This window comes from Gossypium arboreum, chromosome 6, assembly GCF_025698485.1.
Source record: "Gossypium arboreum isolate Shixiya-1 chromosome 6, ASM2569848v2, whole genome shotgun sequence".
NCBI classification, from domain to species: domain Eukaryota; kingdom Viridiplantae; phylum Streptophyta; class Magnoliopsida; order Malvales; family Malvaceae; genus Gossypium; species Gossypium arboreum.
Genome location: NC_069075.1, coordinates 22,149,383 through 22,221,471, shown reverse-complemented (window position 1 = coordinate 22,221,471; position 72,089 = coordinate 22,149,383). Strand labels below are relative to the sequence as shown.

The 72,089-nt window shown below is 37.6% G+C and overlaps 1 non-coding gene across 1 annotated transcript; it reads right to left on the bottom strand.

Moving 5' to 3' along the window:
* Positions 1-34,289: 34,289 nt before the first annotated feature.
* On the bottom strand, positions 34,290-34,395 carry LOC128294822 (small nucleolar RNA R71). Its single transcript, XR_008285129.1, has one exon. It is a non-coding gene; the product is annotated as a small nucleolar RNA R71 (small nucleolar RNA).
* Between the last annotated feature and the right edge of the window lie 37,694 nt (positions 34,396-72,089).

The window sequence follows — 72,089 nt, the reverse complement described above, 5'->3', positions numbered from 1 at the left end:
GACCATCGCCGGTGTCGGACCCGAGGGTTAACAAACCAAGTTCACATGTTTTTGCCCACCAATTTGACATTTCCAGTCAGGCTGGAAAACTGCGTCACTGTCGCCTTAAAAATCATATCTCGAGTTTCAAAACTAGGAAATTGGTTTTGTAAATTTTCCCTGAATTTAGACTCATATATCCATCCATGGATTTATTTCTAGGATTTTTGGTCGGGCCAATTGGTACAGTTTATTAGTTAAAGTTACCCCTGTTACAGGGATCGACTGCTCTGACCTTCGCGCGGTATAACTTGAATATATCTCTGTACAGGGCTTTAATGCTGGTTTCGTTTGTTTCTAATGAAACTAGACTCAAAATCAAATCTGTACATATAAGGTATATCTCCTAATTCTTTTTAGATAATTTATAGTGAATTTTTAAAGTTGCGACAGGGAACCCAGAAACCATTCTGGCCCTGTCTCACAATAGCTTTAATATCTCTTAACCTGTAACTCCTATGACCGTTTCGTTTCTTCCATATGAAAATAGACTCATCAAGGTTCATTTACATAGCTTATTCACTATCTAATTCCATTCCTATGAATTTTGGTGATTTTTCACATTCATGCCACTGCAGCTGGCAGCATCTGTTTTAAGATAGGACTTACCTATTTGGTGGTCTCCATGATTCAACTAGCCTTACCATACATAGGTTCATATATGATCATTTTAACCATGCCAATGGCTGATCATATGACCAACATTCCCATTTCCAAGCCATAGCCACATCATGACACAAAATATATACATACAACCCACAATTAGTCTAAGTTCATGCTTCCCTTTTCGAGCCATTTTCGCATGCGGCCGTACATACTTACATTACAACATATTTAACAAACAAGGGTAGTCCTATACATGCCATCTCAAGTTCAACCAAAATTTATACCAAAATGGAGGCTTGATAGTGTGGATGACTTCACTTCAACGATCCCAAATCCGATTGCCTCGAGCGAAATCTAGAAAACTAAGAGCCAAAGCAACGGGTAAGCATTTTTATGCTTAGTAAGTCTCAAGGAATATAATGAACTATAATTTACAGCAATACATTCACATAGCCAAATGCATCATTTCATTAATACACATTCTTACTTCATACTTCATCATTATATAAGTTCGCAAAGCATCAATCAATTCAATAACTGAAATTCATTAGTCGATTGAGCGAATGTTGCTCAAACACGTCGACTTTCCAATGCACATATAACGTACCTTATCCTTTGGGCTTTCCGAGTGTACTAATTAAATTCATTTCGCAACCAACACTCACCTCCAGCCCAAGATTCTTGAATATAACCGGATTTAATCACATGCACAAATGCCTTGGTCTTAGCCCTGGATAGAATAACTTCATACGAATGCCTTGGGCCTTAGCCCTGATATAGCCACTAGCACAATTGCCTTGGGTCTTAACCCGATATAATTTCCAGCATAGTTGTCTTGGGCTTAGCCCGATATCATTCAATTTCTCATGCACACATACATCAATAATCATTGGACATACATATTTCATTTTCGTTACTAAGGCTCAAACACAATTATAATCATTAGCATATTAGCCTTGGGACTTAGCCCGGTGGAATTCAAATACTCATACACACATAATCAATAATCATACACATCCATATTTCATCTCACATAATTCAAGTAAGGTCACTTCTTGAGGACTTACCTCGGATGTTGTCGAGCGGCTTTTTCGGCTATTCGATCACCTTTTCCTTCCCTTGTCCAATTGTGGCCCTCTTAGCTCTTGAGCTAATTCAAACAAATTCAATTTATTAAAACCTCATTGTGCTTGCTTGTGGCGAATATGACAAGGATTTTAAATGGTCATATGGCCACTCTTTAGCTTGAATACACAATGGTCATGCACATTTTATACTACATCAAGCAATTCAATACAATTTATTTGAGCATCAAGGAAATGCTAAGGCCTTCAATAGGCTACCCAAGGCGAATATTCATGTACATGTTGAGGTCAATTTTGCATAATACCTCACAAAAACAGCATGCAATCTACTAATTAATGCTTTGCACATTGTGGCCCAAAACTTATAATATAGCATCAAGCACTTATATGTGTGCTAGGCAATTGTGCTTGCAATTTCACAAGCATTCTTCCACATTTTCTTCTTTAAATCAATATATTCATCACTTAGTTCATAACCAAACATAATGTGCAATCATATATATGCATATATGAGCATGGCGAATTTTCAAGGTGTCCATAGCCATCCAAAACACAAATTTTAACTAACATGCAAGAAGCATGAATCATGCTCAAGAATGCATCATGGCGAATATGACAATCATGCTCCTTTTCAACTTTAATCATGATAAAACAAAGAGAAAACTCAAAATCTTACTCATGAATAGAAAATCCATCATTGCATGCATCATCATCAAGCTTCACACTTAGCATGCAATGGCTTTATCACCATAACAACTTTGCCCAAATACCATTTCCATGGCATAACAAAGATTTGAGCCATGGCTAACATGCACATCAAGTTAGTAACCAAGTCATGCATGGAACTCCAAACACAACCTCATACATACCTTAATCTTGGTACAAGTATGGCCAAATCTCCTTCTAGTTCTCTTCTAAACCAAAAATGGAGCAAAAATCCTTTCTTCCTCCTTATGATTTTCGCCAAAAGATGAGAAAGGATGAACAAATTTTTTGTTTTCTCTTCTTGGTTGCACGGCAATGGGGGAATGCTACTCTCTCACACATTTTTTTTTCATTCTTTTCTTACCCATGCTTATTTGTTTATGATTTCTCCCTAATGCCCAACAAAACATGTTTCATGACATGTTTAGCCCATATCACTTTGTCATGGCCGGCCATCACTTGTAAAAAAGGGAAATTTGACATGCAAGTCCATTATTTTGCATGCATGCTTTAATTAGTCATCACATATTTCCCTATCGTACTTTCAAAGTTCACTACTAAGTCCTTTCTTATAAATTAGCACCTAATTAATAAAAATCGAGACACGAAATATTTACGCATACCAATTCCACATACAATAAGCACGGAATATAACACTTAATTATTCTTGTGACTCGGTTTCGTGGTCCCGAAACCACTCTCCGACTAGGGTCACATTCGGGGTGTCACAACTCTCCCCCACTCAAGAGATTTTCGTCCCCGAAAAGCTTACCGTAAATAGGTTCGGATATCGCTCTCTCATAGAGTTATCGGTCTCCCAAGTAGCTTCTTCTATCCCGTGCTTGAGCCATAACACTTTCACTAGCGGAACCCGCTTGTTTCGCATAACTCTTTCACTTCTCGTGATAGGATACTGAATTGGTTCTTCCTCATAACTCATATTAGCTTGAATTTCAATTTCGATGGACTAATCACGTCGTTGGATCGGATCTATAACGTCGAAGCATCGACACGTGGAAGACATCGTGAACCTTTTGAGTTCGGGGGCAAAATCAAGCGATATGCCACCGGACCGACTCGCTCGATATCTCATATGGCCCAATGAACCTCGGGCTCAACTTGCCCTTACTACCAACTCGAGTATCTTTTTCCAAGCGATACCTTGAGAAACACTTTATCACCCACGATACTCGATATCCTTACGCTTCATATCCGCGTCGACTTACGGCGATCGAAGGCTATCTTCAAACTTTCACGGATTACTTTCACTTTCATTCAGCATCCCTAATCAAATCCACCCGAAAATCTTGCTTTCACCAAGCTCGGTCCAAAACAATGGTGTACGGCATTTACGCCTGTACAAAGCCTCGTAAGGTGCCATCTTAATGCTCGATTGAAAATTTGTTGTTGTAGCGAATTCAATCAACGGCAAATACCGTTCCCATGAACCACTAAACTCGAGGGCGCAACATCTTAACATATCCTCAAGTATCTGAATTACCGCTTCGGATTGACCATCGGTTTGGGGGTGAAAGGCGGTCTTGAAATGCAACTTGGTACCCAAAGCTTCTTGCAACTTTTTCCAAAACCGCGAGGTAAATCTCGGATCTCTATCCGACCACGATAGAAATAGGCACCCGTGTAATTTCACAACTGAGAAGCGTACAATTCCGCTAATTTGTCCATTGAAAATCCGTGCGTGCACGGGGACAAAGTGGGCGACTTAGTCAATCGATCTACCACGACCCAAACCGCATCCTTCTTACTTGCGACAATGGCGGTCCGGATACAAAGTCCATTGTGACTCGATCCCATTTCCACTCGGGTATCGTGATTGGCTGAAGTAATCCTGAAGGCACCTGATGTTCCGCTTTCACTTGTTGACATATTAAACATCTTGAAACAAAGTCGGAGATGTCTCGCTTCATACCATGCCACCAAAATCGACGTTTCAAATCATTGTACATCTTCGTACTCCCCGGGTGGATTGCCATTTGGCTACAATGGGCTTCATTCAGAATTATCGAAATGAGTTCCGAATTCCTTGGGACACCTGACGACTTTTGAACCTCAAACAATCGTCATCGTCGATTTGAAACTCCGAGTCCTTGTTGAACACACGCAGCCGTTTTGCAACCAACTCGTCGTCGACTTTCTGAGCTTCTCGAATTTGGTGTGTCAATAGTGGTTTGGCTTTCAATTCAGCCACTAACACACTGTCGGATCGGACAGACAAGTGCACATTCATCGCTCGTAAAGTGAATAACGATTTACGACTCAAGGCATCCGCAACCACATTCGCCTTTCCCGGGTGATAATCAATGATCAGTTCATAATCCTTTAACAGCTCAAGCCAACGTCTTTGTCGCAGATTTAAGTCTCTTTGGGTCATCAAATATTTGAGACTTTTGTGATCCGAGTATACATGGCACCTTTCACTAAATAAGTAATGTCGCCAAATCTTTAAAGGCGAATACGATGGCGGCCAATTCGAGATCATGAGTCGGATAATTTTTCTCATGTGGCTTTAATTGCCTCGGCGCAGGCCACAACTCGACCTTCTTGCATTAATCGCAACCTAACCCAAGTAGAGGCGTCGCTATAGATAACAAACTCCTTGCTTGGACTCGGGTTGCACTAGAATTGGGGCTTCACCAAATAAGTTTTCAGTTGATCGAAGCTTTTTGGCATTTCTCCGTCCATTCGAACTTAACATCCTTTTGGAGTAACCGTCATCGGCGTGGCTATCGTTGAGAACCCTTTACAAAACGCGTCGGTAATAACCGCAAGCCCAAAAAGCTTGAACCTCGGTAATATTTCTGGAGGCTTCCAATTTAGTATAGCTGAAATTTTATTGAATTAACTCGAATACCGATCAGATACCACATGACCCAAGAAGCTAACCTCTCTTAACCAAAACTCACACTTGCTGAACTTAGCATATAATTGCTTGTCCCGTAAAATTTGCAAGACTAACCGCGGTGTTCAACATGTTCGGTCTCATTTCTTGAATAGACCAAGATGTCATTAATGAACACGACTACTGAATCGATCCAAATATGGTCTAAAGATTCGATTCATTAAATCCATAAATACCGCGGGGGCATTAGTGAGCCCAAACGGCATCACCGGGAACTCATAGTGACCATATCTCGCTTAAGGCGGTCTTGGGCGCGTCTGAATCTCGGATTCGCAATTGATAGTAGCCCGATCTCAAATCTATTTTCGAGAACACCGAGGCTCCCTTGATTGATCGAACAAGTCATCAATACGTGGCAGCGGATATTTGTTCTTTATCGTCGCTTTGTTAAGTGATGATAGTCGATGCACAATCGCATGGTTCCATCCTTCTTCTTCACGAAACAACCGCGCATCCCAAGGCGAAAAACTTCGGGCGAGCAAAACCTCTATCCACCAATTCTTGCAATTGAACTTTCAACTCCTTTAATTCCGTTGGTGCCATACGATCACGGAGCTATCGAAATTGGAGTGGTACCGGTACCAATTCGATACCAAATTCTATTTCCGAACAGGTGGTAAACCCAATTCTTGGAAAACATCCGTATTCGCAAACCACGGCACAGATTCGGGTTTCTTCTCGATTCCTTGTCATCGAGTGCGTCGCAAGGTGCGCTTCGCACCCTTTCTTATATATTTACGGGCCAACATCGGCGATATTACGGTGGCAACCCTTTAAGTCCGTGGACTCAACCCGAATTATTTCATTATTCGCGCACTTCAAATCGATAGTCTTGCTCTTGCAATTTACAACCGCATCGTGCATGGTCAACCAATCCAAACCAAGAATAACATCGAACTCATCGAATGGCAAAAGCATTAAGTCCGCGGGAAAACAAGAACCTCGGAACACTAGGGGACTTTTCTTGCACACTTTGTTAACAAGCACGTAATGACCCAAGGGTTTGACACCGAATTACAAACTCGATGAGACTCAATGGGCAAAGTCTTCTTGGATGCTAAGGTTTCACATATATATGAATGAGTAGAACCGGGGTCAATCAAAGCAATTACATTTGTATTGAAAAGAGTGAAAGTACTGGTAATAACATCGGAGAGGCAGATCATCCTCGGCGTGCGCGTATGGCATAAGTCCTAGCGAGAGCACGAGCCTCGAGATCGATGGTAGCATCTCTAGATCCTCTCGACCGCCAACGACATTGCCCATATTTCTAGGTGGTCTACCTCGGCGATGGTAGCACCGGGTTTGCACTCGACTTGCATTCTGCTCATGCATCCTCGGGCAATCCTTCATAAAGTGGTCGGCCGATCCACACTTATAGCGAGGCGATCACGAAACCAACAGCTCCCGAATGCCATTTGCCGCAATGTGGACACTCCGCCCTCTCTCGGCGATCATTTCCGCCACCGTGATCGAGGTGACTCGTGTGGTCACGAGGGTCGATCGCGTCCTCGTCTAGAAAAGCCCGAAACGCCTCTAGACCGGCTCGCATCATCTCGAAATCTCTTGATGCTTGTTGAAGAGACTTTCCGAGGACCTCTTCGAATTCTCCAATCCCCACATCAGCTTTTGTTTCTCCTTTCTAAGCTCTTGACTTTACAAGCTCGCTCAACAAGTACTACGAACTCTCGTATCTCGAGAATGCCAACAAACATCCTTATATCGTCATTCAGCCCATCCTCGAAGCGTTTACATAATAGCTTGGACGAAATGCATTCTCGCGTCATCGGCTAAGCCTCACAAACTTTCGTTCGTGATCGATACGGACATAGAACCTTGCTTAAGATCAAGGAATTCCCTCCGCTTTTGGTCGATGAATCTCGACTAATATACTTTTTGAACTTCGGTTAGAAAGAATTCCCAAGTCACTTGTTCTCTAGGCACCACAAGTCGAGTACTCCACCAATAGTAGGCGGACTCGCGTAGCAAGGAGATGGTACACTTTAAGCACTCATCGGGTGTCAGGATAGCTCATCAAGCACCGGATAGTGTTATCTAACCATAATTCAGCTCGCTCGGCATCATCATCATCCGTAGCCTTAAATTCAGTGGCCCCATGTTTTGAATCCTATCGATTGGGGGCTTACGACCTTATTTGGTCGATTCTGGGAGGTATTGTAGGTCTTGGGGTTGCATTAAATCGGGAATGGAGGTGGTGGAACAATAGTGTTGGTTGAATGTATTGATTAAACCATTCGTTCATCACACTATAAAAGGCTTGCCTAGCCTTGTCATTAGGATTATTGGCCATAGGTTGAGAGCCCGCCGGCGCTGTCCCTTCTTGCAGAGCAGCGCCACACTCTCCACATCATCACTATCGCTCGGTTGGGATCGGGATCCATTGCTATAAACAAACATGAAGTCAAATTGTCGAATTCATCACACTATCGATTCATCATTTAATGGCATGTATAGCTAGACCCCCAACACATCACGGTAGTCCTAGAATCGACTAAACCGTGGCTCGATACCAATAAAATTGTAACACCCCAAACCCGAGACCATCGCCGTTATCGGACCCGAGGGTTAACAAACCAAGTTCACATGTTTTGCCCACCAATTTGACATTTCCAGTCAGGCTGGAAAACTGCGTCACTGTCGCCTTAAAATCATATCTCGAGTTTCAAAACTCGGAAATTGGTTTCATAAATTTTCCTGAATTTAGACTCATATATCCATCCATGGATTTATTTCTAGGATTTTTGGTCGGGCCAATTGGTACAGTTTATTAGTTAAAGTTACCCTGTTACAGGGATCGACTGCTCTGACCTTCGCGCGGTATAACTTGAATATCTCTCTGTACAGGGCTTTAATGCTGGTGTCGTTTGTTTCTAATGAAACTAGACTCAAAATGGAATCTGTACATATAAGGTATATCTCCTAATTCTTTTAGATAATTTATAGTTAATTTTTAAAGTTGCGACAGGGAACCCAGAAACCATTCTGGCCCTGTCTCACAATAGCTTTAATATCTCTTAACCTGTAACTCCTATGACCGTTTCGTTTCTTCCATATGAAAATAGACTCATCAAGGTTCATTTACATAGCTTATTCACTATCTAATTCCATTCCTATGAATTTTGGTGATTTTTCACATTCATGCCACTGCAGCTGGCAGCATCTGTTTTAAGATAGGACTTACCTATTTGGTGGTCTCCATGATTCAACTAGCCTTACCATACATAGGTTCATATATGATCATTTTAACCATGCCAATGGCTGATCATATGACCAACATTCCCATTTCAAGCCATAGCCACATCATGACACAAAATATATACATACAACCCACAATTAGTCTAAGTTCATGCTTCCTTTTGAGCCATTTTATGCACTACCGTACATACTTACATTACAACATATTTAACAAACAAGGGTAGTCCTATACATGCCATCTCAAGTTCAACCAAAATTTATACCAAAATGGAGGCTTGATAGTGTGGATGACTTGACTTCAACGATCCCAAATCCGATTGCCTCGGCGAAATCTAGAAAACTAAGAGCCAAAACAGCGGGTAAGCATTTTTATGCTTAGTAAGTCTCAAGGAATATAATGAACTATAATTTACAGCAATACATTCACATAGCCAAATGCATCATTTCATTAATACACATTCTTACTTCATACTTCATCATTATATAAGTTCGTAAAGCATCAATCAATTCAATAACTGAAATTCATTAGTCGATTGAGCGAATGTTGCTCAAACACATCGACTTTCCAATGCACATATAACGTACCTTATCCTTTGGGCTTTCCGAGTGTACTAATTAAATTCATTTCGGCAACCAACACTCACCTCCCGCCCAAGATTCTTGAATATAACGGATTTAATCACGTGCACAAATGCCTTGGTCTTAGCCCGGATAGAATAACTTCATACGAATGCCTTGGGCCTTAGCCGGATATAGCCACTAGCACAATTGCCTTGGTCTTAACCGGATATAATTTCCAACATAGTTGTCTTGGGCTTAGCCCGATATCATTCAATTTCTCATGCACACATACATCAATAATCATTGGACATACATATTTCATTTTCAGTTACTAAGGCTCAAACACAATTATAATCATTAGCATATTAGCCTTGGGACTTAGCCCGGTGGAATTCAAATACTCATACACACATAATCAATAATCATACACATCCATATTTCATCTCACATAATTCAAGTAAGGTCACTTCTTGAGGACTTACCTCGGATGTTGTCGAGCGGCTTTTTCGCTATTCGATCACCTTTTCCTTCCCTTGTCCAATTGTGGCCCTCTTAGCTCTTGAGCTAATTCAAACAAATTCAATTTATTAAAACCTCATTGTGCTTGCTTGTGGCGAATATGACAAGGATTTTAAATGGTCATATGGCCACTCTTTAGCTTGAATACACAATGGTCATGCACATTTTATACTACATCAAGCAATTCAATACAATTTATTTGAGCATCAAGGAAATGCTAAGGCCTTCAATAGGCTACCCAAGGCGAATATTCATGTACATGTTGAGGTCAATTTTGCATAATACCTCACAAAAACAGCATGCAATCTACTAATTAATGCTTTGCACATTGTGGCCCAAAACTTATAATATAGCATCAAGCACTTATATGTGTGCTAGGCCAAATTGTGCTTGCAATTTCACAAGCATTCTTCCACATTTTCTTCTTTAAATCAATATATTCATCACTTAGTTCATAACCAAACATAATGTGCAATCATATATATGCATATATGAGCATGGCGAATTTTCAAGGTGTCCATAGCCATCCAAAACACAAATTTTTAACTAACATGCAAGAAGCATGAATCATGCTCAAGAATGCATCATGGCGAATATGACAATCATGCTCCTTTTCAACTTTAATCATGATAAAACAAAGAAAACTCAAAATCTTACTCATGAATAGAAAATCCATCATTGCATGCATCATCATCAAGCTTCACACTTAGCATGCAATGGCTTTATCACCATAACAACTTTGCCCAAATACCATTTCCATGGCATAACAAAGATTTGAGCCATGGCTAACATGCACATCAAGTTAGTAACCAAGTCATGCATGGAACTCCAAACACAACCTCATACATACCTTAATCTTGGTACAAGTATGGCCAAATCTCCTTCTAGTTCTCTTCTAAACCAAAAATGGAGCAAAATCCCTTTCTTCCTCCTTATGATTTTCGGCCAAAAGATGAGAAAGGATGAACAAATTTTTTGTTTTCTTCTTGGTTGCTGCGGCAATGGGGGAATGCTACTCTCTCACACACATTTTTTTTCATTCTTTTCTTACCCATGCTTATTTGTTTATGATTTCTCCCTAATGCCCAACAAAACATGTTTCATGACATGTTTAGCCCATATCACTTTGTCATGGCCGGCCATCACTTGTAAAAAAGGGAAATTTGACATGCAAGTCCATTATTTTGCATGCATGCTTTAATTAGTCATCACATATTTCCCTATCGTACTTTCAAAGTTCACTACTAAGTCCTTTCTTATAAATTAGCACCTAATTAATAAAAATCGAGACACGAAATATTTACGCATACCAATTCCACATACAATAAGCACGGAATATAACACTTAATTATTCTTGTGACTCGGTTTCGTGGTCCCGAAACCACTCTCCGACTAGGGTCACATTCGGGGTGTCACAGAAACTGGGTTCGATTCTCTGTGATGGCAAATATGATGTTATTTTTATGCCTTGAGCAGGTAGAACTTTGAAGCCGAATGGAACTCTGTTGGAGAGAGTTTGAATCAATCAAATGCATGGATTAAGGAGTGATAAGGGGAGAGATTTTAGGGATTTGAGAGAGGGATACAGTTGGCCGAATAGAGGGGATTAGAGAGGGGATTTTGGCAGAGGGGTATTAGGTTAGTATTTTGGCATTAGGGACTTAGGTTGTGCCGTTTTCCTTGAGTAAACTTCAGAGAGTGATTCCTTTTTCCTTCCTTTTCCTTCTCTAAACTGAAATCACCATTCTCAATTATCCTTCTTTCTTTTCTTCTCCAAAACCAGTTCACTATTCTTTTCTTTCCATCTACTACTCCCTTTTCCATCATTACTTTTGCCGAAAAACCACAAAAGCCGAAACCTGTGAAGTTTGGTGGTGCCAATTCCATTGTAGACCAGCAACCTTCTTTCCCCTTCACTTTTTGGTGGCCAATTCCTTCATCTGCTAAGCTTTAATCGGTTCAAAAAGGGTGACGGTGGTAAGTATTCGTACTCTAAATCGATTCAGTAGTATAACTATTGATAGAAGCTGAAACCCCTATAGTTTAGGGAGGTTGTCGATTTGAGATGTAGGCCTTATTAGGCTTTTCCATTTTATTTTCTTATGGTTTGTATAGTGGGGTAGATACTTTGGAGGAGCAGCAAGGCGTGGGGTATCGATTTGGATAAGCTTGGATCATATTGTCAGACCCTGTGAAGGTAAGTGAACTATGGCCATTAGGGGTCTTTTGGCCGATTTTGGTAAGGTAAGATTTGGGTTTGATTAACATGAACTGTAGACTAAGAATGATGGTGGATAATTGTAGGTTGCCGTGGGAGACTTCGTTGGTGAATGTCACAAAACAAGTGTGTAATAACCCCCGTAAGATCTTAGACTAATATTCGCTGAAAAGTCGAAATGCCTAAATTTCAGCATTTCAGGAACTTGAGATTTTACATGTGGTTTTAGATACGATTAAAGTGATACAATCGGTGTTTAGATCGGTGGAACAGGTAAGAGTGTAATTCTATGCACGTTGGTAAGTTGGGCCTCAATAGGCTAAAATTGGGTCCAAAAGGCTTCCGGGTCCATTCGGGTAAATTTGATAGAAAATGGAACTTGGATATATTGCTTGTTAAATGAGTAGATCTGATGAAAATTTGGATTATGACGGCTTAAGGGGCTAAATCGGCATTCGTAGGACCCATTAGGGGTTTTGGGCCCAAAAGCCCGAATTTGATAAAGTGCGTTAAAATCATTGTTTAAACACTTGGAGTTATTGATAATTGTTAGTGAACACAGAAAACCCTGATATTTGGTAAAATTATGAAATTACCCTTATAATATGGAAAATGACCATTATACCCCTAGGGTTTAATTATGAATTTGATGCATGAGATTTTGATATATATGATTTGACATGATATGCACATGATAAGTATGATATGCACATGTTATATTCATATATGCATGGGTTGGGTTTTATATGAATGGAGGAAGTGAAAAAAAGCCTTGCCCCAGTTTATCGAAAAGGGCTTTGCCCCAGTTATTTAAAGAGGCTAGGCCTCCAGTTATATGATAAAGCAGCTATGCTGCCAGTGGTGTGTTGGTTGGGTGGGTTGAATCATTCCCCACACGGTGTGTTGGTTGGTACAGGTGGAAAGTAGCGGATGGTGAGTTGAGTAGTCTCCCCAAATGGGCTTGCATGCATTCTTTGATGTTACATATGATATTGCAATGGGCCTATGGGCCATGCCATATACGGTAAAGGCTTCAGCCAGTGATGTGAATTATGGAAAGGCTTGACCCGATGTTAGTAACGAAAGGCTTGACCCAATATTTATTGAGATCGAATTTGGGCTTAGGCCCAGTATGCTGATCTTGGTTTGGGCTCTGAAAGGGGCTTATGCACACTGAGTTTTCAAACTCACCCCCTTCCTTAACCTTACAGGTGAGCCTTGATGTGGAAACTTGGAGCCGAAAGGGATTCAAAGTGGCCTCGGTGATCGTTTTTGGACTTTAAAATAAGTAACCGGTTTTCTTTAGTTTATCTTAAATACTGTTTATTTTTGGGTTGTAATAAGGCCATTTTAACTGTTTTTTCTGGGATTATTTTATTTTTAATAACTCTAATTTTTTTGATAACAATTCAAATGGGCTAGACTTGGGGCACATTTTCAAAATGATACTTGTTTTCAAATAACGCAGGTCACAACTAATCGGTTTATCAAAGATATTCACTCAAATAGATTTCAAACTCATTATATGAAAGTGTGGAAATGGTTGTGGGCATGTCTAGGATTGGATCCAATCGAAGAGCTTGGTACTTAAGCAGCCTTCATGGCTCACCTCCTCTGTTTCGGATACCTACCTGGTGCACAGCTTCCATTCACTTTGTTAACTTAACAAAAGACGGTTTTTAAAACACTAAAACGAAACGTGGATTTTTAACTTCAATGTGACACGTTGGATTTGGCCATAACGTCTGGGCCAGGTTTGGGGTGTTACACTAAAATAATCATTCAGTCAAACAATTAAACTCTTTAATCACAAAATTTCTCGTATACGCGCATAACACAGATGTCGAAAGTTTCTACATGAAACCTTTAACAGAGCCAAAACTTACCAAAAATTCAACGGCGATCACTAAAATTGTCGTTTTACTATTCCCTACTTCCGATATTCCCACCTAATAGTAAAACAACTGATCATTTATCAGAGATCTTCACAATTATAAAATACGCAATTCAAAGCAGGTTATGAAAACAAAGAAAAATCGTGGAAACGTAAGAATTGAAAGTAACTTACTCGATATCCTTAGACCAATGACTAATGACAAAACTTCAAATAATCTCATACTCTTTACGACCACACTCAACAAAAATTAAAAGAAAAGAAAAACAAACGAAGAAGAAGAAAAAGAAAGAAAAGGAATGAAGGAGAAAAAAGATACTAAAGAAAAAAATTAAAGTTTAGAACTAGTGTTAATTAAAATGTAACTTGCAAGAAGACTTCTAGCATTTGACAAAAATATTCCTTATCATCCCCTCCGGAAACAGAATATAGAGACTTAACCAGTGAACCAGCAGGCTCACTCTTGACACAAGTTTACATTGAATTGAACTTAGCTATGTAATGCATGGGTAATGATTGTTTTTAAAATAATGAAGCTTTTAACGGTGCGACTCAAACTCTAGAGCTTAAACACAAAAGTAGAGAATAGAATTACAGATACAAAAATTAACTACTACAGAATCGCACAATTAAATTCTCAAAATTTTGGGGCATTACAAGAAAACTAAGAATAAAACTAAGCTAATGTGTATCTCTTTCCTCCTCAGCCAATGTTGGCTATTTTAAGCTGATAGCGGATGAATTTTCGTTGCCAAAATTGTCCTTACATGGGCCTTAGGTTATTAATGGACTGGATGGACAAAGACTACCTTTTTTTTGTCCAATTTTTTCCTTTTGACGGTATTGGTTTCGCGATATCCAAAAAAGGATATCGCGATACCTCGAGTAGTGTCAAGCCTTGGTGTCTTCTTGGAAGGGTGGATATCACAATATCAAAAGTAGATATCACGATACCATTGAAGGGTGTCTCCAATCATCTGGAAGTATTGTGATTCCAAGGTGTGGATATCGCAATACCCTTTCTTTTGGTGCCATTCTTGCTTGTTTTCAACCTCCAACATGTCCCTACACCACTCAATCACACATTTGGCCCACCAATGACACTATTGGCCAAATTGGGTCACAAAATGAGCAAAAATGTGATATTTTCAATTATTAACTTAAAAACTAAAAATTACGAAAAATTATGCTAAAGACGTTATTTTGCTCGACAATAAGCTTCTTAAGTATAGTGGGAAAGCCTAATTTGCCACATCAATTTATGGCAGATCAAACTCTCCCACACTTAATTCTTTGCTTATCCTCAAGCAAACACACCAAACTTGCAAAAGAAATGACTCTTGGACTAAATCAGACAATTACATTATATAGTAGTAAAACATCAAACTCGTATGAGAATTGGAAACACAAAAATATAAACTTTTTAGCCCCTTTTTAGCTCTAATTCATGCAGTTTCTTAGTAGTTATTCATATTTTTATTATAAAATAATTAATTTTTACTCAAAGCATGAACATATTGAATTTTAATTATTTTATAATAAATTTACACAAATTTGATTTTTTTATAGCTTTACACAAAAGGTGAAAAATCAGCTTGGTAGTCACATTGGGAAGATTGAACCGTTGAGGTAATTTTTGTATCAAGTGACCCAAGAGTTTGGCTAATTAGTTTCCCATCCATGGACAATCCAATGATAATTATTGAACACATTTCATACTTAATTTTTATACAACACAAATTGGGTTAAAATTAATTACAAGCCTGATAAAGAAAAAAGGGTTCAGTTCTGCTAAATGACGATGACTTATCCATGTAACACCCCGAACCCGAGACCATCGCCGGTGTCGGACACGAGGGGTTAACAAGCCAAGTTCACATATTTTGCCCCCCAATTTGACATTTTCAGTCAGGCTGGAAAACTGCGTCACCGTCGCCTTAAAAATCATATCTCGAGTTTCAAAACTCGGAAACTGGTTTTGTAAATTTTCCCTGAATTTAGACTCATATATCCATCCATTAATTTATTTCTAGAATTTTTGGTAAAGCCAATTGGTACAGTTTATTAGTTAAAGTCACCCATGTTACAGGGATCGACTGCTCTGACCTTCGCGCGTTATAACTTGAATATCTCTCTGTACAGGGCTTTAATACTGGTGCCGTTTGTTTCTAATGAAACTAGACTCAAAATGGAATCTGTACATATAAGGCATGACTCCTAATTCTTTCTGGATAATTTATAGTAAATTTTTAAAGTTGCGACAGGGGACCCAGAAACCGTTCTGGCCCTGTCTCACAATAGCTTTAATATCTCTTAACATCCTATGACCATTTCGTTTCTTCCATATGAAAATAGACTCATCAAGGTTCATTTAAATAGCTTATCCACTATTTAATACCATTCCTACAAATTTTGGTGATTTTTCACATTCACGTCCTTTGCAATTTGGCAACATCTGCTTTTAAGGTAGGTCTTACCTATTTTGTAGTCTCCATGAACCAAGTAGTCTTGCCATACATAGGTTCATATATGATCATTTTAACCATACCAATGGCTGATCATGTGACCAACATTCCCATCTCCAATCCATAATCACATCATGACACCATATATATATATACAAACCGCAAATAGTCTAAGTTCGTACTTCACTTTTACGAGCCATTTTCGCATGGCCGTACACATATACATCACAACATATTTAAACCAACAAGGGGTAGTCCTATACATGCCATTTCAAAGTTCAACCAAAATTTATACCAAAATAGAGGCGTTGATAGTGTGGATGACTTGACTTTAATGATCCCGAATCCGATTGCTATCGGCGTAATCTATAAAACAGAGAGCCAAAGCAGCGGGGTAAGCATTTTTATGCTTAGTAAGTCTCAAGGAATAAAATCAGCTTTAATTTAAGCAATACATTCACATAACCAAATGCATCATTTCATTAATACACATTCTCATAATCATTCTTACTTCACACTTCATCATTATATACTTTCACAAAGTATCAACCATTCCAATAGCTGAAATTGTTAGTCGATTGAGCGAATGTTGCTCAAATATGTCGACTTTCCAATGCACATATAAACGTACCTTATTCTTTGGGCTTTTCGAGTACTAATTGAATTTATTACAGCAACCAACACTCACCTCCAGCCCAAGCTTCTTGAATACAACCGGATATAACCACGTGCACGAATGCCTTGGTCTTAGCCCGGATAGAATGACTCGTCTGAATGCCTTTGGGTCTTAGCCGGATGTAGCCACTAGCACAATTGCCTTGGTCTTAACCGGATATAATTTCCAGCATAATTGTCTTGGGGCTTAGCCCGGTATCATTCAATTTCTCATGCACACATACATCAATAATCATTGGACATACATATTTCATTTTCAGTTACTAAGGCTCAAACACAATTATAATCACTAGCATAATCGCCTTGGTCTTAGCCCGGTATCATTCGAATACTCATACACACATAAATCAATAATCAATACATCCATATTTCATTCCACATAATTCAATTAAGGTCACTTCTTGAGGACTTACCTCGGATGTTGTCGAACGGCTTTTACGGCTATTCGATCACTTTTTCCTTCCCTTGTCCAATTGTGGCCCTCTAAGCTCTTGAGCTAATTCAAACAAATTCAATTTATTAAAACCTCATTGTGCTAGCTTATGGCGAATATGACAAGGAGTTTAAATGGTCAAATGGCCACCCTTTAGCTTGAATACACAATGGTCATGCACATTTTATACTACATCAAGCAATTCAATACAATTCATTCGGGCATCAAGGAAAAGCTAAGGCCTTCAATAGGCTACCTAAGGCCGAATATACATGTCCATGTTGAGGCCAATTATGCACTTAATACCACACAAAAACAGCATGCATTTTACTAGTTAATGCTTTGCATGTTGTAGCTCAAAACTTATAATATAGCATCAAGCACTCATATGTGTGCTAGGCGAATGTGCTTGCAATTTCACAAGCATTCTTCAACATCTTCTCCTTTAAACAAACATATTCATCACTTACTTCATAGCCAAAACATCATGTGCAAACATATATATACATATATGAGCATGGCCAAATTTCAAGGTGTCCATAGCCATCTAAAACACAAATTTTAACTAACATGCAAGAAGCATGAACCATGCTCATGAATGCATCATGGCGAATACATCATAATCATGCCCTTTTATCTTCAATCATGGTTAAACAAAAGAAAACTCAAAGTCTTACTCAAGATGGCTACAAAGAAATTTCAAGAGTAGACAATCCATCATTGCATGCATCATCATCAAGCTTCACACTTAACATGCAATGGCTTTATCACAATACCAACCTTGACCAAATACCACTTCCATGGCATAACAAGGATTTGAACCATGGCTAACATGAACATCAAGTTGGCAACTAAAACATGCATGAATCTCATGACACAACCTCATACATACCTCAATATTGATGCAAGTTTAGCCAAATATCCTTCTAGATCACTTCTAAACAAAGGAAATGAAGCAAAATCTCTTCTTCCTCTTAGTATTTTTGGCCAAAAGGAGAGAACAAGGATGAACAAATTTTTTGTTTTCTCTTCTTGGTTGCACTGCAATGGGGAATGCTACTCTCTCACACACATTTTTTTTCATTCTTTTCTTACCCATGCTTATTTGTTTATTATTTCTCCCTAATGCCCAACAAAACACGTTTCATGACATGTTTAGCCCATATCTCTTTGTCATGGCCGGCCATCACTTGTAAAAGGGAATTTGACATGCAAGTCCATTATTTTGCATGCATGCTTTAATTAGTCATCACACATTTCCTATCGTACTTTCAAAGTTCACTACTAAGTCCTTTCTTGTGGAATTCACCTTTATAACACTAAATCAATCATCATAAAATGTCATACATGAGCACACACATATTATAGGCATCAAAATAAATTTTAATTATTTTTATGCCTCGATTTTGTGGTCCCGAAACCACATTCCGACTAGGGTCAATTTTGGGTGTCACAACTCTCCCCACTTAAGAAATTTTCGTCCCAGAAAATCTTACCGTAAATAGGTTTGGATATCGCTCTTTCATAGAGTTCTCGGTCTCCCAAGTAGCTTCTTCTATCCCGTGCTTGAGCCATAACACTTTCACTAGCGGAACCCGCTTGTTTCGCAACTCTTTCACTTCTCGTGATAGGATACGAATCGGTTCTTCCTCATAACTCATATTAGCTTGAATTTTAATTTCTGATGGACTAATCACGTGCGATGGATCGGATCTATAGCGTCAAAGCATCGAAACATGAAAGACATCGTGGACCTTTTTGAGTTCAGGGGGCAAAATCAAACGATATGCCATCGGACCGACTCGCTTTGGATATCTCATATGGCCCAATGAACCTCGGGCTCGGCTTGCCCTTACGACCGAATCGAGTATCTTTTTCCAAGGCGATACCTTGAGAAACACTTTATCACCCACGATACTCGATATCCTTACGCTTCAGATCCGCGTCGACTTACGACGATCGGAGGCTATCTTGGACTTTCACGGATTACTTTCACTTTACTGTTCAGCATCTCTAATCAAATCCACCGAAAATCTTGCTTTCACCAAGCTCGGTCCAAAACAATGGTGTACGGCATTTACGACCGTACAAAGCCTCGTAGGGTGCCATCTTAATACTCGTCGAAAGTCGTTGTTGTTGTAGCGAATTCAATCAACGGCAAATACCGTTCCCATGAACCACTAAACTCGAGGCGCAACATCTCAACATATCCTCAAGTATCTGAATTATCCGCCGGATTGACCATCGGTTTGGGGTGAAAAGCGGTGCTAAATGCAACTTGGTACCCAAAGCTTCTTGCAACTTTTTCCAAAATCGCGAGGTAAATCTCGGATCTCTATCCGACACGATGGAAATAGGCACCCGTGTAATCTCACAATTTGAGAAGCGTACAATTCGGCTAATTTGTCCATTGAAAAATCCGTGCGTCGGGACAAAGTGGGCCGACTTAGTCAATCTATCTACCACGACCCAAACCGCATCCTTCTTACTTGCGACAATGGCGGTCGGATACAAAGTCCATTGTGACTCGATCCCATTTCCACTCGGGTATCGTGATTGGTCAAGTAATCTCAAGGCACCGATGTTCCGCTTTCACTTGTTGACATATTAAACATCTCAAACAAAGTCGGAGATGTCTCACTTCATACCATGCCACCAAAACCGGCGTTTCAAATCATTTTACGTCTTCGTACTCCCCGGGTGGATTGCCATTCGGCTACAATGGGCTTCATTCAGAATTATCGAAATGAGTTCAATTCTTTGGAACACACAGACGACTTCGAACCTCAAACAATCGTCATCATCGATTTGAAATTCCGAGTCCTTGTTCGAACACACTCACTTCGTTTTGCGACCAACTCGTCGTCGACTTTACGAGCTTTTCAATTTGATGTATCAATAGTGGTTTGGCTTTCAATTCAGCTACTAATACACTATCGGATCGAGCAGACAAGTGCACGTTCATCGCTCGTAAGCGAATAATGATTTACGACTCAAGGCATCCGCAACCACATTCGCCTTTCCGGGTGATAGTCAATGACCAGCTTTCGTAATCCTTTAACACTCGAGCCAACGTCTTTGTCGCAGATTTAAGTCTCTTTGGGTCATCAAATATTTGAGACTTTTGTGATCCGAGTACACATGGCACCTTTCACCAAATAAGTAATGTCGCCAAATCTTTAAGGCGAACACGATGGCGGCTAATTCGAGATCATGAGTCGGATAATTTTTCTCATGTGGCTTTAATTGCCTCGGCGCATAGGCCACAACTCGACCTTCTTGCATCAATACACAATCTAACCCAAGTAGGGAGGCGTCGCTATAGATGACAAACTCTTTCTTTGGACTCGGGTTGCACTAGAATTGGGGCTTCATCAAATAAGTTTTCATTGATCGAAACTTTTTGGCATTTCTCCGTCCATTCGAACTTAACATCCTTTTGGAGTAACCGTCATCGGTGTGGCTATCGTTGAGAAACCTTTACAAATCGTCGGTAATAACCGCAAGTCCCAAAAAGCTCCAAACCTCAAGAATATTTCTGAGGCTTCCAATTAAGTATGGCTGAAATTTTATTCGGTCGACTCGAATACCCAATGCAGATACCACATGACCCAAGAAGCTAACCTCTCTTAACCGAACTCACACTTCTTTGAACTTAGCATATAATTGCTTATCCCGTAAAATTTGCAAAGACTAACCGCGGTGTTCAAGATGTTCGGTCTCATTTCTTGAATAGACCAAGATGTCATCAATGAACACGACTACGAATCGATCCAAATATGGTCGAAGATCCGATTCATTAAATCCATAAATACCGCAGGGCATTAGTGAGCCCAAATGGCATCACTAGGAACTCATAGTGACCATATCTCGCTCAAGGCGGTCTTGGGTACGTCCGAATCTCGGATTCGCAATTGATAATAGCCCGATCTCAAATCTATTTTCAAGAACACCGAGGCTCCCTTTAGTTGATCGAACAAGTCATCGATCGTGGTAGCGGATATTTGTTCTTTATCGTCGCTTTATTAAGTCGACGATAGTCGATGCACACCGCATGGTTCCATCCTTCTTTTCACAAACAACACCGGCGCACCCAAGGCGAACAACTCAAGCGAGCAAAACCTCTATCCACCAATTCTTGCAATCGAGCTTTCAACTCCTTTAATTCCGTTGGTGCCATACGATACGGAGCTATCGAAATTGAGTGGTACGGTACCAATTCGATGCCAAATTCTATTTCCGAACAGTGGTAAACCCGGCAATTCTTGGAAAACATCCGGTATTCACAAACCACGGCACAGATTCGGGTTTCTTTTACGATTCCTTGTCATCGAAAGCACGTCGCAAGGTACGCTTCACACCCTTTTCTTACATATTTTCGGGCCAACATTGCGATATTACGGTGGCAACCCTTTAAGTCCGTAGACTCAACCCGAATTATCTCATTATTCGCGCACCTCAAATCGATAGTCTTGCTTTTGCAATTTACAACCGCATCGTGCATGGTCAACCAATCCAAACCAAGAATAACGTCGAATTCATCGAACGGCAAAAGCATCAAGTCCACGGAAAACAAGAACCTCGGAACACTAGGGGACTTTTCTTGCACACTTTGTTGACAAGCACGTAATGACCCAAGGGTTTGACACCGAATTACAAACTCGATGAGACTCAATAGGCAAAGTCTTCTTTGGATGCTAAGGTTTCACATATATAAGAATGAGTAGAACCGGGGTCAATCAAAGCAATCACATTAGTATTGAAAAGAGTGAAAGTACCGGTAATGACATCCGGAGAGGCGGCATCCTCGGCGTGCGGCGTGTGGCATAAGTCCTAGCAGAGGCACGAGCCTCAAATCGATGGTAGCATCTCTAGATCCTCTCGACCGCCAACGACATTGCCCATATTTCTAGGTGGCCTACCTCGGCGATGGTAGCACCGGGTTTCCACTTTGACTTACATTCTGTTCAAGCATCCTCGGGCAATCCTTCATAAAGTGGTCGGCCGATCCACACTTATAGCGAGGCGATCACGAAACCAACAGCTCCCGAATGCCATTTGCCACAATGTAGACACTCGCCCTCTCTCGGCGATCATTTCCACCATCGGCGATCGAAGTGACTCGTGTGGTCACAGGGGTCGATCGCTTCCTCGTCTAGAAAAGCCCAAACGCCTCTAGACCGGCTCACATCATCTCGAAATCTCTTGATGCTGTTGAAGAGACTTTCCGAGGACCTCTTTCGAATTCTCCGGTTCCCACATCAACTTTTGTTTCTCCTTTCTAAGCTCTTGACTTTACAAGCTCGCTCAACAAGTACTACGAACTCTCGTATTTCGAGAATGCCAACGAACATCCTTATATCATCATTCAGCCCATCCTCGAGCGTTTACATATAATGGCTTGGACGAAATGCATTCTCGTGCGTCTGGCTAAGCCTCACAAATTTTCGTTCGTGATCGATGGCGACATAGAACCTTGCTTAAGATCAAGGAATTCCTTCGCTTTTGGTCGATGAATCTCGACTAATATACTTTTTTCGAACTCGGTTTGAAAGAATTCCCAAGTCACTTGCTCTCTAGGCACCACAAGTCGAGTACTCCACCAATAGTAGGCGGACTCGCGTAGCAAGGAGATGGTACACTTTAAGCACTCATCGGTGTACAGGATAGCTCATCGAGCACCGGATAGTGTTATCCAACCAAAATTCAGCTCGCTCGGCATCATCATCATCCGTAGCCTTAAATTCAGTGGCCCCATGTTTTCGAATCCTATCGATTGGGGCTTACTTGACCTTATTTGGTCGATCACCGGAGGTATTGTAGGTCTGGGGTTGCATTTGTCGGGAATGGAGGTTGTGGAACAGTAGTGTTAGTTCGAATGTATAAACCATTCGTTCATCACACTATAAAAGGCTTGCCTAGCCTCATCATTCGGATTGTTGGCCATAGGTTGAGAGTCCGCCGGCGCTGTCCCTTGCGCGGAGCAGCGCCACACTCTCCACATCATCAGCTATTGCTCGGTGGGATCGGGATCCATTGCTATAAACAAACACAAAGTCAAATTGTCGAAATCACCACACTATCGATTCATCATTTAATGGCATGTATAGCTAGACCCCAAACACATCACGGTAGTCCTAGAATCGACTAAACCGTGGCTCGATACCAATAAAATTGTAACACCCGAACCGAGACCATCGCCGTGTCGGACACGAGGTTAACAAGCCAAGTTCACATATTTTGCCCCCAATTTGACATTTCCAGTCAGGCTGGAAAACTGCGTCACCGTCGCCTTAAAATCATATCTCGAGTTTCAAAACTCGGAAACTGGTTTCGTAAATTTTCCTGAATTTAGACTCATATATCCATCCATGGATTTATTTCTAGAATTTTTGGTCGGGCCAATTGGTACAGTTTATTAGTTAAAGTCACCCATGTTACAGGGATCGACTGCTCTGACCTTCGCGCGTTATAACTTGAATATCTCTCTGTACAGGGCTTTAATACTGGTGCCGTTTGTTTCTAATGAAACTAGACTCAAAATGGAATCTGTACATATAAGGCATGACTCCTAATTCTTTCTGGATAATTTATAGTAAATTTTAAAGTTGCGACAGGGGACCCAGAAACCGTTCTGGCCCTGTCTCACAATAGCTTTAATATCTCTTAACATGTAACTCCTATGACCATTTCGTTTCTTCCATATGAAAATAGACTCATCAAGGTTCATTTAAATAGCTTATTCACTATTTAATACCATTCCTAAAAATTTTGGTGATTTTTCACATTCACGTCACTGCAGCTGGCAGCATCTGTTTTTAAGGTAGGTCTTACCTATTTTGTAGTCTCCATGAACCAACTAGTCTTGCCATACATAGGTTCATATATGATCATTTTAACCATACCAATGGCTGATCATGTGACCAACATTCCCATCTCCAATCCATAATCACATCATGACACCATATATATATATACAAACCGCAAATAGTCTAAGTTCAGTACTTCACTTTTACGAGCCATTTTCGCATGGCCGTACACATATACATCACAGCATATTTAAACCAACAAGGGTAGTCCTATACATGCCATTTCAAAGTTCAACCAAAATTTATACCAAAATAGAGGCGTTGATAGTGTGGATGACTTCGACTTTAATGATCCCGAATCCGATTGCTATCGGCGTAATCTATAAAACAGAGAGCCAAAGCAACGGGGTAAGCATTTTTATGCTTAGTAAGTCTCAAGGAATAAAATCAGCTTTAATTTAAGCAATACATTCACATAACCAAATGCATCATTTCATTAATACACATTCTCATAATCATTCTTACTTCACACTTCATCATTATATACTTTCACAAAGTATCAACCATTCCAATAGCTGAAATTCGTTAGTCGATTGAGCGAATGTTGCTCAAATATGTCGACTTTCAATGCACATATAAACGTACCTTATTCTTTGGGCTTTTCGAGCGTACTAATTGAATTTATTACAGCAACCAACACTCACCTCCAGCCCAAGCTTCTTGAATACAACCGGATATAACCACGTGCACGAATGCCTTGGTCTTAGCCCGGATAGAATGACTCGCACGAATGCCTTGGTCTTAGCCGGATGTAGCCACTAGCACAATTGCCTTCGGTCTTAACGCGGATATAATTTCCAGCATAATTGTCTTGGGGCTTAGCCGGTATCATTCAATTTCTCATGCACACATACATCAATAATCATTGGACATACATATTTCATTTTCGTTACTAAGGCTCAAACACAATTATAATCACTAGCATAATCGCCTTGGGACTTAGCCCGGTATCATTCAATACTCATACACACATAAATCAATAATCAATACATCCATATTTCATTCCACATAATTCAATTAAGGTCACTTCTTGAGGACTTACCTCGGATGTTGTCGAGCGGCTTTTACGGCTATTCAATCACTTTTTCCTTCCCTTGTCCAATTGTGGCCCTCTAAGCTCTTGAGCTAATTCAAACAAATTCAATTTATTAAAACATCATTGTGCTAGCTTATGGCGAATATGACAAGGAGTTTAAATGGTCAAATGGCCACCCTTTAGCTTGAATACACAATGGTCATGCACATTTTATACTACATCAAGCAATTCAATACAATTCATTCGGGCATCAAGGAAAAGCTAAGGCCTTCAATAGGCTACCTAAGGCCGAATATACATGTCCATGTTGAGGCCAATTATGCACTTAATACCACACAAAAACAGCATGCATTTTACTAGTTAATGCTTTGCATGTTGTAGCTCAAAACTTATAATATAGCATCAAGCACTCATATGTGTGCTAGGCGAATGTGCTTGCAATTTCACAAGCATTCTTCAACATCTTCTCCTTTAAACAAACATATTCATCACTTACTTCATAGCCAAAACATCATGTGCAAACATATATATACATATATGAGCATGGCGAATTTCAAGGTGTCCATAGCCATCTAAAACACAAATTTTAACTAACATGCAAGAAGCATGAACCATGCTCATGAATGCATCATGGCGAATACATCATAATCATGCCCTTTTATCTTCAATCATGGTTAAACAAAAGAAAACTCAAAGTCTTACTCAAGATGGCTACAAAGAAATTTCAAGAGTAGACAATCCATCATTGCATGCATCATCATCAAGCTTCACACTTAACATGCAATGGCTTTATCACAATACCAACCTTGACCAAATACCACTTCCATGGCATAACAAGGATTTGAACCATGGCTAACATGAACATCAAGTTGGCAACTAAAACATGCATGAATCTCATGACACAACCTCATACATACCTCAATCTTGATGCAAGTTTAGCCAAATATCCTTCTAGATCTCTTCTAAACAAAGGAAATGAAGCAAAATCTCTTCTTCCTCTTAGTATTTTTGGCCAAAAGGAGAGAACAAGGATGAACAAATTTTTTGTTTTCTCTTCTTGGTTGCACTGCAAGCAATGGGGAATGCTACTCTCTCACACACATTTTTTTTCATTCTTTTCTTACCCATGCTTATTTGTTTATTATTTCTCCCTAATGCCCAACAAAACATGTTTCATGACATGTTTAGCCCATATCTCTTTGTCATGGCCGGCCATCACTTGTAAAGGGAATTTGACATGCAAGTCCATTATTTTGCATGCATGCTTTAATTAGTCATCACACATTTCCCTATCGTACTTTCAAAGTTCACTACTAAGTCCTTTCTTGTGGAATTCACCTTTATAACACTAAATCAATCATCATAAAATGTCATACATGAGCACACACATATTATAGGCATCAAAATAAATTTTTAATTATTTTTATGCCTCGGTTTTGTGGTCCCGAAACCACATTCCGACTAGGGTCAATTTTGGGCTGTCACAATCCACTAAGAAAATTGGAAGCCTAAGCTGTCCCATGTAGCTTACCCAATTATCTTATTTATCTATTTTTTTATAATTTCAAATCAGCCCTCGTATTTGTCCTTAACGTCGTCCTAACCCCTCCCCTTTTAGAGCTGGCTATTTTTTAGCTTGTAGCTAAATATAGCAAATTCAAGTCAAACCATCCCTCCTATGATGCATGGCCGGCCAAGGGAGAGGGAATGAATGCTATTTTTAGCATCAATCCCCACCTATAAAAATTCCCCTTCACTTCATCATTTTTCATCCCTCACATCACACATCTCTCTTACACACATTTTCTCTAATTTTCCCTTCTAGTTGCTTTCCAAAATTCTTCCTTCCTTTGCCGATATCCCCTCTTGAAAAAGAGCTTGCATGCCTCCTGGAGTAGCAGCAATCAAGTGTTCATGAAGGCCTTGGATCAACAGAATGAGCAGAGAAGAGAGGAGCGCACTAGTCTAGTTTCTGAAAACCATTGAGATTTGTTTTTCTAGTTCCTTTCTCTTAATCTTTGTCTTAGTTTTGTTTTGATCATGAACATGAATATTTGTGTTGTTGGTCTTCAATTAATTAAAATGACTTAAATTCCTTTCTTGTTAGAGTAATTGCATTCTATCCGCTTAAGATTATTAAAAATGTGTTTGTGCTGTTATTAGGTATCAGTAAATTGTTCAATTAAATAAAGCCATGCTTATGTTATGCTTGCATTTTAACTGTAAGGTAACAATTGGATTAATTATTTAAACGGATTGAAACTGTAATTAATGGACACAATATTTAATTGATGCATGTTTAATCTTATAAAGTAGATGAGGGTTAAATTAGAAATGGTATTAAACAATACATTAGCCTTGCATAACGTAATCTTTTACTTGCTTATTAAAATTGGATTAAATTGTTTCAATATAGAGAAATATTGTTACCTCACTTAATATTTTTCTTGCTTATTAAAATTTGATTAATCGTTTGAATTGACATAGAGATATGGTCAAGAGATTATTGTATTTTAGTAGGTAAGTATGTGCATTAGTTAGCAAGGTACCAAGTTGCTGTGAAATTATTTGTAACAACGTGAACACAATTTTAATAATTCTAAGTTAAAGAATAAAATTAATCTAACACATTTATGTCATATTGATTAAACTCTTTTTTTGAAATCATGCATTGGAATTTTACTTTTTATTTTCTTAGTTAACACTTAGTTAATTTTTTAGTTTTTTATATCACCACTTCAAACCAACATATTTTCCATCACCAAATTGTTTAAATTTGCATTTCATAAATATCTCTGTCATAGTCCCTGTGGGTACGATAACTCGACATCACTTTTCACTTTATTACTTGTTGTGATTCTGTACACTTGCACATTTTTGACGTTCCAAGTTTTTGGGACCATTGCCGAAGACTGTTTTAAAAGACATTATTTGCGAAATTGTTAATTTTGTATTTTGATTTATTTTTCTGTTTAACTTTAATTTAATTCTTTTTTGTGATTTTTTAGGTGTTTATAAGTATTGATCGAATTATCAATTTACTCATTGTAGATCTTGAAATTGAAAGGACTGTTTGACAAAGAAGAAGACAAATAGCTCAGAGAAGGACCGAAAAGATGAACTTCGAAAACCAGAATCAAGGAAATGGAATCCTATACTTATTGTTGATGATAGGGATAGAGCTTTAAGACAGTATGTCGTGTCATTGCTTCATGAGCCTAATCTATGTATTAGGAGACCTGAAACCGAGGCATGGTAATCTGAGTTAAAGCCTATCATGCTCCAAATGCTTCAGATAGTAGGCCAATTCAGTGGAATGCCTATTGAAGATCCTCACCTTCACCTCAAATTTTTTATGGAGGTGAGTGATTCCTTCAAGTTAGTTGGAGTACTTGAATATGCATTATGATTAAAGTTGTTCCCATACTCACTAAGGGACAAAGCTCAAGACTGGTTGAACTCATTACCACCAGATTCCATCACTACATGGAAAGAGTTAGCATAATGATTCCTTATGAAATGTTTCCCTCGTAGCAAGAATGTTAAGTTGCAGAATGAAATCAATACTTTCCAACAAATGGATGTGAGTCCTTGTATGAGGCATTGGAATGATTTAAAAAACTGCTACAAAAGTGCCCTTATCACAGAATCCCATATTACATCCAATTGGAGACATTCTACAATGGTCTCAATGCTCACACGAGGATGGTAGTAGACACTTCTGCAAATGGTGCTCTCCTTTCTAAGTCTCATAATAAGGCTTATAAAATCATTGAGAGAATTGCCACAAATAATTACCAGTGGCCAATCAATCAAGTAATTTCAAGACGAGTTACAGGAGTGCATGAAGTGGCCACTCTCACTTCACCCGCATCTCAGGTATCTTCGATATCCTCAATGCTTAAAAATTTTACTATGGGTTTATTGATTTTGCATCTCAACCATTGAATCAATTCGAAAATATAGCCTATGTTCATTGTGAGGAAGGAAAATTGTTCGAAGAATGCCCATCAAACTAGAATCGAGGGAATCTAATTTTTATAACCCATCTTAGCGAAACCACCCAAATTTCTCTTGGATTAACCAAGGAGATGGACCCAATAACACTTATGCTAACCAAGATCAATCCAGCCACCTATATTTACCCAAAAAATTTAAAAATCAACTCAAGTTGGACCTGTCAATCGCTTAGAAAACATGTTAAAGGCATACATAGGGACAAATGATGCCTTAATCCATAGCCAAACAACCACATTGAAAAACCTAAAGAACAAAATGGGCCAACTTGCAACTGAACTTAGGAACCGACCACAAGGTGGTTTGCCTAGTGATACAAAGAATCCAAGAAAATCAAGGAATGAACACTATAAAGCATTGACTTTAAGGTGCGCAAAGACGTTAGAGCCCAACACTGTCGAAGTTGAGGAAGAGCCAGTTGATGCTCAACCAAGTGTTGAAAATCTAGCTTAACCAGAATCAAAATTTGCAAAATTTGACAATGTAACTTCTGACCCTATTAATTATGATAAACTAACACCATTGTTAGATGCAGAAGTACCACAACAGATGAAGTGCCCAGTTCAAGTTAAGAATCATCCATCACCTTACCTTTAAAACTTCAAAAGTAGAAATATGAAGTTCAATTTAAAAAGTTCTGATAAGTCATAAAAGTAACATGTTTTAATCCTATTCTTGATGCATTTTTGGATGATTTATTATATAATTTAATGAATTTGATGCCCCTAATCCTTTAATTTCATGTTTCTATACTTAGAAGAGCATAGGGGAGCAAAAGGAGTGCAAAAACTGGCTAAAATGGGACAAAACGAGCTATTTTCTAGAACCACATGGCCTGGGCATTCCCACACAGGCTAAGCACACGCCCGTGTGAGCCACACGGGCTGGCCACACGCCCATGTGCCAGCCCGTGTCGATATCGCTTCCTGTTTCCCAAACACGCAGAAAAAGCCAATTTTTAGGGTTTCTGAGCATTCTAAAGTCTATAAGTACACACTAGAAGAGGATCTAAGGGGGGAGGTAGAGTGGACCGAATAATTTACTCGAAGAACGCCAACTAATTCAACTCAGAAGCAAGATCTTCTCAAGATTGAAGATCTCCATTCAATTTCTCTAGAAGTTTTTAGGTTTCTTTATGTTTTGTTTTTTTTCCTAATTTTGAGATGTTTTCCTCCCAAACTATGAACTAAATTCCTTAGATACCTAGGGAAGATGAAACCTATAATGGATCTTATTATTTAAATTTCTGGATTATATGATAAATACCTGTTCTTGTTCTCAATTATGTATGCTTATTTCTTGCTTTAATATTTTCAGGATATTAATTCAAGCGTGATATGCTTATTCAGTAGAGCAAAAGTCCATGTTTTTAAGAGTAGATCTGGGATAAATGAGTGCAGTTGCATGCAATCCTAGAAATAGGATGACATAAATTTACTGAATTAGAGTCAAATCTAATAGGGGAATCCATAGATCGAGTTAATGCTACAATAGGAGTTTTAATTAGAAAGAGATTTCAATTAATCAATTGAGAGTCAGTTGTTCTTACTCTCGAAAGAGATATTAACATAATTTAGGGATTTCTATGGATCAAGGCATAAGTGAATAAATCATCTAATTCAGATTCAGAATAATAAGTGAAGTCTAGGTGGATTCTTTCCTGGGTATTGTCTTTTTCTTTGGTTATAATCAAGTATTTTCTTATTCAATTCTCTGTCATGTTCTTACTAATTAGTTTAGTTAGATTTAGATTAAAAATATCCCCTTTAATTTATAGGCTAGATAATAAAAAGATAGTAAGTAATAGTGCTTTTAGTCTTCGTAGATACGATATTCCCGACTCACCATAGCTATACTACTATATGATAGGTGCACATGCCTTTGTCGTGAGTTTAGTTAGTTTAGTGACCTTATCGAGTTTTTGGCACTGTTTTCAGGGACTAAGATATTAGGAACACTAGATTTTTATTAATTTACCCATTTTTACTTTTATTGCATCTTATTTTTATTTTTAGTTTAATTTTGTTTTCTAATTTTTATTTTTGTTTGCTTCTGGTAGGTTTCTTTAGTTTATGACTAGAAGAAACCCATTAGGACCTTTAGTATTCGACATTGAGATTGAAAATACAGCTCGCAGAAACCGTAAAGAAGTGAGGCAGAGTTGACAAAGTGCAGTGGAAAAGCAAGAGGACATCAATAATATTGCTGAGGAGATGGCTGAAAATCAGAATAATCAGCTACCTCCTGTGGTTGCCGCAAATCTTGCTCCTCGTACTACGTACGATTATGCCAAGCCCAATTTAACTAGGGCTAAATCGAGTATTATGAGACCTGCTATTGCTGTGAATAACTTCAAACTAAAGTCAAACACCATTCAGATGATCTAACAATTTGTTTAGTTCGATGGTTTAAAAGATGAAGATCCAAATACTCATTTGACTAATTTTTGGAATTCCGTGACACTTAAATGGCATTTCTGAGGATGCCATTGAGAGATAAGGCTAAACAGTGGTTGAACTCCTTACTGCGAGGTTTTATCACTACATGGGAGTACATGATCGAAAAGTTCTTATTGAAGCACTTCTCGCTAGCTAAGACAGCTAAGTTGAGGAATGATATCTCCCTTCCTGCAAATGGATTTAGAGACTCTATATGGTGTATGGGAGAGGTATGAGGACTTATTGAGAAGGTGCTCTCACCGTGGGTTACCTTTATGGCTACATGTAACCCCCCACACTCGAGCCCTATGTTGGGATGGGATACGAGGCATTACCACACTTAATCACATGCATACAATCATTTCGATTTCATTAAGACTCGGTCAAATTAAAAAAATTTTGGAACTTTGTCTAAACCCCTTAATATGGGCCTATGATAAACGCCAAATTATACATAGTTTTACCCCAAATACTTAGCATATTTATGGATGTTTACTACTAGATTTGTGGATTTGGTGCTCTTAATCCGGTTATTTTATGTTTTGTACTCAGGAGAGCACCAAGAGTCAAAAGGATCCTAAAACGAGCAAAAAAGGGACAAAACGGACCAAATCGAGAAGATGACACGGCCTAAGCCCTGCCACACGGGCATCTCACACGCCCGTGGCCTTCGAGGGTGTTGACCAAGGTTTTCACAATTCACACGGCCTGGCCATTGAGCCCACACAGCCGTGTGCAATTTAACAGATCGAACATGTCCTGGCAATCACGTCACATGACCGTGGCACACGGGCGTGTCCTTTTTTTCAAAGAGTTGTATTTTACACAGAAAAGGATACTTAGGGAGGAAGAAAGCTAATCCAGAGCCTATATAAACACCCTAAGTGTGACCTAATAAAAGGGGCCTCTTCCAGAACTTTTCTGGAATACAGAACCACACGCTAGGAATTACTTGAAGGAAGGCAGACGATCCATCCCAAAAGCCAGAGCTATTTCAAGACTGAAGATCTCTCTCAGAATTCTTTCAGGGGTTTTAGAGTTTTCTTCATGTTTTGTTATTTTTATACTTTTGAGATGGACTCTTATTTTATTATGAACTAAACCCCTTAGATACCTAAGGGGGATAAAACCTATGATGGATCTTGTTATTATTATCTGAACTCTGTGATAAATACTTGATTTGTTCTTAATTATGTGTTCTTAATGCTTGAGTTAATATTCTGGGTATTAATTCATGATTTGATGTGCTTATGCAGAGGAGGAATAGACCCTGCCTAAGAGTAGATTTGGCATAATTAAGCGGAGTTGATCGAACGCCTAGAAATAGGGTTATAAGATTTTGCCGGATTAGGGTGAAACCTAATATGGGAGTCCATAGAGTGATTTACTGCTTCCCTAGGAGTTTTAATTAAGAAAGAAATTTTGATTAATTCAACTGAGGGTTAGACGTTATTAGTCTCGAAAGGGATAATAACATAGGTTAGGGAATCTCAAGGATCAAGTCAAGTGAATGAATCATCTGGTTCAAAGTCAAATAACAAGTGAAATCTAGGTGGATTCCTCCTTGGGTGTCATCTTTATCAATTGCTTTTCTTCAAATCTTTTTCCAAATTTTCTCTTTGCTTTAATTAGATTAGTTAATTAGTTTAGATAATTAGTTTAATAAACAAACCCTATTATTCTTAGGCTAGATAATAAAAAGATAGTTATTACTAGTACTTTTGGTTCCCTTGGGTACGATATCCTGGTCTTGCCATTACTATACTATTGTTTGATAGGTGTGCTTGCCTTTTCGTCGTGATAATAGTTAGTCTAGGTTTGATCTTCTTTTTAAATATTTATTACTTGTTATGAATCACGCGATCAAGTTTTTTGCGCCGTTGTCGGGGAATTGAAATATTAGGAACACTAAATTTTTATTACTTTAGCCATTTATTTTTCTTGCAATTTAATTTTAGTTTATTATTATTATTTATTAATTTACTTATTTTTTTTTCTCTTGGCAAGTTTTTATAATTTATGACTAGAAGAAACCCGTCAGGACCATTAATTTTTGACGAAGAAATCGATCGCACAGTCCGTAGAAATCAAAGAGAAATAAAGCATAGGTTACGATACACAGAGAACGAGCGAGAAGGCGATACTCAACCCCCAACCAACGAGATGGCTAAAAACCAAGGCAATCAGCTACCTCCTGCAATTGTGACAAATCAAAATCCTGCTCCACGTACTATGTATGATTATGCTAAACCTTCTTTAACAGGAACTGAATCTAGCATAGTTAAACCTGCTGTAGCTGCAAATACTTTTGTATTAAAACCTAACACTATTTAGATGATACAGTAGTTTATTCAGTTTGATAGTTTGCAGGATGGAGATCCCAACGCTCACTTAGCGAACTTTCTGGAATTTTGCGATACATTTAAAATCAATGGCGTTTCTGATGATGCCATACGTCTTCGGTTGTTTCCCTTTTCACTGAGAAACAAAGCTAAACAGTGGTTGAACTCATTACCACGATGGTCTATCACTACTTGGGAACAAATGACCGAGAAATTTTTACTAAAATATTTTTCACTGGCTAAAACGGCTAAATTACATAATGATATCTCTTCTTTTGTGCAAATGGATTTAGAAACACTTTACGATGCATGGGAGAGATACAAGGAATTACTAAGAAGGTGCCCTCACCATGGGTTACCGCTTTGGCTTCAAATACAAACATTTCCCTCAACTCGGCAAATGGTTGATGTAGCTATTGGCGGAACCATCAACAATAAAACACTAGAAGATGCCTATGAATTTATAGAGGAGATGTCACTGAATAACTATCAGTGGCAAGTTATGAGGACAAAGGCAACGAAAACAGCCTGCATTTATAACATCAATTCAGTCACCATGCTCTCTAATCAGGTAGAACTTCTCAATAAAAAGATTGACGATTTACTTGGTTCCACGCAGGTATATCCAGTAATGAGATGTGACTCAAGTGGCGGAGGTGTGCATACAGAATACCAACCCTTCAATCCTACAAATGAAGAAGAACAAGTCAACTATATGGGTAACAATAACTTCCGATCTCAAAATAACCTATATAGTAATACTTATAATGCAGGTTGGAGGAACCACCCAAATTTCTCCTGGAGTGGTCAAGGGAATCAAAAGCCACAGAATCCTCAGGGTTTTCAACAGCCACCTTATCAACAAGAGAGGAAAGCAAACCTTGAAAAGATGCTTTATAAATTCATCTCGGTGTCAGAAACCCGTTTCCAAAATACCAAGACAGCACTTAAAAATCAACAAGCATCGATCCAAGGACTCGAAACTCAGATAGGCCAGCTATCCAAACTAATCTCCGAACGACCACAAGGTAGCTTTCCAAGTAATACTGAACCTAATCCGAGGGAACACCTCAATGCAATTAGTACTCAAAATAAGGAATGATTCATTGCACCAGAGCTAGAATTACAGCAAGACAATGCAATGAACAAAGGTCGAGAAGAGGTAAACGACGATGATCCCAAACAGGTAAGTACGTATTATGAACCTCGTGTGCCATGTCCTAAAGTGATGACGAAGGACAGAACAAAAGAACAATTCAGTAAGTTTGTCAAACTCTTAAAGAAATTACATATTAACTTACCATTTATTGAAGTTCTCTCGCAGATACCCAACTCAGCAAAATTTTTAAAGGAACTTCTGAGCAATAAAAGAAAATTAGACACTACATCGCATGTGGAACTCAATGCAGTCTGCTCAGCTATCCTAAAGAATAAGCTACCTAACAAATTGAAAGATCTAGGGAGTTTTACAATTCTTTGCTTAATTGGCAATTTATCTGTGAATAATGCTTTAGCTGATCTAGGGGCAAGTATAAATGTTATACCGTATAAAATGTTTAAACGACTAGGTCTCGGTAAGCCCAAACAGACTAGGATGAGCATACAATTGGCTGACAAAACAGTTAGATTTCCTAAAGGTATTATTGAAGATGTTCTCGTTAAAATTGATAAATTTATTTACCCAGCAGACTTTGTTGTCTTAGATATGGATGAGGATAAAGAGGTACCTTTAATTTTAGGACGACCCTTTTTAGCAACTCCCAGAACCATTATTAATGTAGGCATAGGAGAGCTAACACTTCGTGCAGAAGACGACACAATAACACTCCAAGCACACGATTCAGTCAAAACCTCTAAGACTCAAGATAATGCTATGAAACTTGCCGATGACAAAACTAATATTCAATCGTTCTTGCAGGAACCTCCTCGAACCAAGACAATAGAGACAGAGCACTATTATCAAGTAGCGAACAAAGACACCCATGAGGAATGAAGGTTTCAAATAGAGGAGCTAGATGAATGGTGAGCAGACAAACCGAGAACAAATGATAAACCAAGACTACACCAAAACAAGCCCGATACCTCTCTTAATCAACTTAAGGTTGGCGATAAAGTCTTACTAGATGCCGCAGATCCCCACATTGTCACTACCACACCAAATGATAAAATCCCTCTTACGGTACTCAGTATTTTTCCATTAGGTACAGTGAAGGTGAGTCATCCCAAGTTCGGTACTTTTAAGGTAAACAACACCCGATTAAAACCTTATTTTAAGATTGACAGCAGGAATGAAGAGTATGAACTCCTCAAACCACCATGATCTTTCAACGGAGAGGTAAGTTGAGCTTAGACTATAAATAAGCGCTTCTCGGAAGGCAACCCGAGCACTAACATATTTTAATTTTTTTATTTTTAATTTCTAACACTTTGAATCATTAACTTAATCTTTGAATTGAAAAGTTTTTCAGTACACACGGCAAGGCACACGGGCGTGCCTAAAGCCGTAGCCAAACAGAAGAAGATACACGACCGTGCGATACGGCCGTGTTGAAGCAGGACATGATTTCCCCAAAACACAGGGTGCGATACATCCCCATGGCCGTGCGACATGGCCGTGGGTGAACTTGATAGGAGACCACGGGCATGGGCATGGAAAACCATGGGCTTGCCAGGGACAAGGCTCGATTCTGTTTCTTCAACACGGGCGTGAGACACGTCCGTGCCGTTTAGCCGTGTACAATAATACACAGGCGTGCAACTATAACACACGAGCGTGGGAGAAGTGAACAAAGCGAGGCACGACCATGCAACATGGCCGTGTTCAACACACGCCCAAGACACACTAGTGTGGGATAGTAGTCGGGCATGACCAAACTCGCAAAATTTGAAAAACACGGGCTCATCCTCAAAGTAAATGGGCATGGCCTTAGGCCGTGTGAGCCTCCCCTATATAAGCAAACTACTGTTCATCTTCTTCCCCTTTTCAAAACCCTGCCAAAATTTACCCTTCCCCATTCCCTAATCCCGATTCCAGTCACCATTCCTCAAATTCTCAATTCCCCAACCCCCAAACCACCCTCAAATCCACTTCCCTTGCATTAATCCCCACTTTTCTCTATCTATACCCTCCATTTTTCCTCCACATGGCTATATCCCCGTGTCACACGTCCGTGCTCGACACCAACACGCCCGTGCACTGCCCTACAGCAGCCTTTCGTTCACTTTCTCAACCTTATTTTTCAAATTTGTGTTGCTACATTAGTATTCTACATACTTTACATAGATATTGTTACTACTACAAATATGTTTTAGACAAGTTAGGAATTTGCTTTAGAATTTTCTATATTTGAATTGTTTAAGTTACTAAATAGCATATATTAGTTTTAGGCCTCTTGCTTAACTATTGATGTATCTTGGATTCTATCAATGGTCATGTATTTTTAGGAACATTATGTCATCATCGACAGGTAAGAAAGCCGCGGTCCCATCCTCAAAGAGACGTAGGGGATCGGGTTCTTCCTCGATATGTGCTACAGCTGAAGTTCGGCACCCGTTCCTTGAATTTCCCAAGCTTCGCAGGAGGAGCTATTTCAGATACTACACACACGACCACTCACTACAGGTCGCTGCATTGACTGGGCTGCCGTAGAGTAAGTCTAGCTAGCTGATGCCATCTGTGCCCTCTTGTCCATAGACCCATGAGGACAGTTCTTCGCTATTACCGAGCCCACTTATTTAGAGCTAACTTTAGGATTATGCTCTACTTTTCATTTATAGGTTTTGATGATGAACAATGACGACCCAGGCACTATTCACTTCCGATTAGGAGGTCTAGTTCGCACAATGAGTGTCCCAGAGTTTGGAGTCACTCTGGGACTTTACACCGATGAGTTTATGAAGGAGGAGGACATGAATGCACTACCACACAATATCCACATTTCTCCCTCCTTGTTCTGGAAAGCTTTGGCACCAATCTCTTCCACCTACGACCCCAGCCACTCGAAGGCCTCAGCTCTCCCTCCTTCCCTACGGTATCTTCATGCTATATTAGCACACACATTGACCAGGAGGAGAGAGAGCACCAGCGTCGTCAACACCCACGACGCCTACTATTTATGGTGCATGGGGAATGCACACGTAACAGACTTGGCATACTTCATTGCTTTCGCTATTCGCTATTCGCCATCAGACCCAGCGGCACAGGAAGGGGGTGATCTCCATCAGCCCCTACGTGATGCGCCTTGCCTGACATTTCGGCCTCCTCAACACCGTGGCCCAGTCATCAGTGCTTACACTGATAGGTCAGATGTCCCTACAGGGCATCACGACTATGTTACACATGAGGATGATCGAGTGCCGACGTGGGACTGATCCTCCTCAGTACCGTCTCTCGTATGCCATTGGCGAGGAGGATCTTAAGGACATTCCTGATGATGTTCCCCCATAGCATGAGGAGCTTTCCATTGCGCCACCTAGGGAACGACCAGTTCATGCGGTTGTTTCATTGGCACACATTTCTGACCGACTCGCCCACTTCGAGCAGTATTGTACTACACAGTTCGAGATGATTCATGAGCGAGATCGGCGATGGGACCGACAGATGGACGATATGCAGGCCATGATGCAGCAGTTGTGCCAGCACTTTCACATCGCCACCCCAGCGCCACCACCTGAAGGCCCTACTGACGAGGATCATTGAATCCTTCTATCTTTTTATTTTTATTTTTATTTTTATTTTTATTTTTATTTTTATTTTTATTTTTATTTTTATTTTTATTTTCATTTTTATTTTATTTTTTTGAAAGACATATCTATATTAGTAAATTTTATTTTTTTCATTTTCTGGTATTTCTAACAAGTAATCCCACTACACTCTCTTCCATACCAACTCTTAATAAGCTCTTCATGATTCTACAGACTTCCAAGCAAAGCTGCTAAGAATATTTTATGGAATGAGGAAACAAATGGGAAACAATACCTCACGAGTGTCATGTTCAACGACCTAATTTCTTCATCTATCCAAGAACAATGGTAGCTACTACTTTCCCCAAACACTCCAGCCTCAGAATCAAGCTTCGCATCCATATAACAGGGAGCTTCACCTCCTTTCCTCTTATGATTTTCTTTATTTTGAATAATCTATCTTTGTACATTGAGGGCAATGTACATATTAAGTGTGGGGGGTGAACATGAAACCTAACTTTTTGCATTATTCTCAAATCCCTGAATTTAGTCTTGTGCTTAAGTAATTTTCTTATAATCTTGATCAAATGAATTTTGATTGATCTATAATTGTTGTTGATATGTCATGAATTAGACCATGGGAATTATGCATGATTATTTGATTAGAGGACATTAGAGAATCGAGCATGATAAGTTGATATTTTGAGAACTAAAATTTTTAGACTATTTTCCTAAATTGAGGTATTATCTTGAAATCTTAAGTATACAGAAATGACATCAAAAACCCAAATTTTTGGTGAGATTTTTGAGCCTTTTAAGCATATAGCTTTCTTTCTTGCTTACTTCTTTTATGGTTTGAGTGTGTCAACATTGAACTGTTATTCTAGAACTTGCTTCGATTATACATGTCGAGATCACACTTATGATTTGATATACTGAGATGATAAAGGCACTTAGGATTTAACCCATTTACTCCATAAAAAGCCTTCCCACATAATTAAACACTTAGTGAACCCCCTTTGAGCCCACTAACCTTTCTTATTTATTAACCCTTATCATTAACCCATTAACCCATTATTGTTGAAATCCTCTTACTTAATTTACCTTTTTATCGAAATTAAATTTAATATTGTTACCTCACTATGTTCACCATTTTTTTTGTTATTGAATCATGAAGTATGATTTCTTTTTTGTATTGACTTGATTTGTTCTTTAAAAAAAAAACTCAGTATTATTATTGTAATTCTCAACAAGCTAAATTTGTCATGAACTCATGTAAAATAGTTCTAGATATTTGTTCGTGGTTCAGTAATTAAGTTTTTGATAGTGAAGTAATATTGAAATTATCACGATTCTAACCCTTGTCTCTTCAGCTTGTGTCCATACCTATAACCTAAACCCCATTACAACCATGCAAAGACCTTTTGATTAGTGTAGCATATCATTTACAAGTGGTGGAGATTTGATTTTCATGCAAGCCTATGGTAATAACTTTTCATGTTAGACAATCGAGTGCTTAATCTTGAACCTTAAACATTTTGAGTGATTTGAGTGAATCTTTAGTGAGGATGTCATCTCTTGTATATTTAGGACTAAAGTTAATTACTTAAAGGGAGGAGATTACCTATAATTTTGTTATCAAAGTATTCGATTTAAATTGTTTGAGGTTTTTAAAGTCCCTATACTTGAATTCTCGCTGTATGATTTTCCGTGGAATAATTTGTAACATTATCAGTAATGCTTATGCGATTGAAAGGAATGAATTCTAGCAGTAAATAAGAGTTTTGCTTGAAGACAAACAAATGCTTAAGTGTGAGGGTATTTGATAAACGCCAAATTATACATAGTTTTACCCCAAATACTTAGCATATTTATGGATGTTTACTACTAGATTTGTGGATTTTGGTGCTCTTAATCCGGTTATTTCATGTTTTTTTACTCAGGAGAGCACCAAGAGTCAAAATGAGCCAAAAAACGAGCAAAAAAGGGAAAAAACAGACCAAATTGAGAAGATAACATGGCCTAAGTCTTGCCACACAGGCCTCTCACACGCCCGTGGCCTTCGGGGGTGTCGACTAAGGTTTTCACGATTCACACAACTTGGCCATTGAGCCCACACGGTCGTGTACAATTTAACGGATCGAACACAGCCTGGCAATCACGTCACACGGTCGTGGCACACGGGCATGTCCCTATTCTTAAAGAGTTGTATTTTACACGGAAAAGGATACTTAGGGAGGAGGAAAGCTAATCCAAAGCCTATATAAACACCCTAAGTGTGACCTAATAAAAGGGACCTCTTCCAGAACTTTTCTAGAATACAGAATCACAGGCTAGGAATTACTTAAAGGAAGCCAGACGATCCATCCCAAAAGCTAGAGCTTCTCCAAGACTGAAGATCTCTCTCAGAATTCCTTCAGGGGTTTTAGAGTTTTCTTCATGTTTTGTTATTTTTATACTTTTGAGATGTACTCTTATTTTATTATGAACTAAACCCCTTAGATACCTAAGGGGGATAAAACCTATGATGGATCTTGTTATTATTATTTGAACTGTATGATAAATACTTGATTTGTTCTTAATTATGTGTTCTTAATTCTTGAGTTAATATTTCGGGTATTAATTCATTATTTGATGTGCTTATGCAGAGGAGAAATAGACCCTGCCTAAGAATAGATTTGGCATAATTAAGCAGAGTTGATCGAACGCCTAGAAATAGGGTTATGAGATTTTATCAGATTAGGGTGAAACCTAATATGGGAGTCCATAGAGTGATTTATTGCTTCCCTAGGAGTTTTAATTAAGAAAGAAATTTCGATTAATTCAACTGAGGGTTAGAGGTTAGTAGTCTCGAAAGGGATAATAACATAGGTTAGGAAATCTCACGGATCAAGTCAAGTGAATAAATCGTCTGGTTCAGAGTCAGATAACAAGTGAAATCTAGGTGGATTCCTCTTTGGGTGTCGTCTTTATCAATTGCTTTTCTTTAAGTCTTTTTCTAAATTTCTCTTTGCTTTAATTAAATTAGTTAATTAGTTTAGATAATTAGTTTAATAAACAAACCCTTTTATTCTTAGGCTAGATAATAAAAAGATAGTTATTACTAGTACTTTTGGTTCCCTTGGGTACGATATCCCGGTCTTGCCATTACTATACTATTGTTCGATAGGTGCGCTTGCCTTTTCGTCGTGATAATAGTTAGTCTAGGTTTGATCTTCTTTATAAATATTCATTACTTGTTACGAATCACGTGATCAGCCTACGAGGCTCCAAACATCTATTGGAAACCATTCGGGACCAACTCGCTCGTGTGGAAGGGCAACACGCTCGTATGGTCATTATAACATGGTCGTGCTAATGGCCCGTATGACACACACGGCCTAAGCATCTAGGACACGCTCGTGTCCCATGCCTGTGTGAATTAAATTCTAAATTTGAACCTACAGGGGTTTTTACACTGCCTGACACACACCCATATCCATGGCCCGTGTGAATTAAAGTGATACGTGATTGCTTAAAAGCGGCATCGACTAGAAAAAAGTCATATGCTGATATGAAAAGAAAAGAGATTGAGTTCCGAGTTAGAGATAAAGTATTCTTGAAAGTATATCTATGGAAAAAGGTATTGAGATTTGGTCGGAAAGGCAAACTGAGTTTACGATTTATCGGACCATACGAAATCACTGAAAGAGTTAGACCATTAGCCTATCGCTTGGTATTGCCACCAGAACTGGAAAAGATTCATGATGTATTCCATATATCTATATTAAGGCGATATTGATCAGACTCCTCTCATGAGATTTGACTGACGGAGATCGAAATTAGACCGGACATGACCTATGGTTAAGAACTAGTAAAGATTCTGGCTCGTGAAGTTAAACAACTGAGAAATAAAGATGTGGCTTTGGTAAAAGTCTTATGTCATTGACATGGTTTGGAAGAGGCTATATGGGAGCTAGAAGAAACCATGAGAAGCCAATATCTAAACCTGTTTACTGGTAAGACTTTCGAGGACGAAAGTCCCTAAATGGGGAGAAATGTAACATCCCAAAATAGGGCCTAGTCGGAACAATCATTTTGGGACCACAAATCTGATGTTTAAATATTTATTTTATGATTATTATGAGGTCTAGAATATGAGTATATACATGTGTTAAAGTTTCATGAAGAAATTCTATGAGTAAGGTGTCCAATTGGAAATTAATGACCAAATTGAATAAAGTGCAAAACTTGGATTCTAAAAGCAATTTATATGAAATTGCTTTAGATTATTAATTAGAAGTCTTTAAAGAACAATTTACCCAATTTCTAAGTTTTTGGACAAAAATGGGCATTGTATGGATAAAATTTGAAAGAAATGGCTTAAGGGTATTTTGGTCATTTGGCTAATTAAAGAAATAAAATGGGAAAATGAGCCAAAACTCAGCTCATCTTCTCCACCTTGCTACCAAAATTTTAGAGCCACCATAGCTAGGGTTTCTTCATTTTTCAAGCTCAAAAATAAGTGCTCCCAAGCCCCGTTTTTAATGTTCTTCATATTTTTAAAATCCTAGTAACTTACTCTCTCCATTTCTACCCACATTTTGAGTTAGGGTTCATGTATGTAAAGTGAACCATGTGTGACATGTTTATTCTTTGATGATTTATGGAGGAATATGAAAGTTGGATGTGTGTTAATCATCTTTCTCTAGGTGATTTTCATGAAAAACCCCTAAAAGGACCTTTTTGCAAAAGGTGTAAAATATGTGGTACAAATGTGAAATAATGGAAAAATGTGGGCTACCATAAGAGGAAACAACATTCGGCTAGGCTTGGGTAATGTAGAAAATTCATGCATTTCATCATACGAGCCTAGGGACTAAATCATAAATAATGTGAAAGGTTAGGAGCAAAACAGTCATTTTGTCCGGTGTGAAATTTAGACTAGAAAAGAATAATTTGAGGTATTAATGATTCATTTTTATTACTATAGACACCAAGGAGCAAATTCCAGAGGTCGATCGAGGAAAATGAAAGGTTTCAAAAAAACCGAGACGGAAAACCGAAACGGATACCAGGTAAGTTCGAATAACTTTAAGTAAACTATTAATATGCCAAGTTACATGTGTTATGAATGTATGATAATTTGTTATAATGATGGAATGAAAATCCATTAAGTATGTTAATAAAAATGAAATGATAATAAATGTCCCGATTGAAGTCAAAAAGGGAAATTCGATGGATAAATCATGGCTTACATGACTTGAGATCCTGCATGTGTTGCAGAAAAGGATTTAGCCCGGACAGGTAATCCGTTGATCTCAAATATAGGAAGGATCTAGCCTAGACGGATGTTCATTGAGTGACCGAGCCTCCCAAAGAAAATATGTACATTATAGATTTAGCCCGGACGGGTAATCCGACTAGGGTTTAAATTTAGCCTGGACTGCTAATTTAGATATAAGCTCATTATGGGTGTTTGTCACTACAAGGGATTTAGCCTCGACTAGTAATCCCGACATCACCCTATGAGTTTACATTGAGGGGCATTTAGCCTGGACCGGTAATACCGCTGTATGATGTGAGGTTCGGGGGAGTGCATACTTGAGATGATCGCTCTTATGACTTGACGGTAAATGTGTAATCCATCAAGACTTCCAAGAAACTCAACGAGAGTAACATGAGATATAAAAATGAAAATGTTGAAAGATGAGCTCATCTAAGACAAATTACATGGTGCATTGTTATGAGACTAACTTGTTGATTGAGTGCATGTGATAGGGAAACTATTTCATGCTTGTTGGTTTTATTGCCTAATATGGATCCATGCTAATTAATTGGTAAGTTTACTTTCCAGTTATTTGGGTTACTAAGCATGTAAATGCTTACCCCTCTCTTTTCCCTGTCTTACGGAGCTCGTGGACTCGCGAAGATTGGGAGACGGTTGGAGAGTCAATACACTATCATCTTGTAACACCCCGAACCCGAGACCGTCGCCGGAGTCGAACACGAGGTGTTAACAGACTTCAAACCACTTATTAGAACTTTCCCAGACAAGCTGCCAATCTGCATACAAGTCGCATTAAAAATCGTATCTTGAGTTTTGAAACTCAAAATCCATTTCCGTAAATTTTTCTCGAAACTAGACTCATATATGCATCTACAAATTTTTTTCTAGAATTTTTGGTCGGGCCAATTAGTACAGTTTATTAGTTAAAGTCCCCCATGTTACAGGGATCGACTACACTAACCTTTGCGCATTACGACTTGGATATCTCCCTGTACAGGGATTCAATACTGATACCGTTTGTTTTTACAGAAACTAGACTCGAAGAGGAATCTGTACATATATGGCATGGCTTCTAATTATCTCTGGTCCATTCATGATGAATTTCCAAAGTCAAGACAGGGACTCCAGTAACCGTTCTGGCCCTGTCTCACGAAAACTTAAATATCTCTTAACATACGGCTCACATGGTCGCTTCGTTTCTTCTATATGAAAATAGACTCATCAAGCTTCGATTACCTAAATTATTCATTATTTAATTCCATTCCCACTATTTTTAGTGATTTTTCAATCTCACGTCACTGCTGCTGCCAGCATCTGTTACTAAAGCAACTATGCCTATTTCGTGATTTCCCCTTGATCTAACTAGTAATTCATCATACATATCACAAATTATGATCATGACTAGTCATACCAAAGGCTAATCATTGTCAAATATCTCCCTACTACACTATTGCCATATCATGAATTTTAACACCAAAAATAATCAACCATAACATATGGCATAAAAATCGAATTACTAAGACTTGCGACCTAACATTATAGAACCAAATCCAACCGAACATTTATGCCATTTTCGCATGGCTAAAAGTTTACATACCAAATTTCAACAAAACATATTAGCCTATACATGCCGAAATGTTCTCCTAGATCGACTAAAAAGAAGATACCAAAAGTTGCTAGCCGGTGTGATGACTTCGATGACAATCCCGAGGACGCAAAAAGACGAGTCCAAGAAACCTAAAGTAGGTGACAAGCAAACACCGAGTGAGTATATAATTCAGTAAGTCATAAGCATTACATTGCCACCACAGGAAAACAGACTTTTAGCGGTGCTTTCTAAAACGCCGCAAAAAACGCTGCTATATGTAACGCCACAAAAATTTGTGGCGTTTATTGGAAAAAACGCCGCTAAAGGTCAGGGCTTTTAGCGGTGTTTGTGGTAAAAGCGCCGCTAAAGGTCAGGGCTTTTAGCGGCGTTTGTGCATAAAGCGCCGCTAAAGGTCAAGGCTTTTAGCGGCACTTTTTTTACAAACGCCGCTAAATTTGGCAGATTTGTAATATTTTTTTTCACCAATATCCAGCCCATCCTGCATTAAAATCCAACCAAATACAACAAATATAATATAAAATGCAGCCAAAAACAAAGCAAATTTAACATAAAAATACAACCAAAAATATTAATTCTAAATGATACTTCAAATTTAACTAAAGATATATGATATAATTAATAATAAAGTATAATTTAAAATATTTTTACACTAATGTTAAACGTGACAAAACTTAAAAACATTCTTACAATAAGAAAACTAATGTCTAAGACGGCTTTTTTGCGATTGTTGAAACATATGCATCATCTGTTGAAGTCAGTAGTGGAGGTCATCGTACTTTTTGCTCGCTCGCTACCATCGCTCGTGCCTCTGCCTCTCTCGCCGCAGCCTCCTCCTCTCTCTGCCTCTGCTCTAAGTTGTTCTTGGAGTTCTTCATATTTTCGTTGAACCTCGGCAATTTGCTCAACCGTGTTCGCTTGCATCCGAGCTATCTGGTCTCTTAACCTCGAACTTGACTTGAGCTTGACTTAGGAAGGCATGTATTGTTGGGAGCCGGATCCAAAATATTGGGTGGGGTAACACCAGATCCTTGAAATCGAACCCGACCGTACCTTTCAGACCCAAAACTTCATGATAATTCATTATCAATGTTCTCAAGATTAACAGAACTATCACTCGAAGCAATCGCTTCATATTCCGCCTTCTTCTCCTTTAGTTTCTCCTAAAAAATCAATTAAAGAGTTAGAACGAAATATATAATAAAAAGAAATGCAACATAACTTAACATTTTTTAAAACTACTAATGATGAATTGAATTAAACAATTATAATTAAAGATTATAAATATTTAGAATAAATCAAATATTATTAAGTGAATATACCATAATTTCTCCAACTTGGATGTCATAGGAGATCCATCTTTCTTCCTATCGTAATCTCAAAAAGTCAAGGCGTCCAACTTTTGTCCGGATTTGACTTCCTACAATATAGTAGTAAGAAAATTATTTAATAATAGAAAGTTATTAATATTTGAAAGAATTAATAAATTCATAATACCTCGGCCTCACTCTGAAGCAAAACTTCTCGACCTCGCTGTAGCGTGAATTTTGTTTTTGCCTCATCGCTTGTTCCAACTCGCTCACGGTCCTACATAATAAAATTATTATTACGTATATAGTAAACACTATATATAAGAGTTTGGAAATCACGCAATACCTCTCCTTTCTTTGAATTCCAAAATCTAACCGCATCTTCCCATTGATACCACAAAGATTCTGGCGGAACATTTCTCGATTTTTCCTCGAGGCTTATGTCTTTCTTAAAATATTGTTTCTTTAAAGTGCTTTTATTGTCCATCCATCTTTTACCTAATGCCTTCTTGATATAATCATCGGAGACTTCTAAAGCAAATCTCTCCTAAAAAAACATAAGTTTAGAATGTAAATATAAATGAAACTTAAACCAAAGTATTATAAATTGCATTCACATTTTGTTACCTTAATATTAGCGAGAGCCTGATTTTTGTTGCTATCAGGCATGTGATGCCATGATTTGTAGTTGATGGGCAACATATTTGCATTTCGTGCTAAAATGCCCAAATAGCCTGCTAAAAGTCGAGCTTCAAATCCAACAGGCTGACCATGAGTATTTCTACTTACTTTAACACGCTCAACAGGATCTAAGTCGTATAAATCTCTAAGTAGCGTACATCCTCGAACTCTGCGCGTCCCACCACTTTCAGCTGAAAAATGATATACTATTATTATAGTAAAATTGACAAATAATTCAATAATAAAAGTCAACACATGTAAAATGAACATAATATTACTTTGAAATTCTTCAGGCTCATCAAGTGTCTCCGGCACATTCGAAGATCCAACAACTGTCTGCTGTTCACTATTTCTTTCTTCCGAATATGGAGTATTCTGGACAATACTTAAATCTCGTACTCTTCTTCTACGCATTTTTCCTGCAATACACATAAAATAATCAAAGTCTTAGTAACAAATTACAACAATAGTAGTACATATAAAATAGTTAAATTATATAACATGACAAAGATTAAAATTATAATATTACATATAATTAAAAAATGTAAAATTCTACTTCATTCTTATTCCGTAAATATCTTCATCCACATCATGTCGAACCCATTGATGTTGTGTATTAGTACTAGGGATATTTTCATCTAAGTTTTGTTCGGAAAAGGTAATGTTTCGATCTTTCGACGATGTCATCTCTACTTCCATTACCCATGTCAAACAAGTCTCTAGGGTGTTCGGATTACAACATACCAACCATCATCGTTGGATCTTTCGAATAAAAACTTGTTTCACTTGAGAGGAAAATACATATGGCTCGTCCATCAATTGTTGTCTAGTGTGAATCAAGCGAGAGAAATTCACCATTGTAAACCCAAATTGATCTTTTTAATTCCTCGAGCAAGATTAACATCGCCCAATCACACCAAATAAGATAACTTTCCATCCGCCATAGTAATCCAACTCAATAATGTCGGTAAGAAGTCCGTAATACTCCACATTACCCTCAACCGGATTACTATCCCTAGCACTAGCATAACTTGTAATTGAAGAATTAACAACAACTCCACAATTTTGAGTTCTCCTCATTCTCTCGCGATACTTTGTATGAAATCAGATCCATTGATGAGAAAGGCACTATATCTTTTATTACTCTGTTGGGACCTTGGGAAAGCCATTTAACTTCGTCATTGACGTCCTTCCCACTCCAAACCTATTGAATAGAAAGTAAATTAAATAATTAAAATGTATTATGTAAAAACATTCTTATTTGATTAACTAAATTTCGCGATTATATGTAACTTATTAACTTTAGTTACATACCGCTTTGACTTAACCATTCATGAAAAGATTCGTGAATAACTTATTAATCTCTCGATGTTGTAATCTTGAGGCGTGCGAGATCTCAAAATTTGTTTGTACTCACTATATTAAAAACAAGTTTAATTGGTTAGAAGATAAACAAATCAAAGCAGCGAATATGTAAGACAGTTTTATAACTTACTTGCATAGCGGTTCAATTGAATCGTGGTTAAAAAGTACATATCGATGTGCTGTATCCACGATATATCATCTAATTCTACAATTTCAACTTTGCCGATTGGTTCTCCATAACTTTGAAATAAATAAGTTTCGCCAAGTCATTATCATTGAGCCCAAATTTCTACTTGGTCTATTCAATCGTGTTTCAGCATCTTCTAAATATCTAGAATAGAAGGTCATGCACTCTTCTGCCAAGTAGCCTTCAGCAATTGATCCTTCTGGATAACGCTTATTGCGACAATATGACTTCAATTTGCTTAGGAACCTAAACACGATATACAATATTTATCAAAAGCTGTAACTAAATGTATAGAGGTGAATGAATGAATACTTGAGAAATAAATTAGCACCTTTCTATAGGATACATCCATCGATAAAAAACCGGTCCACCAAGGATTGCTTTGTGAGGGAGATGGATTACCAAGTGCACCATAATAGTGAAGAAGGAAGGTGGAAAGATCTTTTCTAAATTGCATAAAGTCAAAGCCGCTCGATCCTGTACTTTCTCAAGTTCTTCGACATTCAAAACTTTGCCACAGATAGCTTTCATTATATTGGATAGTTCAATTATACAGGACGTTACATTTTTTGACATACAGCACCGTAAAACAATTGGGAGTAAATCTTGCATCAAGATGTGGTAATCATGTGATTTTAATGAATATAATCTTCTATCTTTGAAACTCACACATCGAGATATATTTGACGCATAAGCATCTGGGACCTTTATATCCTTCAACACCATGCAGAAAACTTCTTTCTCTTTCTTTGACATTGAAAAAATAGATGGCGGCAACCGATATTTCCCATTCGGAAGTACTTGAGGATGAAGATCACGCCGGCTCTGAAGATTGTCTTTTGATTTTCCATCGACATTTAAAATTGTCCCAATTATGTTCTCGCAGACATTCTTCTCAATATGCATGACATCAAGATTGTGGCGTAAAATGTTGTGCTCCCAATAAGGCAACTCAAAAAAAATACTCCTTTTCTTCCACAACTCCGCCTCATTAGGATCATCCTCTTCGTCAGACTCATCATCAGATTCATCCCTCGATCTTCTCCTCGTTTGCGTGATAGGTGGTTGATTCATCTTCCCGTAACTAAAGTTGATATCTTTGAACATAAACAAGATTTCAGATCCAACGGTGCTTTCAGAGCTCCTCTGTACTCTTGATCTAGATCAAATAGAGTCCTCTGAAATCTAAATTTATGATTTTCATCTAACCACCGACGATGGCCCATGTAAGAGAACTTCTTCCCATTATACAACCACTTCGAACAAGTTTGCGCAGCACAACAAGGACAGGCATAACGTCCTTTAGTACTCCAACCCGATAAATTAGCATAAGCCGGGAAATCATTAATTGTCCACAATAAAGTCGCACGTAAATTAAAGTTCTCCTTCCTCAATACATCATATGTCTCAACACCGACCATAATTGTTTTAACTCTTCAATAAGTGGCTGCAAATAGATGTCAATATCATTTCCGGGACCTTTCTCTCCAGGGATAATCATTGATAAAATAAATGAAGATTGCTTCATGCAAATCCATGGAGGCAAATTGTAAGGAACAAGCACTACAGGCCAAATCTTGTACAAAGTACTCATGATTTTAAATGGATTAAAGCCATCACCGCTAGCCCAAGCCTCACATTCCGAGGATCGCTTGCAAAGCTTGGAAATTCTTGTCAAATGATTTCCAAGCTAAAGAATCCGCAGGATGTCTTAATAATCCATCATCGGTCCGTTGATCATTATGCCACGTCATAGATTCAACTGTCTTTGAGGACATGAAAAGCCTTTGAAGTCTTGGTATCAGGGGAAAATATCGCAAGACCTTGGTGGCTTCTTTCTTAATCGTGCCCCACCTTCATCCGTATCCACATCTTCGTATTACTATTCATCCAACGAGACTTACCGCAAACATGACAAGATTGTTGGTTTTTTATCACCCCAAGACAACATGCGTCATTTGGGCAACTATGAATTTTATCGTACCCAAGGCCCAAATCTTTTATTAGTCTCTTCATGTCTTGACAAGATGGGAATTTTACAAGCGGAAACATCTCTCTTAGAAACTCTAGCAGACATTGTAAAAGAGTTTCCGGTCCACCCTCCCAAACATTTTAAATGAAATAGACGAATGCGAAGGACAATTTGAATATTTTGATCCTCGTAAAGTTCTTCATTCATTTCATTAAGTAAATTGTAGAACTTAGCCGCTTCTTCATTTGGCTCCTCATTAGGTGCACTTGTTCCGTTTCAAAAAAAACATTTCCACCAATATTACAATCCTCGGATATAATAAAGTCGGTGGAAACGATTGCTCACCATGACTACGCATATTAAATGCATCCCGCAACATATCTTCCATGTCATCTTGTCTAACATATTGATGGTAATCGATGTCGGGATAAGTCGGATTAATCGTTGAAGAAGTTCCACTAGATGTACACTCTCCATGGAAAATCCATTTTTATACCCCGAATAAAGCCATCAACAATTAGATGTTCGTGACAACTTCACGAAAATGCCGATAGATGTTGCCACACTTCTTACAGGCAAAGAATCATATTCTCTTGGCTTGCATTTTGAAATGCAAAATTTAGAAAAGTTTGTACTCCATTTTGATAGGCATTGCTTACCCTTGACAATTTCATCCAACTCCTATCCATTTTGTAGTTCTTAAAATCTAAAGTTGACAACATATTACGATTACTTAAATGTTCTCAATTGATTTAAATCATATCATTATACTAAATATCAAGTCTCTAATGGGTATAAACTAATTTAGGCAAGTTGCAGGATTTTGACTATAGATTTATGTATTATGTAAGTTAAGTAAATTTAAGTAAACTAGTTATGTATGATATGATATATATTTAAGTATTATGTAAGTTATGTACCTTATGATATGATATATATTTATGTAAATTATATATTTATCTAAGTTATATAAGTTATGTAAGTTATATAAATTATGATATAAAATATATTTAAGTATTATGTAAGTTATGTAAGTTATATATTTATCTAAGTTATATAAGTTATATAAGTTATGTATGTTATATAAGTTATGTATGTTATATAAGTTATGTAAATTATGATATGCGTAGTCATGGTGAGCAATCGTTATAAGTAAATTGGAAATAAATTAAAGTTATATAAATATTCAATAGCGATAGAACTTTTTTCAATTCTTTTTGAATTTTTTAAGATTCATCATACGTGGCGTTGTTACACCTAGGGAGGATCCATTATATCTTGCAGCTCGATATAAGGCAACCCGTCAGGTTTCCAGCCTATATACTTTGAATCTTTAAAATATTTAAAATAAGGTTGGAGAGAAGGTCAGCTATTGTTGTAATTTTGATAAAAAGTAGTTATAACTTTTAAAGAAATTTAAAAATATTAAATATTAAAATAAAACATTATTAATATAAAAATAGTAATTTGAATATAATAATATCAAAAAGAATCGTAGTTTAATTTTTATAAGTAAATTGGAAATAAATTAAGGTTATATAAATATTCAATAGCGATAGAACTTTTTCAATTCTTTTGAATTTTTAAGATTCATCATACGTGGCGTTGTTACACCTAGGAGGATCCATTATATCTTGCACTCAATATAAGGCAACCCGTCGGGTTTCTAGCCTATATACTTTGAATCTTTAAAATATTTAAAATAAGGTTGGAGAGAAGGTCACTATTGTTGTAATTTTGATAAAAAGTAGTTATAACTTTTAAAGAAATTTAAAAATATTAAATATTAAAATAAAACATTATTAATATAAAAAATAGTAATTTGAATATAATAATATCAAAAAGAATCGTAGTTTAATTTTTATAAGTAAATTGGAAATAAATTAAGGTTATATAAATATTCAATAGCGATAGAACTTTTTTCAATTCTTTTTGAATTTTTTAAGATTCATCATACGTGGCGTTGTTACACCTAGGGAGGATCCATTATATCTTGCAGCTCGATATAAGGCAACCCGTCAGGTTTCCAGCCTATATACTTTGAATCTTTAAAATATTTAAAATAAGGTTGGAGAGAAGGTCAGCTATTGTTGTAATTTTGATAAAAAGTAGTTATAACTTTTAAAGAAATTTAAAAATATTAAATATTAAAATAAAACATTATTAATATAAAAAATAGTAATTTGAATATAATAATATCAAAAAGAATCGTAGTTTAATTTTTATAAGTAAATTGGAAATAAATTAAGGTTATATAAATATTCAATAGCGATAGAACTTTTTTCAATTCTTTTTGAATTTTTAAGATTCATCATACGTGGCGTTGTTACACCTAGGGATGATCCATTATATCTTGCAGCTCGATATAAGGCAACCCGTCAGGTTTCCAGCCTATATACTTTGAATCTTTAAAATATTTAAAATAAGGTTGGAGAGAAGGTTAGCTATTGTTGTAATTTTGATAAAAAGTAGTTATAACTTTTAAAGAAATTTAAAAATATTAAATATTAAAATAAAACATTATTAATATAAAAAAATAGTAATTTGAATATAATAATATCAAAAAAGAATCGTAGTTTAATTTTTATAAGTAAATTGGAAATAAATTAAGGTTATATAAATATTCAATAGCGATAGAACTTTTTTCAATTCTTTTAAATTTTTAAGATTCATCATACGTGGCGTTGTTACACCTAGGAGGATCCATTATATCTTGCATTCGATATAAGGCAACCCGTCGGGTTTCCGACCTATATACTTTGAATCTTTAAAATATTTAAAATAAGGTTGGAGAGAAGGTCACTATTGTTGTAATTATAATGGGCAAGCAAGCTACATATATGGTAATAAAATTAATTCATACTTATTCATACTTCAAATAATTAATACTATAACGTCGGGTTTTCATTTATATACTTTGAATCTTTAAAACATTTAAAACGTACCTTAATAAAAGCGTACGGTCTACTCCACTCTCACCAGACAAGCAGAGGTGGAGTCAAAAAGTAATATTTATTAAGTAATTTAAAGTGAAAATGCATAGAAATAAGGAAAAAATTTAGCAACTAAACGGCTGTGCATTTATAGAACAAATGTCAATGGTCATGGTGTATTTAGTTGCAACAAATATTATTTCGGTGCTCGATAGTACCTAGAATAGATGTAAGATTATAAGAGTAGCACCAAATATATTTCAGTTTAAGCAAATATAAAACTTTATCTATATCAGTACCAAATTTTAATTGAAGATTAAATGGCAACTTCAGTTGAACCAATACTTGCGGGAGGAGCAGAACAAGTAAATGAAGTCAGTACACCTCAAAAAAATCGCAAAAGCGCACATCTTTTCAAACCATTTCGCAAAAAATACAAAATCTTTTATGAGCATACAAATGACTTCCATCTCTGCAAAAAAATTGTAATTACAAGGCACATAACACAATTAGCAAATCCAGTCAGCTGTTTCTTCAAACCTTGACTTTCCTAAAATGCCCAAATCGAACATATTATCCTATATCTGAAAACAGGTTTCAGAATAAGTACAAGCAAATACTAGCATGCTCATTCCCACTCACACATGAATTTTGCAGCATCTTCTCTAAGCTTTCAGCTTCCTATTATTGACCAGTTCGTTCAAGTATATATTATTACATAAAACATCTTTGTGCATTCCATTCAGATCCACATGATCTCCCCACAACTTGTCAATTACTAAACCGGGAATGTTCCAGAGCAATGGCTCCATGTTGGAATCTGTACTCTTTTCAACATGGCCACGTTGCTCTATTATTGGATTCCTTGGAAGATAAACGTGCAGCAGTTAAACATTATTGTGCATGAAAGATGAAGTAGCCTGGCTTTGATGATTGAAGGAAAAAGAAGACTTTTTTTCCTTTTTACTATGCTCGGGGACGATGCGCACTAGCTTTACATAACCATCACATGCATCGGTGAAGAAATGAAAAGTAGTCATGTGCTCGTCCAATTTTAGTTGCGAGAATCTGAGTTTTCTAAAGTCTACTACTATAATTTCCATTTGAAGTTTGGTTTTCGGTTCTCTTAAAGATTCAAGTCAAACCTGGAATGTCTTGAGATGAAACATAAAGATTTAATAGTTACTTAAAACCTTAAAAAACAAGTTTATCTCAATGGCCTTCGGCATTGAGAGACAACAATCACAATTTCAGCGTTCGACATGGGAAAGAGAATGACACGAGCAATCGGCAATAGGAGCTTCGAATATTCCATGATATATGTTGATCTTGATGGTAGATGATTTTATGCAAAGACAGGGAAGGACAACACAATGTACAAGTGCACTTTTTCGGTTTTTTTCTTAAGAATACAAATCAAATTACCAGATTGGAAGATGCTAAGCCTTTAATCAAAAGATCATATGGATCCGAAAGCGAGCACGATTACAAGATAATAGCGAGCGACTTCCATCATCTACGCACCATTCATTGCAGTATTGGCATGAAGTCCATTTGCATCTTCCATTGTCTTGCCATTAACTTCACTTCTCCGCCTCTAAACAAATAATAGAAAGCATAAATGCCAATCTAAATTTGATTCAAAATGCATGAAAAGGAAAAATCAATATTAGGCTAGACTCTAGAGACAGTCAAGGAGAAAATTAGAAAGAATCTTCACATAATTTTAAGAATGGTGAAATAGAACATAATGTCAATAAAACTGTAAATTCATCTAAACCTGGTTTTACTACAGAGATTGAAAAACCAAACAACAACCCAGTAAGCTCAAAACTCAAAAGGTCCCTTTCCAGGATGCAGAACAATAAATGCAGTTTTTAACATTCATTACCAGGTAAATAAATTCAGAACTACCCCAAGACAATTCCAATTCAAACAATAAAAAATAATAAACAAATGGATAAGAAAACAGTCAAAGCACAGCCAATTTCTTTACATAACTGAAATGAATAGAGGAATTCAACAATAGAGTTACAAGCTTCAAAACCCAACATTAGAAAAATAATAATAACAGTAATAATTTAACCAAAAATCCAGACAGGAAAGCAATAAGAAGTCAGTCAGTAAACAAACCCCAAATCTTAGAATCTCGAAAAAAAAAACTACACCTTGGGTATGACATAGGAATAATATAACTTACCTTAAGAAAGGAATCAGATTGGAAAAGATAAAAAGATGGGTACTTCCATTTCTTATGGATGATGAGAATCATCGAGATCAAACACATTTCAAACCATTTCAAACAAAAAAAAAGGCAAGTAATACAGTAACTACACATTAATCTAAAGGAGACTCAAAAACTAACCATTTCAAACCCATTGAGCGTATGACCGTCGACGAGAGGAAAGGGAAAATAGTTAGGGATTTTGGGGATGGGGGAACAGAACAAGTGAAAAAAAGGGGACTTGGGGAAAATGTTAGGGATTTCGGGTTTGGGGAATTAGGGGATGATTTGGGGAAAAAAGGGAAGAGAGGTTTTAGGGATTTAGGGAAGGAAGAGACGAAATGGGGGGAAAATTACTTAGCAAAAAATGAAACTGATTTCGGGTAAAGGGGGAGAGAAAAAAACGACACCGTTTCAAATATGGAAATTTTGTGGCATTTTCAAAGAACGCACGGTAATGAGACCTTTTATGCGTTTTCAAAGAAAGCGCCACTAACGCCTCTTTTATCTACACTACAAAACGACGCCGTTCTAACACGAGTTGTGGCGTTTATTACAGAAACGCCGCTAAAGCCATTACTATTCAGAGGAAACGATGCCGTTTTACTGTAATGTATAATGAAATTTTATGGCGTTTTCTTGAAAAACGCCGCTATTTCCGATCTTTAGTGGCGTTTTATGTATAAACGCCGCTAATACCTTAATATTTTATAAAAATTGATCAAAATTTAAAACTAAACATTTAGAATTTATTTTAAATTATATCTAAATAATATTACTGTGATGAATGTTAGTGTAGTACAATATCTATATTTCATATATTTATATTAGGTTTAGTACAAATTCCCAAGAATCTCATAAAATTCTAAATATTAAATATTCAATAATAATATTATACCTTAAACTTTAAACCTCAAACAATAAACTTACACTCTAAACCCTAACTATAGTTGAAACTTTAATTTTGATTTAATACACATTTTAAAATACATATTATGTATGCATATAAATTAATTTAAAAATACATGATGCTATTTATTATATCAATAACGCGTAAATATTTTACTAGTTCTACTTCAAATTACGAATTCATGTACACAATTGCACACTAAACCACTTTTCATATATATATTTATATATATTTTTCAAATAATAATATATATATATTTATCTTATATACATTTATCTTCTAAATTAAAATCTAAAATTATACTCTAAATTTAAAACCCTAAACCTAAGACTCTAAACCCTTAAACCTTATACCACAAACACAAAACCCCTATCCCCAAACTTTTAACCCCAAAACCATTTGGTAACCTTAAACCAACCATAACTCCTAGACCATAAAGCCCAAACTATAAAGTATACTTTAAAAACTGCTAACCTTAAACCATAATCGTATACATATTATTGGGAATTTGTGTGGCCAATGTTAGTGTAGTACAAATTAAAACACACATGTATATATGTTTATATATTCTTATATTAAATAATATGAGTATATACAAAATAGCATGAATCTTAAATGTTCTTCAGTAATTAATTTCTAGCTAATAGTTCAACAAATGCTAATTCCACATAGTTCAACAAATGCTAATTCCACATTCAAAATCACCCTTTCTTAATAGCATCCCATGTAAGAATCTGGAAATAAATTAAATTATCTCTTAAGAAGTTAATAATTAATTTTCCCATTGTAAATTAAACTTAATTCAAACCCTAACCTTTAAACCCTAAATCATAATCCCTAAACCCATAATTCATCATAAACCTTCAAATACTAGTTAACTCCTAAACCGTAAATCTTAAACCATATATAGTTAACTCATAAACCTGTTTAAACCCTAAACCATATATCTTAAACTATAATGATAATTAATTTAATTAATATTTTAAATTCAATACTATATATCTCTTTTACGATTATATAAGACAATATTTAATATATTGTATAACCATAAATTTTAATAATTATTGTTTTAGGGGTTATAAGATTAGTGTTTATGATTTTGATCGGGTTTAGGGTTTATATAACTTTAGCGGCGTTTTACCAAAAGCGCCGCTAAAAACCGGAGCATTAGCGGTGCTTTTGGTAAAACGCCGCTAATGCTACGCTTTTTAGCGGTGCTATTGGTAAAACGCCGCTAATGCTACGCTTTTTAGCGGTGCTTTTGGTAAAACGCCGCTAATGCTACGCTTTTTAGCGGTGCTTTTGGTAAAATGCCGCTAATGCTCAGCTCTTTAGTGGCGCTCTTGGTAAAACGCCGCTAATGCTCCGCTTTTTAGCGGCGTTTTTGGTAAAACGCCGCTAATGCTCTGTTTTTAGCGGCGTTTTTATTGAAACGCCGCTATTGCTATGTATTTTAAAATTTTTACGGCGTTTGTTGATAAAACGCCGCTAAAGCCCTATTTTCCTGTAGTGTGTCGTTCAGTAATAATATATCATAAGAGAAAATAAATAATGTGGGATTAAAATCCTCCATCCACACTCAAACTGTGCTATAATTCCTTAGGCATTTCGGTGCTTTTGGTAAAACGCCGCTAATGCAACGCTTTTTAGCGGCGCTTTTGGTAAAACGCTGCTAATGCTACGCTTTTTAGCGGTGCTTTTGGTAAAATGCCGCTAATGCTCAGCTCTTTAGCGGCGCTTTTGGTAAAATGCCGCTAATGCTCCGCTTTTTAGCGGCGCTTTTGGTAAAACGCCGCTAATGCTCTATTTTTAGCGGCGTTTTTATTGAAACGCCGCTATTGCTATGTATTTTAAAATTTTTGCGGCGTTTGTTGATAAAACGCCGCTAAAGCCCTATTTTCCTGTAGTGTGCCATTCAGTAATAATATATCATAAGAGAAAATAAATAATGTGGGATTAAAATCCTCCATCCACACTCAAACTGTGCTATAATTCCTTAGGCATTTCGGTTTAATCTCATACCAAGCCCTACTTTGATATTTCATACATTACACCATATGACATTGGATGCATTTATCTTCAAGTATAATCACCACATAGGTTCAAGACTTACCAAGCTCAATCCCAAATATAAATAAAATGTCTATTCCTCATGAGCTCAAGGTGTTTACTCGTACCGCTGTCCATGATTGACTCGATAAGGCCGCACACTTAGAACATGTATATTTATTAGAGAATGTATAATAAGCCCGCACACTTAGTGCTTAATAGTCGAACTCGCACACTTAGTGCTATATAATCAAACTCGCACACTTAGTGCTATACAATTTGAACCCGCACACTTAGTGCCAATTCATGATCATAAATGTTTACACCCGCACACTTAGTGCCGAAACCAATAACTCAATACATCTCACCTCTTTTCTTTTTCAATCAATACTTTCATCACCCCATGCATACATGTATATATATATAATTATCATTCCATTCAGCATCATTACATAGACGTTATGACCATTTAAATTAATACAAAATATATGCTTAATGACTTACCTTATATTGGATGAAATGATTCCCAATCGACTACTCGATTATCTTTGCTTTGCCTTTGTTTGATTCTCCCTCTTGGATGTCTTGATCTAAAATAAATACATTTAGTAGTTTAATTTTCTTGCTGGATACTTATGTGTATAATTTAATGGTTTTCACCCCATTTCACAACTATCCTTGTTCAAAATATCAAAACCTCAACCATTATTCGATTAATGCTTCAAGGTCGAATGTATTATCACTATTAAGTTAACCTAGTCTCAAGTATTTTTAATCCTAATATACAACATCATGAATCAACTCAACCTTATAAGCCAATATTACTCCTTCAATCGATTGTAAAGAGTTAACAAAAAAGAAAAAAAAAATATATTTTCACAAACATATACACCTATATGGCCGATTATACCAAATTAAATTTAACCTTACTTATTCAAAATCTTCATTCCATACTATCATCCCCCTTCTAACCCAAACAACATGCAAGTGACCTCCAATGTTAGCACTTAGATTCACGGCATGATGCCCAAACCACCATAAAAGCTCCAACTTTCTTAACATTACTAAGAGTGCCTCCAATTACTAACTTAACCTATCATAAAACTAAATCAACAATTCAAAACTTACCTCTTACTAGCTAAAGAAGAATGCCGAATTTCTTTTGGTAAGTTCCCCTTATTTCTTCCTCTTCATTCAGCCAAGAAGATGAGAGAAAGATGGACATTTTTTTGTTTTCCTTCTTACATTCACGGCAATGGGAGGGAAACAACTACTCACACTTTTTTTTTCATTTCTTTATTACCCATTCTCATTAATTTATTTTTCCACCCATGATGCACCAACAAAACATGTCTATAACATGTTTTGCCCATAATCTTTGTCATGGCCACCATTAGCAAATTAAAGGGAAATTGACATGCAAACCCCTCATTTTTGCATGCATGATCAACTAGTCATCACACATTTCCCCATTATACTTTCAAAGTTTTCTACTAGGTCCTTTCTAGTGAAATTCACATTTATAACTCTAAATCAAAACATCAAAAATGTCACACATGAGTTAACACATATTATAGGTATCAAAATAAATATTAAATTATTTTTATGCCTTGGTTTTGTGGTCCCGAAACCACATTCCGACTAGGGTCGTTTTAAGGCTGTCACACATCTTGTCTAGCTTTGGTATATAGATACTCTTATTTTGTTCAATGGCATGTATAGGCCTTTTGTTATTTTCTTATGTGTCATTTGATTAGCCAATATGAAGGCTTATAAAAGTATACATATTCACTTGTATATGGCCATGGAAATTGGCTCATGTTGGTGTAGGTTATGACCTACCAAATTGTGCATGTTATGTTCCAATGTTCTTGTGATAATTAAATATGGTTATTACAATTAGTCATATGTAGCATGACCAAATCACATGGGGTGGTTAGGCCATAATTTTGGCAATGATTTAAGATAACGAGCCAATCTTAATTGAGTCACAAGTTATGGAAATCTTTAAGATAAAGGGGACAACCTAGCATGTATAAAAATCGATGAGATGAGGTTTACATGCAATGAGGTACATGAAGGTCATTTAGGAGTATAGTTAGACCATGTTAAGTGTTATTGAAAACTATAAGTGGATATGGTTATTAGAGGGTGACCTAAGGCTTGGAAAATAGCCTAACAAGGTCTATACGGGTGGACACACGGGCGTGTGTCTAAGCTGTGTGTGAGAAACAGACCACCTCATGAGTGTGTGAAATGGCCGTGTGTCCCCTGCACCTAAAAATATTAAGTCAGAATGCATGGTAGTAAACATACGGGTAGAGACACGACCGTGTGTCTCAACCATGTGGAAGGCACGACCTAGCACACGGGCGTGTGTCTTGCTGTGTGCCCCTAAATGTATGCCGACTCATAAACAGAATGCTTGAGTTTTGGACACGGGCAACCACACGGGCGTGTCTAGGCCGTGTGAAGGACACGGGCGCATGCTTGGCCATGTGAAAACCCCTCTAGGTTCAAAATAAAAAATAAAACCAATTAATTCCACAAGGTAGGGGACACGAGCGTGTCCCAAAACACACGGGCGTGTGCATTGCCTCTACACGGGCGTGTGAGGCTTAACTTAAAAAATTTTTCAAGAACTTTTTCAGGTCCTCGGTTTAGTCTCAGACCTTTCTCAATGTATGTTTTGGGCCCCGTAGGCTCATAGTAGGGACACTAAGATGTTGTTTGATTGGGTTCAAATTGGAATGAAATTTTATAACCCGTATTTCCCAAAAATGTTCGAGTACATGTTTGGTAACGCCTCGTACTTGATCCCGGTCTCAGGTACGGGTAAGGGGTGTTACATTTAGTGGTATCAGAGATACGATTTAGTCAGTTCTAAGACTACTGTAGAGTGTATCGAGTTTAGCTATACATGTCATTTTACGAACGTGATAGTGTGATATCTCCTAACTATTTAATTGTCTTTGAATATAGTAAATATCTTCCAATCATGCACAAGATGAGTCAGAGGGAGCCGAGAGCCATGCTTTAGCTTTCGAACAACGAGCTGTTTCTAGTAGTTGTAGAAGGCCTATGTCTGAAGGCCAGGAAGAGGCCAGAGCCCCCTTCTTTGACATGATGGATGAATGGCTTGGAGATTATTTGAGGAATTGCCCCAACATACCACGACCTCCCCCGCCCCCTAACCGACCTAATGAGGAATTGCCACAAGGTATGGCACCTGTAAGAGTTGGTAAAGCCCCAGTGGACAAGCTTAGAAAGTATGGGGCTGAAGAATTTAGAGCTAAGATTGATAATGATGCTAAACAAGCCGAGCTCAAGAATACTACACGAGTGTTGGATGAATTATCGTGCACACCTGATGACCGTTTAAAGTGTGTTGTATCTCTCTTAAAGGATACTGCATACCACTGGTGGAAGACCTTATCTTCAGTGGTACCAAAGGAAAACATTACTTGGGAATTTTTCCAAGCGAAGTTTAAGAAGAAATACATCAGTCAAAGGTTCTTAGACTCAAAGCAAAATGAGTTCCTAGAACTCAAACAAGGAAATAAGACTGTATCGGAATACGAAAGAGAGTTTGTAAGGCTAAGTCAGTATACGACTGAATGGGTTCAAACAGAGTCAGAAATGTGTAAAAGCTTCAGGGAAGGTCTGAATGAGGAAATCAAGCTATTGATTGGGATTCTTGAGATACTAGAGTTTGCTGCATTAGCTGATCGGGCCAAGAAGGCTGAGGAACTTAATAATGAAAGGAAGCAAGCTAAGAGAGAAGCTCGAGTTACGAACAAGAGATCCAATGGTAAGATGCTTTTATTTCCCACAAAGACATCAATTAGTCAACATTAACACTCCACTTCATCGGTAGGATATTCGAGTAGAGCGAGAGGCTCCAAACGACGTAATTAGAAGTCTTCCTCCCCTATGGTGACTAGTGTGGGGAGTGTAGATGACCAAAAGACAAAGTGTAAAAGCTATAATAAATTTCACTGTGGAGAGTGCTAGATGAAGAGCAGTGTATGCTATAGATGTAGTTCTCTTGACCACTTCCTCAGAGACTGCCCAGAGCGAACCAATAAAGAGGTGGAAGTAGCCCTAAAACTGAGTGCTTCTATTCCACGAGGTAGACCTTTGAGATCTCTTGGAAGTGCTAGTGGCAGTCGGTTATGGCCAAAGACACTGCAAAATTAGAGACTCAAGCCCCAGAAAGAACGTATACAATACGCGCTCGAGAGGAAGCTTCTGCTCTTGACGTCATCACGGGTACTTTTTCTCTTTTTAACACTTGTGTTGTTGCCTTAATTGATTCGGGATCGAAGCATTCATACATTTTCATGAGATTGGTGTCTAGTATGAATATATCCATTGAACTTACGAAAATTGTAATCAGAGTTTCGAACCCATTAGGAAAGTCAGTCTTGGTCGATAAAGTCTGTAAGAATTGTCCTTTGATGATTTAGGGTTACTATTTTCCGGGTAACCATATGTTATTTCCATTTGATATGTTTGATGTAATACTTGGCATGGATTGGTTAGCCCTGTATGATGTAATTATAAATTGTGGTGGCAAGTATATTGAATTGAAGTGCCCAGATGATAAGATTCTACGAGTTGATTCAAGAGAGTTGGATACTCCGTCTATTGTAACCACAACAATAGTTGCTCAAAGATATATGAGAAAAGGGTATGGAGCCTACCTTGCTTTTATACTAAACACTAAGGAAACGAATTTGAAGATTGAGTCCGTACCAATAGTATGTGAATATCCAGACGTGTTCCCGAAAGAATAACCCAGACTACCTCTTGATAGAGAGATAAAGTTTGGTATTGAACTAGTGCCAAGAACAGCTCCTATTTCTATTGCTCTATACAAGATGGCACCAACCGAGTTGAAAGATTTAAAAGCACAGTTACAAGAACTGACGGATAAAGGTTTCGCAAGGCCGAGCTTTTCGCCTTGGGATGCTCCTGTATTGTTTGTAAAGAAGAAGGACGGTTCGATGAGGCTATGCATAGATTATCGGTAACTGAACAAGTTGACTATTAAGAATAAGTATCTTTTACCAAGAATCGATGATTTGTTCAACCAGTTGAGGGGAGCCACTGTGTTCTTTAAGATAGACCTGAGATCTGGCTACTATCAATTGCGAGTTAAGGAATCGGATGTACCTAAAATAGCTTTTAGAATGAGGTATGGTCACTATGAATTCATTGTCATGCCATTTGGTTTAACGAATGCACCAGCCGTATTTATGGACCTAATGAATAGGATATTTCAGCCATACCTGGACAAGTTCATCATCGTGTTCATTAACAACATTTTGATTTATTCCAAGGATGAGACAAAGCATGCGAAGCAGCTGAGAACTGTGTTGCAGACTTTATGGGAAAAAAATTGTATGCTAAGTTTAGCAAGAGTGTATTTTGGCTCCAAGAAGCAGGGTTCTTAGGTCATATTGTTTCGGGTGATGGCATCCGAGTTGATCCAAGTAAGATCCCTGCTATCATTGAATGGAAACCACCTAAAAATATAGCTAAGGTTAGAAGCTTTTTGGGGTTAGCCTGTTACTACCGAAGATTTGTGAAAGGATTCTCCATGATAGCAACTCCAATAACAAGGTTACTATAGAAAGATGTGAAGTTTGAATGGACAGAAAAGTGTCAGTAGAGCTTCGAAAAGTTGAATAAATTGCTAACTGAAGCTCCAGTTTTAGTATTGCCTGAGTCGGGAAAAGAGTTTGTGGTCTACAGTGATGCGTCCTTAAATGGACTAGGTTTTGTACTTATGCAAGATGGCAAAGTGATAACCTATGCTTCACGGCAGTTGAAGCCACACGAGAAGAATTATCTGGAGCATGACTCAGAGCTTGCGGCTATTGTTTTTGCCTTGAAAATTTGGAGGCATTACTTATATGGTGAGACTTGTTGTTTATTCACAGACCACAAGAGTTTGAAGTATTTGATGACTCAAAAAGAATTGAATCTGAGACAAAGGAGATGGTTAGAACTAATTAAAGATTACGAACTGATCATCGATTATCACCCGGGAAAGGCGAATGTGGTCGCCGACGCGTTAAGCAGAAAATCTTTGTTTGCACTAAGGGCCATGGACGCTCGATTGGCGTTGTTTAATGATGGTTCTATTTTGGTAGAGCTAAGGGCTAGGTCAACATTTTTGTAGGAAATTCATGATGCTTAAACTAATAATAGTGTCCTGCAAGCTAAAAGAGCTCAATGTGAGTCAGGTAATGAATCGGATTTTAGATTAGTCCTAATGGATGCTTGATGTTCAGAGATAGAGTTTACGTACCGAGGGACGATGAAATTATTTAGAAAATCTTGCAAGAGGCACATGATAGCCGTTTGTCTATTCATCCGGGAAGTACCAAGATGTATAATGATTTGAAGAAAATGTACTGGTGGGACGGCATGAAAAGAGACATCTCCGAATTTGTATCGAACTGCTTGATATGTCAGCAAGTCAAAGCTGAACATCAAGTACCTTCTGGTTTACTACAGCCTGTGATGGTCCCTGAATGGAAGTGGGACAGAATCATTATGGACTTCATAAAAGGATTACCATTGACCCTGAAAAAGAAAGATGCTATATGGGTTGTGGTTGATAAGTTGACAAAGTCGACTCATTTTATCCTGGTAAGGACAGATTATTCACTTGACAAGTTGGCCAATTTGTATATATCTGAAATTGTGAGATTACACGGGGTACCGTTATCAATTTTTTCAGACAGAGACCCGAGATTCACTTTGAGATTCTGGAAGAAGTTACAAGAAGCCTTGGGTACTAGGTTGAGTTTTAGTACAGCTTTTCACCCACAGACTGATGGTCAGTCTGAACGGATGATTCAGATTCTTGAGGATATGTTGCGATGTTGCATCCTTGAATTTCAAGGCAATTGGGAAAAATACCTGCCATTGGTATAATTCGCCTACAACAACAGTTTTCAAATGAGTTTGAAGATGGCACCTTATGAAGCCTTGTATGGAAGAAAGTGTCGAATCCCATTGTATTGGACAGAACTCAAGGAGAGTCAGATTCACGGAGTTGATCTAATCAAAGAAACTGAAGAAAAGGTTAAAGTGATACGTGGTTGCTTAAAAGTGGCATCGAATAGACAAAAGTCATATGCTGATCTAAAAAGAAAAGAGATTGAGTTCCAAGTCAGAGATAAAGTATTCTTGAAAGTATCTCCATGGAAAAAGGTATTGAGATTTGGCCAGAAAGGCAAACTGAATCCGCGATTTATCGGACCATACGAGATCACTGAAAGAGTTGGACCATTAGCCTATCACTTGGCATTGCCACCAGAACTGGAAAAGATTCATGATGTATTCCATGTATCTATGATAAGGCGATATCGATCAGACCCCTCTCATGTGATTTCATCGACGGAGATCGAAATTAGACCAGACATGACCTATGGTAAAGAACCGGTAAAGATTCTGGCTCGTGAAGTTAAATAGCTGAGAAATAAAGATGTGGCTTTGGTAAAAGTCTTATGGCATCGACATGGTGTGGAAGAGGCTACATGGGAGCCAGAAGAAACCATGAGAAGCCAATATCCGAACCTGTTTACTGGTAAGACTTTCGAGGACGAAAGTCCCTAAAGGGGGGAGAAATGTAACATCCCAAAATAGGACCACAAATCTGATGTTGAAATATTTATTTTATGATTATTATGAGGTCTAGAATATGAGTATATACATGTGTTAAAGTTTCATGAAGAAATTCTATGAGTAAGATGTCCAATTGGAAATTAAGGACCAAATTGAATAAAGTGCAAAACTTGGATTCTAAAAGAAATTTATATGAAATTGATTTAGATTATTAATTAGAAGCCCTTAAAAATCCATTTGCCCAATTTCTAAGTTTTTGGACAAAAATGGGCATTGTATGGATAAAATTTGAAAAAAAGGGCTTAAGGGCATTTTGGTCATTTCGCTAATTAATGAAATAAAATGGGAAAATAAGCCAAAACTCAGCTCATCTTCTCCACCTTGCTTCTGAAATTTGAGATCCACCATAGCTAAGGTTTCTTTATTTTTCAAGCTCAATAGTAAGTGCTCCCAAGCCCCGTTTTTAATGTTCTTCGTATTTTTGCAATCCCGGTAACTTACTCTCTCCATTTCTACCCATATTTTGAGTTAGGGTTCATACATGTAAAGTGACCCATGTGTGACATGTTTATTCTTTGATGATTTATGTAGGAATATGAAAGTTGGATGTGTGTTACACATCTTTTTCTATGTGATTTTCATGAAAAACCCCTAAAAGGACCTTTTTGCAAAAGGTGTAACTTATGTTGTAAAAATGTGAAATAATGGAAACATGTGGGCTGCCATAAGAGGAAACAACATTCGAATAGGCTTTGGAAATTTATAAAATTCATGCATTTCATCATACGAGCCTATGGACTAAATCGTAAACAATGTGAAAGGTTAGGGGCAAAACGGTTATTTTGTCTAGGGGTGAAATTTAGAATAATGTGACGTATTAATGATTCATTTTTATTGTTATAGACCCCGAGGAACAAATTTTGGAGGTCGATCGAAGAAAAAAAAAGGTTTCAGAATAACCCAGATGCAAAACCGAAACGGATACCAGGTAAGTTCGAATAACTTTAAGTAAACTATTAATATGCCTAGTTACATGTGTTATGAATGTATGATAATTGGTTATAATGATGGCATGAAAGTCCCTGAAGTATGTTAATAATAATGAAATGATAATAAATGTCCCGGTTGAAGTCAAAAAGGGAAATTCGATGGATAAACCATGGCATACATGACTTGAAATCTTACATGTGTTGCAGAAAAGGGTTTAACCCGGATGGGTAATCTGTTGATCTCAAATATAGGAAGAATATAGCCCAGACGGGTGTTCCTTGAGTGATCAAGCCTCCCAAAGAATATGTGTGCATTGTGGATTTAGCCCAGACGGGTAATCCGACTAGGGTCTGAATTTAGTCTGGACTGGTAATTCAGATCCGAGCTCATTATGGGTGTTTGTTGCTGCAAGGTATTTAGCCTGGATTGGTAATCTCGACATCACCCTATGAGTTTACATTGTGGGGGATTTAGCCTGGACTGGTAATCCCGCCGTTTGATGTGAGGTTCATTGGAGTGCATACTTGAGATGATCGCTCTTACGACTTGACGGTAAGTGGATAATCCATCGAGACTTCCGAAAAACTCAACGGGATTAACATGAGATATAAAAATGTAAATGTTGAATGATGAGCTCATCTAAGATAAATTACATGGTGCATTGTTATGAGACTAACTTGTTGATTGAGTGCATGTGATAGGGAAACTATTTCATGCTTGTTGGCTTTATTTCCTAATATGGATGCATGCTAATTAATTGGTAAGTTTACTTTCCAGTTATTCGGGCTTACTAAGCATGTAAATGCTTACCCCTCTCTTTTCCCTGTCTTACGGAGCTCGTGAACTCGCAAAGATTGGAAGACGGTTGGAGAGTCACACACTATCATCTTGTCTAGCTTTGGTATAGATATACTCTTATTTTGTTCAATGGCATGTATAGGCCTTTTGTTATTTTGTTATATGTGTCATTTGATTAGCCAATATGAAGGCTTATAAAAGTATACATATTCACTTGTATATAGCCATGGAAATTGGCTCATGTTGGTGTAGGTTATGACCTACCAAATTGTGCATGTTATGTTCTAATGTTCTTGTGATGATTAAATATGGTGTATTACAATTAGTCATATGTAGCATAACCAAATCACATGGGGTGGTTAGGCCACAATTTTGGCAATGAGTTAAGATAACGAGCCAATCTTAATTGAGTCACAAGTTATGGAAATCCTTAAGATAAAGGGGACAAACTAGCATGTATAAAAATCGATGAGATGAGGTTTACATGCAATGAGGTATATTAAGGTCATTTAGGAGTATAATTAGACCATGTTAAGTGTTATTGAAAACTATAAGTGCATATGGTTATTAGAGGGTGACCTAAGGCTTGGAAAATAGCCTAACAAGGTCCATACGGGTGGACACACGGGCGTGTGTCTAGGCTGTGTGTGAGAAACAGACCACCCCATGGACGTGTGAAATGGCCGTGTGTCCCTTGCACCTAAAAATATTAAGTCAAAATGCATGGTAGTAAACACACGGGTAGAGACACGATCGTGTGTCTCAACCGTGTGGAGGGCACGGCATAGCACACGGGCATGTGTCTTGGCCGTGTGCCCCTAAATACATGCTGATGTCATAAACAGAATGCTTGAGTTTTGGACATGGGCAACCACACGGGCATGTCTAGGTCGTGTAAAGACACAGGCCAGGGACACGGGCGTGTGCTTGGCCATGTGAAAACCCCTGTAGGTTTGAAATAGAAATTAAATTCAATTAATTCCACACGGGTATGGGACACGGGCGTGTCCTAAAGCACACGCCGTGTACGTTGCTTCTACACGGGCGTGTGAGGCTTGACTTAGAAAATTTTTCAAGAACTTTCTCAGGTCCTCGATTTAGTCTCAAACCTTTCTCAATGTATGTTTTGGGCCCCGGAGGCCCATAGTAGGGACACTAAGATGTTGTTTGATTGGGTTCAAATTGGAACGAAATTTTATAACCCGCATTTTCCGAAAATGTTCGAGTACATGTTTGGTAACGCCTTGTACTTGATCCTGGTCTTGGGTAGGGTAAGGGCTGTTACACTCATCACCATCCAATACAACTCATATTGCATACATTGAGCCTATATCTCATACATTTCAATTAGGTACCTGTACCACTCATCACTTGATTATAACTTTTCTCATTTCGATATAAATCATAAATTTTTTGTTGAACCATTTGGAATACTATCGGATACTCAATAGCCCTAACATGGGTTAAGATGCCGACGCTATGTTCCAAACATGGTCTTACACTGGCTTTCATACAGTGAGGCCGATGCCATGTCCTGCATGTGTCTTACATCGACACACAACAAGTCGACGCCAAGTCCTGCATGTGTCTCACACTAGCTTATATATCGCGAGGCTGATGCATGTCCCAGACATGTCTTACACTGGCTTAAAAATCTCGAGGCCGATGCATGTCCCAGACATGCCTTACAGTGGCTCTCATGCTGTGGCTAATGCATGTCCCAGACATGTCTTACACTAGCACACATATCACCCATTATCACGGTACAAATATCCAAGTCTATTCCAAATGTTCAACGAAAGTCTTTACTATGTAAATTTCTCAACGTGTATTCTCATATTCAAAACCAAGACAATTTATGCCATATCAACTCAATTACATATCATCAAGATATAGTTGCATTGTTAACATACAACTTACCTCGGATTACAAAATGTAGACGACTAGTTCGGCTTAGTCCACTTGTTTTGCTTTTCCCCAGTCTAGGCCCTGATTTTGTAATTCTTGATTTATAATGATAAAAATTCACAAACTTAATCATACTCAACAATTCATAATTGGGCAAAATGACCATTTTGCCCTTAGACTTTCACAAAATGACCATTTTACCCCTAGACCCGAAAATTGATTTTTTTCATCACATTTTCTCATTAATTAAGCCTAGCCGAATACTTTTTATACTAGGAGCAGCCCACAATTCTCATTATTTCACACATTTATCAATTATTTTACAACTTATGCAAAATGGTCCTTAGTTAGGGTTTTCATGAAAACTACTTCACAAAAGTTGTTTATTTCACAACCATGATTCATTTTCTTTCATAAAATTTCAGAAAACAACATGAACACTCTCATGGTAAAACCCTAGACTTTCAACCATTTTGTAAAATAGGCCCCTTATTTGAAAGCTCATGCTACAAGGGTTCTAAAAGTACAAAAATCATCAAGAAAAACCATCAAGATCACTTACTTGTGAAGGTTACAACTTGCTAAAATTTCAAGCTCCCAAAATCTCCCATTTTTGCTAAAAAATTCGGTGGAAGAGAAGGAAGAAATGAAAAAGATGATGGCTAGACACTAGGGTAATATTTTATTATACATTAAGTCACCTACCCATTTGACCATTTGAATTTCTTGTCCCCTATAACCGGCCATCAGCTTCTAAGGGGTCTATTTACCCTTTAAAGACCCCCAATTTTGGTTCTCTAACTATTTGACACCCTTAGCTATCAAAATAGGACTTTTGCACTTTATGCAATCTAGTCCTTTTTTACAATTAAGCATGAAATCATTAAAATTAATTCACCAAAATTTTCATACTCTTATATAATCATGCCACAACACATAAAATAATATTAAATATAATTTCTCCGATCTCGGATTAGTGGTCCAGAAACCACTGTTCTGACTGGGCCCAAAATCGGGCTGTTACACTACAGGTTTAAACCTTCTACAACGGTTTGAACCATTCGACTAGGCACTTGATCGATGCAGCCGCCGGTGGGACTTTAAATAACAAAACTCCTGAAGCAACTTATGAGTTTATAGAGGAAATGTCACTGAATAATTACTAGTGGTAAGTCATGAGGACAAAGCTGATAAAGTAGCCGATGTTTTCAACCTAGATGTAGTCACCATGTTATCAAACCAGGTAGAACTTTTAAATAAGAAAATTGATGGTTTATATGGTTCTACGTAGATACATCCAGTGATGCAGTGCAGTACGAATGGAGGAAGGATGAACAATCTAGAAAATTGATTCTACAACCCTAGCACAGAGAGCGAACAAGTAAACTATATGGGTAATTGTAACACCCCTAACTCGTGCCCGACGCCGGTGTCGGACACGAGGGGTTAACGAGACAAATCCTCTTAAAGTACCGACCAATTTGGCATTTCTGGACAGGCTGGAAAACTGCGTCACCATCGC